At 37.9% G+C, this 72089-nt stretch overlaps 1 protein-coding gene and 1 pseudogene across 5 annotated transcripts; both read right to left on the reverse strand.

Moving 5' to 3' along the window:
* Positions 1–565: 565 nt before the first annotated feature.
* LOC122011111 lies at positions 566–1485 on the reverse strand (annotated as a pseudogene).
* Positions 1486–20700: 19215 nt separating this feature from the next.
* Positions 20701–28358, reverse strand: LOC122009922 (mitochondrial carrier protein CoAc1-like). Of its 5 annotated transcripts, none has more exons than XR_006119707.1 (8): positions 27716–28355; positions 26897–26982; positions 26605–26812; positions 26055–26184; positions 21810–21994; positions 21552–21680; positions 20930–21088; positions 20701–20779 (listed from the first exon to the last, which is right to left on the reverse strand). XR_006119707.1 is itself a non-coding variant. In XM_042566237.1 (8 exons), the coding sequence occupies exons 4-8, from the start codon at positions 26758–26760 to the stop codon at positions 20981–20983; spliced, it is 708 nt and encodes a 235-aa protein (XP_042422171.1). In that variant the 5' UTR covers positions 26761–26812; positions 26897–26982; positions 27398–27447; positions 27716–27845; the 3' UTR covers positions 20750–20980. The 5 variants fall into 5 exon arrangements, 4 of the variants coding, with proteins under 4 accessions (XP_042422167.1, XP_042422171.1, XP_042422170.1 ...); XM_042566237.1 differs by adding an exon at positions 27398–27447 and having other exon boundaries at positions 20750–21088; positions 27716–27845; XM_042566236.1 differs by having other exon boundaries at positions 20750–21088; positions 21785–21994; positions 27716–28356.
* Between the last annotated feature and the right edge of the window lie 43731 nt (positions 28359–72089).

Raw genomic sequence — 72089 nt, forward strand, 5'->3', positions numbered from 1 at the left:
ATCTTTTTGAAGAAGAAGTTGAGATTAAAAAAAAAAAAAGCGAAGTGATCATAGAACCGAAGAACTACAGTCTAATTTGTTAGTGTAAACAAAGATGCAGCACCTTTCAGATCATGCTCTTGATTCACTTCCTCCTTTAGCTCCAAACTTGAGCCATGACATGAGATAAATAATTTTAGTTAGTATTAATTAATGATCACAAATTGCCATTCGATGATCTAAACCAAGAATAAATATTCTTATTTTATTTTTAAGAAGTTATTAATTAATAGAGTTTTAAGGATAAGATAAACAATTTCTTTGTGGGAGAAAAGGAAAAAATATTCTTTTTATTAAAGAGTATAAAATAAAAGGCTATCCGGTGCACGAAGTTTCCGCGTCTCATACAGATTTCCGAAAAAGATCGTACTATATTGAGTCTTATCCTGCATTGTAAAAGATGATTTTTGCAACTAACCCAGGACCTCGAATCACACGCATTAATTTTACTGTTGTGTGATGGATCTACAATAATTTAATTAGTAGTGAATCAAAATTAAATGTAATGTAATGTAGATGATATGTATTACCTGCGTCCGTGGAGATGGTAAGATCCGTTAAGATGACAGGGGGAAGCAACAGTAGTGTTCCTGAATGAATCTCCGTCGTCATCAGCAGCGGCAATCAATGTTCTAACCTCAAACATGTCGACCAAGGGCTTTATCTCTTCTTCGTCCCCCATCACCATGCATGACTGTTGTTGCTGTTGTCGAAGAGTATTCAACATATTATCACAAACGTCGACATTAGTGTGGTCGTCGACGCAATTAGCGCCGTTGATGTTCAGATTATCGTGATCGTCGCCGTTGACGTCGTTGTCAAAGCAGAAGTAGTTATTGTTGTAAAATTGTTGCTGTTGTTGGCTCAGGTGGTTGATGGGGGCGGAATAGAGATTGGGGTCGTAGATGTTGACGGCGTCGGGGTCGACGACGCAGACGTCCTGGGCGGCGCCGGGAGGGAATGGGCCTGGGCCGACGACGTCGAGGTCGGCGGCTTGGGCGGCTGCGGCGGTCTGAGCGCGGCAGATGGAGAGCTGGCGGTGGACGAGATGGAGCTCGGCGAGGCAGTGCCTGATCTGGCGCTCGAGGTCGTCGACGATGTGGTAGCAGCCGCCGACGGGGTCCTGGGCGCGCATGTCGGATTGGAAGATGATGGTGCGCATGGCGTCGTTGCGCTGGACGGGGTCGAGGTTGGCGATGATCTTGATGATGTTGCTGACGCCGAAGAGGCGGTGGGCGTTGAGGAACTTGTGCTGGTCGTTGGCGGGGAAGTAGGGGCGAGGGTGCAGTCGGGCTTGCAGCGGCGGCGCTGGTGGCGGCAGGCGGCGCAGGCGGAGTTGGCTGTACCGCTTTGGCCGGAGGAGGAGGAGGCGGTGGTGGAGGAGGACTTGGTGGTGGTGGAGGTGGTGGTGGTGGTGGTGTTGGAGGTGGAAATGGAAGGGCTCATAATGGTCGTATAAGAAGGTTAGTTGTTAAGGGTGGGGCGTTGAAGGAGGAGGCGGCGGGGCCGGGGAGATCGACCGGAGGCGGAGGAGGAGGAGTTGCCAGTCGTAATTGGTGTTATTCTCGGCATGCAGCCGATCGGGCCGGGCGGCGAGGGCGTAGGCTAAGAAGGTGGAAGGAAGCCCTAATTAATTATTCGGGTGGGTGGGCTACGTGGCCGCGCAGGGGAGGTCGACGACCGATTCTTCCGGATCCATGCTTACGTGGATGGAGCACAAAATTAACTAACTCGCTCCTGTTTTATTCCCCTGCGCCGTTTTAATAAAGGAAATTCAAATTCCTTAAATTCCTAAATACTGCACTGCATTATTAATTTCAATTTTTCCAATTAATTAATTAATTAATGCTCTTAATTTCGAAAATATACTTCCCGATTCTTTTCGTCTTTCACAAATATTCTTCCTAAAAGTGCAAAGACTAGATCACCTTTTTGATTTTTTTCCTAAAAAATTTTAATACGTCGATGATCATCCAAGGATTAATTGGTATAAAAAAAATTTAAAAATTATTATTATTATTTAAACAAATTGAACTGAATAAAATCAAATTAAAAAAAATAAAAACTTAATTACTTCATTAAGAAATTTAATACACTAATTTACGTCAATATTAGCTTGGTCGATGCCGATTGACAACGCGCTTAGGCAACTCTCATTTTACTATACAACGGACCTGTACTTATAGACTTCATCCATGGCTATCCAGTTTTTTTTTTTTTTTACTTACAGATATGTCATTTAGAATTTTACTTTTAAAATTCAAGAGTTGGATTTAGTATTAAACTTAAAAAAAAAAATGATCACAAGATATGCACGGTAAAATCTTAAAGGTATCATTTCTCTCTAAATATTATTTTATATCTTTTTTAAAATTATACGAAAAATGATAAAAATTAAATAATTAAAAACTAAAAAAAATAGTTTGGTGTTGTTTTGATTAAAGCATCACTACCTTGATACGATACTGCTCTGATCAAAGATCATTGATTTAGTGAAAATATCACCAACTTGATATTAATTTCATTAAAACATTACTATTTTGCTTTAAAGCATCACCAACTTAGTGCTGATTTCGTCAAAGTATTACCACCTATATGACTGTGTTAAATTTTTAAAAACATATTATGCATAGTTAGAAAAATCTTGAATCTGAGACTTTAGGACATGATAAGACTGAGGAGCACCGCATAACCTACAAGACTTAAATTGGGTCTCAATTAGAGGTATTTAAGACTATCAATGAGTTTTGACCAAAATTCATTGATAGACCTAAAAGATTTAAAATTATGAAACCTGGACATAGAGTGAAAGAGGAGAGTTTAGAAAAGATAAATTTGGTATGCAACCCTAGTTTTGTTCCTCCTTATATATATATGAAGTTATGGGTTTGTGTCAATTGCCACGCCTTCTAAATTTTTAAAAATAGATTGTGCATAAGTAGGAAAGCCTTGAATTTGAGACTTAGGGCACATTGAAATTGAGCATGATAGAAACCTACAAGATTTGGATTGAGTCCCATCAAGGAAAGCTAAAATCATCAATGGATTTTGGTTGAAACTCATTGATGGACTTAAAAATTTTGAAAATTTACAATCGGGAGATGGAGTGAAAGAGGAGAGTGTAGAAAAGGTAAATATGATATGCAACCTAGTTCTAAGCCTCTTACATGAAGTTATGGGTTCATGTCAATTGACATGCCGATTAAATTTTTGAAAATAGACTGACTATACACAACTACGAAGGTCTTGAATTTGAGATTTTAGGCAATGGTGAGATTGAGGAGCACTACAAAAACTATAGGATTTGGATTGGGTCCCATCAGAGCTGGCTATGACCATCAATGGGTTTTGGCCGAACTAATTGAAGAACCTAAAGTATTTGGAATTCTAAACCCTTTACATGGAGTGGATGAGAGGAGTGTCGAGAAGGTACAGATTGTGTGCAACCCTAATTTTGAGTCTTCTACACGAAGTTATGGATGTTGGTTTTGAAGGATCGGGACCATGTGGTATTGTTTTATAAAAATTAGCATCACTTTATTAGAGAAATTACAACACAGTGGTGTTGGTTTCGAATGATCAAACCCTTGTGGTGCTATTTTATAATGATCAACTCTACAGTGTTGGAGAAATCACAACACAATAGTGTTAGTTTCGAAGGATGAAAACTATTGTGATGCTATTTTATAAATATTAGCACCACTGTGTTAGAGAAATCACAACACAATGGTATTGGTTTCGTAAGATCAAGACCATTATAGTGTTGTTTTATAAATATTAGCGCCATTATGTTAGAGAAATCATAACCTAGTGTTTCTAGTTTCGAAAGATCAGGACTATTATGATGCTGATTTTCAAAAATCAAATTCAATGTGTTAGAGAAATCACAAGATATTTGTTTTCACCAACAATAGTCATGATCCTTCCAAACTAACACCTCTATGTTGTGATTTCTCCAACACATTGATTTTGATCTTTGAACAAGAACACCACAACAATTTCGATCCTTCAAAAACATCACCCTAAACTTCATGTAGGAGGCTCAGCGGGGTTACACACCATCTATACCTTCTCTATATTTCCCTCTTTCCCTCCATGTTTAAATTCTCTAAGTTCATCAATGAGTGATGGGCTTAGCCAACTCTAATAGGACTCGATCCATCCTATAGAGTTCTATAGTGCTCCTTAGTCTCACCATGTCCTAAAGTGTCAAATTCCTAGTCATGCACATTCTGTTTTAAAAAATTCAGTCGATGTGTCAATTAACATGGACCCATAACTTTATGTAGGAGGTTCAAAATCAAGGTTTGCACATTATACCTACCTTCTCTAACTCCCCCCTTCCACTCCATGTCTAGGTTTTAGAAATCGAAATCCTCTAGGTTCATCAGTGAATTTCAATCAAAATACATTGATGATCTTAGCCAGCTCTGATGGGACTCAATCTAATTCGTATAGACTTTTGTAGTGCTCCTCATTCTTTCCGTGTCCTAAAGTTTCAAATTCAAGGCCTTCCTAGTCATGCATGGTCTGTTTTCAAAAATTCAATCGACGTGCCAATTGACATAGACTCATAACTTTAAGTAGGATTCTCAGAACTAAGGATGCACACTATATTTAACTTCACTATACTCTCCTCTTCTATTTCATTCTAGGTTTCAAAATTTTAAATCCTCTAAACCCATCAATAAGTTTCAGGAAAAACTCTTTAGACAACTGCAGTGCTTCTCAATTTTACCATGTCATAAAGTCTCATATTCAAAGCCTTCCTAGCGTGTAGTCGTGCATAGTCAATTTTCAAAAATTAAGCATGGTTCTATAGGTGATGATGCTTTGACAAAATTAATACCAATGTGGTGATGTTTTGAAGAAATAAACACCAAAGTGGTGTTGCTTTTAAGAATTCAATACTAAGGTGGTGATGTTTTGACAAAATCAAGATGATACTTTGACCAAATCAATATCGATGTGGTGATGCTTTGACCAAATCAACACCAAAATGGTAATGTTATGACCAAAACATCATCAAAGCAATCTTTTATTTCTAGTTATTTAATTTTTTTTCATTTTTCTCTTGTAATTAGCTATTAAAAAATGAAATAATTTAAAAAATCCTTTTTATTTATAAACGTTTTTTTAATTTTAGAAATTTTTTATTAAACTGTATTTTTAAAATTTTTCAATTTTTTATTAAAATTCTAAAATAAAAAATGGATAAATTTAGAAGAAATCATCCTGAAATAGGTAATTTTTTTAAAGAGTTTTTTTAGGTCATTAATAACCTTTGCACCAAACGATTCCATGAAATAATTAAGTTTTTATTTATACTCGATTTCGTTCGATTTGATCCGCTTAGTTTGGTATAAAGAAATTCAATTTTTATAAAGCTGAAAGATATTTTTGGAATTAATTGGGTCTTATGGAAAAATTAAAATTATGCTTCGGTAAAACGCTGTTCCCCTTCTATATATTCTGAATTATCACGACGGTTAATTATTAATTAATATGATTACTAGTCTTTACGAAAATAGTAATAAATAATTATAGATTCATTCTCCATGTTTTGCAAATTCTTAAAAATTTCTTTCTAAAAATAGGAGGGAGGAGATAAGGGCATCTCTAATGGAAATATATTAAAAATGAGATTTTTTATGTTTTTTTATATGTCACATTATTGAGACATCAAAATAAAAATTCTCACTTTCTCCCCTCTATTAAAACAACCTTTCCGTAATTTTTTTTATTACCTCATACTTAATAATTCAACTATCTTTAAAAAAAATATCAATTATTTATTAACTGGAGAAGCCGATAAATTTTGAGAATTCTGAAAATTTAGAAAAAATTTGAAATGTATGAAATATTTGAAAAATTTTAGAGAGTGCATGGATGTGAAAAATTGAATATATTGAACATCAAGATAATTACCTGAACTTTGTAAAATTGTATTTTAGAATTGGATTTTTTTTGAAAGATCCACTATAATTTGGATCTATTTTGAAAGAATAAAGGATAAAATAGATTAGAAAAAACAAGATAATAACAAGAATGGAATGATTGGTTGGATGTAAGAATGAATGAAAAAAACCTAAAAGAAATGATAGATATATATAATCCAAAACTAGTTGCAAACAGTAAGAAAAAAGGGTAGGAAAAAAAGACATGGAAAAAATGACTAAATCAAATATTTTTTTTTAACAATGGTCCACCATCTGTCAAAAACTTAGGTTCGATATTTCATACCCCGAATGTTTCAAAAACAAAAAAAAAAAACCTAGCCACAATGGTAGATAGGTTTTTGACATGAATTTTAAAAAGAAAAAAGTTGGGAAAAAACCTCCATTGTAGATGCCCTAAGAAGTTGTAAACGGTAACGGATGACTAAACACCAACTAGTAGTGAATTAGAGATGGCAATTTCCGAATTTGATATAAGATTCAATATCCGACCGACTTGAATGGAGGTTGGTGTGAAGAAATTTTTTAGACCCAATGAAATAATCAAGTAGGAGGATTTTTTTTTGGGTTCAGGTATAGAGACGCGTCTGATAGAATCCTACTCATATTCTACCCAAATACCCAATATATATGCAAGAAAAAAAAACAATTGTAGGTAATAATTGGATATTTGGTAGGATGTAGATATCTAATAGTATAACAAGTATGATCGTCTAACAAGTACGAGGATGGGGATGAAAGTTGAATACCCGATGGAGATAGAGACAAAGGATATAAAATCTTATTAAAATCCGACCCGTTATCATCTCTAGAGTGAACAATGATTAATAATTGAACCAATCAAATTAATTAAATCAAAATCGAATAAATCAATTTTTTTTGAACTAAGAGAACCAGCTGAACTTTCTATAGAAATCGAATAAATCAAATTGATAAAAGATTAACTAATTTAATCAAAATAATCAAAATTTCCATTATTAGTCAACTTGTGATGGTTAATTGAGTTCATTAGATGGAGAGATTGTCATAGCTCAAAGTCATTAGTCGATTGATAAAATATAATAATCGACCGATGACCTCCGATTTAGTTTAATTGATTAAATCAATATCTTAAATCTAAAATTCAAAATCAAACTGAACTAATCAAATTAACTACTATTTAAAAAAACTAAAATTTTGAATTAGGGTTCAGGTCAAGGTATAGCAAAAAAAAAAATGCCATATCAATTTTATTTTCAAAATGAAACTCATTTAAGGGGAAACCATGGTTTAAAATTTTCATATTCTTTTGTTTGTTACTCAAATGACACAGATACATTAATCAATTTATGAAAAAAATCATAATTGACAGACGTTTGTGTAAGGAACTAGGACGCTAAATATGCGAAAGCGCAACAGAAAACATCTAGTTCCTATCCAGAAGATCCATGCGAAAGGAAATCACATACTAAGTTTCTATATGAAAAACGAGTTATACCTTTGTTGTGTGCCCTTCTCAATTCTGACAGCAACGTTTTTTTGATTGTAGATCTTAGAGCGATCAAGTGGTCGCATCTCTATGGTATCCACACGAACAAGGCTCGTTTGTCTCACAAACTCACAAAGTGGAGAATGAAACAATCAAAGGTTGTGCTAGAAACCCTTCTTGGAAGTTTCGGCCAAGTGAAAAGAGGAGGAAGAAGAACAAGAACACCAAAAACTCATCATGAAAATGAATCCAAAAACCTTCTTTTATAGATTCATGAAATTGTCTTATGCCTTATATCAATTGCCTTAATTGACATTAATATTTGTTTTCATCCAATGATTCCAATGCATGAGCAATTCAAATTGTTCACTCTTCATCCAATGCACCCAATACATGAGTAATTTAAGTTGTACACTCCTCTTTCTTCATGAATTCAAATTCATGAAATAACTTAATGAGTCCAACTCATTAATCATCAATCCAATTGACTCATTGAGTCTAATTCAAATTGGACTCAATCCAATAGTTGGATCCAATTGAGTCTAACTTAATGAGTCTAATTTGAATTAGATTTAATTCAAGGATATATCATATGAATCTATCTCCATTGATTTGTTCTTTATATGTGACCCAATAGGTTCTCGTAACGTTGGAAATGTATCCAAATCAACATTTAGATACATAAGCAATGAGTGACATCTAGCAAGACACCATTGCTACCCAAGTAACGAGAATGTCGAGATCCGACTTAACCTTTCTATGGCTATTATCTTGTATAACTCAATCCTTTTATCCCTGATATCTAGATTGATCAATGAGGCATAGATCGTGTCATCCTTTTATCAATCTTTTGTGTTTCTTGATTCTAAGTAGACACACTCAATCAAATAAGCTCAATATCTCATATTGACTCATTTAAGCATAATCATACATTCTTGTGATTACTAATCAAGGGGATCACAGATATACTTCCGTTATATGGAAGGGATATCTCATCTAGATTACTCACATCCCTTCTCATAACTTATTATATACCCAGTGATCGATTTTATGGTTCACCTTGTTACGGGTGGCGTTTATCAATACCAAAGTATACAACTCCTTATGTAGGGAACCGTAGTGATTTCAGGTCTAAGAACTATTCATACTAATAGTCATATGAGAATGTTTATGACACTCATATAACGATCCATGAAATATTCTCATGGTGGGTCATTCAGTATATATTCTCTAATATATACTCATGTGTCAACTTGATATATCATATCTATGACTTGTGAGATTAAGTCATCTATTGACCTACATGCTAGTCTCAACGCATTAATATTATCTTTGTATATTAATATTTGACTAGGAATAGTTAACAGTAGTCTTCTATGTATATCTACAATATCTCACTATCAATTCAACCAATTGATATGTTGTAGATTAGAACCTCCTACTTTAGGATATTATTATACTTATTTATTCGGTACTGAATTGAAATAAGTATAATAACCAACTTCACCTTTATTAGTAATAAAATATGATACAAAAGGAGTCCTTTACAATCATCTCATAATTTGTATTAGGGCTAATACTAACTATTTGTGACCCGGAGCAAAATAATAGAATAAAAAGCAAAGAAATCGGTCCACCTCGTTCCCCTCTTCTTTTCTCTCCGTTGAGCACTTTGCTTGACGGATCCTATTGGTAGCGATCGGGTATGAACTTAGTTCACCGTGACTACCAGTGTTTGGTGATATTCATTGTGTGTCGTTGTATCCTAGAAACAAACAACTCATAACAACCTCAAACTACAACCGAAGGTGAAAGAAATCTATTTTAAGAAAATTATGTCAAACACAGACCTCAATATCTTCCTTTCGAACTCGACAAGAGTACTCGGCTTTGTTGACTTGAGAGTACTCAGACTCAATAGGAGTACTCAACTCGGCTAACTCAGAAGTACTCAGACTTGACAAGAGCATTCGACAACTTGGCCCTCGCCAACTCAGCTAAGTGCTTCATCAACTTAGCCTCAAGCATTTTAACTCAGTCTTAGGCAGTTCAACTCGACCTCGGGCATCTCTGCTTGTAACGCCCCGCCTCCTACTGATTAGGCTGTGAGGCTGAGCGTCACATTATGCTGTGCTAACTGTGCGGAAAACTGATCTAATTTAAATTTTAGTTGCTAACTGATAACTATTCTTGGTTCTACATGTGCTGAAGGGTATAATCTAAAGGATACAAGGTGTATCCTACATTCCCTATAGACTAGAAGCTGATCTGCTAAGTTTCTTGGTCGAAACTGAACTTCCCAATCGATCCAGACTGAACTGGGTCGATTGCTCTCTGTTGGATCGATCCATGGATCGATCCAGACTGCTACTGTGCTCGAGTGATAATCTGGACCGATCGGCTGATCGATCCAGGCTCACCGATCGATCCAGTGATCGATCCAGCGTGCTTTTGTGCACGGGACTATATTTGGATCGATCGGCTGATCAATCCCACATAAGTCAATCGATCCAATGATCGATCAAAAACTTTCTGTTCGCGAGGAATAGCTTGGATCGATCGACCGATCGATCCAGAGGCCTTCTGTTCGCGACCGAATGTGTCTGGATCAATCGGCTGATCGATCCAGAAGCCTTCTGTTCGCGGAATCAGCCCCCAATCGATCCATGGATCGATCGAGGACCCCCGATCGATCCATGGATCGATCGGAGTTTCTAATTTCGCACTGAAACTCTGATTTCAGCACTAGTTCGTGCCAAAATCTCACACAACAATTATACTATGCATGGAAAACATTCTAATATCTACTAACTAGCATTCTAACATGCCATAGTGCAAGGTTCATTAATTCATAGCATTTAAACCACTAGAAATGCATAAAAGTGTCTTAAGAAAAAGGAACTAAGTTCTTAATTGCTAAACTCCCTAAGGATCTTCATTCCAGGTCCCTGCCACACACACCATCTCTGCATTGACCCCCATCTTCCTCTAGTCCATCTTCCCTTTACCTTTATCTGCAGTATAAGGAAAAGAAAGAATCTATAAGCTTTCGCTTAGTAAGAAACCATCTACCTCACAAAACAGTGCATATGATGCATTTATGCTTTTAAAACATGCCCTTTGAAATATGTACTGATTAAACTAAAACATGGCATGCTCTCAAACAGTACATGGAAATCAAGAGCTAAACATGGCATACTATCATCTTTAGCATATGTAACCAAAAGCTGAGCATAGTGTTATTATACATAATCATAAAAGAATTAAGCTGAACTGAAGCATAAACTGAGCTAATTCTAGCAAATGCTTAAGCTATACTGATCTCACCTAACTGTTTTGTGAGAGTTTAAAACTACATACATAATAGATGAAAATACATATACATGCTGCTGTTTGGGTCCGGCAACTGTACGTGCTATGCGCGCGTCCCTAACTAGACCCGGGTTTGCAAGTCCCGAATTTAGTAGGGTTTACTAGGTTATCTAAACCTAGGGACCGACTATGGGAGCCCAGCCCAATGGATATCTAATCCTGTACAGAGCCACTGAAAAGTAAAATACTGAATATAACTAATTATTGCTTGCCTTGCTCTTTCTAGGTTATCTGAACCTAGAGCTAGGTTATCTGAACCTAGAGCTAGGTTATCTGAACCTAGAGGCGACTATGGGAGCCCACCCATTGGACATCTAGTCCTGTAAAAGCTGAAGCAAAGCTAAATAATCTGTAAAAATGCTTCTATTGCATTTATCTAAGCTACTAAAATGCCTAAGTTGCATTTTACTGCGATAAATAATTTAATCGAACACTTAGTGTGCGCTAATTCACATCCCTTGTGTCGAAAGTCTATGTACTGCTAAACTAAAACATAAAATCCACACGGAAGCTACTTATACTGCAGGTGAGGGGTTTCTTACCTCGTACGCTAGTTTCCTTACGGTTCTAGTCGCTAGGTTTCCGGAGAAGACGATCCTTTCGATAGTCTTCTTGCGCCAACACGTTCCTCTCACGGAGGGGAGCGTCCTTGTGTTGGAGCCGCTGCCGGAAGATGTCCCTGGGGCCCTAGGCTTGGTGCGCCGAGAGAGAAAGAGGAGGGAGAAGGGGCGTCGGCGGTGAGGGTTGGAGAGGAGGTGAAGTTGCCGAACCAAACAAAATAAACCAAACCCCACTTAACTTTTCTATTTATATTAAGTGGAACTTTCGACCCAACTCTAACTTAAATAAAATTGTCTCCCTTTCCTTCAGCACGGCCCTGCTGGGTTCAACTGGTTACTAGAATTATCCGTAAACCATAGGTCTCGGGTTCAATTCCCCCTTAGGCCGTTTTCGTTTTCTATTTGTTTTTGCTACTTCCGCTACTCTAAAAATTCCATAAAAATATTCTAAAATTCCAGAAAAATCATAAAATATTTCTAAAAATGGTTTTGAGAATTTTCGGGCGTTACAATTCCCCATACCTTATAAAAAGTTCGTCCTCGAACTTAGAATAATTCTGGGTACTTCTGTCTCATGCTGGCTTCTGTCTCCCAAGTTGTCTCTTCTGCTGTGTGACTGTGCCAAATAACCTTGACTAATGGTACTTCCTTGTTCCGCAATTTCTTAACTGCTCGGTCTATTATCTGAATAGGCCGACTGTCATAGCTGAGGTCTTCGCGGATCTGTACCGACTGGGGCTCAATCACCTGGGTGACATCTGGGATATGCTTCTTCAGCATAGAGACATGAAATACATTATGGACAGCTGACATTTCCTGGGGCAGCTCTAGCTCATATGCTACCTTGCCCACTCTTCTGCTGATAAGGTATGGTCCCACATATCTGGGACTTAGCTTGCCCTTCTTCCCAAAACGCATTACTCCCTTCATGGGAGCTACTCTGAGGAACACTGAATCCCCAACTGAAAACTCTAAAGGTCTGCGCCGTGTATCAGCATAGCTTTTCTGGCGGCTCTGAGCTGTCTCTATCCTCTGGCAGATCTGCTGTATAGCTGCTGTGGTATCTGCCACTAGATCTGTCTGAAGTTCTAGTTCTTTCTGTTCACCACTCTCATACCAGCAGATTGGAGATCTACACCTCCGCCCATAGAGAGCCTCATAAGGTGTCATACCGATGGTGGCCTGATAGCTGTTGTTGTATGCAAATTTTGCTAGACTCAGATATTTGCACCAACTTCCTTTGAAATCTAGGGCACATGCTCGGAGAATATCTTCGAGTACCTGATTTACTTGCACTGTCTGTCCATCTGTCTGAGGGTGGAAAGCTGTGCTGAACTTTAACTTCGTACCCAAAGCTGACTGTACACACTCCCAGAAGTGTGATGTGAATCTACTGTCTCTGTCTGAGATGATGGTTCGTGGGACTCCATGTAATCTAACGATCTCCTTGATATACAATTGAGCTAACTGTTCCATGGAGTAGGATATCCTGATAGCTAAGAAGTGGGCTGATTTAGTCAATCTGTCGACTATTACCCAGATGGTATCAAAACCATTCGTGGTTCTGGGTAATCCCACGATGAAATCCATAGAAATGTCTTCCAACTTCCATTCTGGTATCTGTATGGGCTGCAAAACTCTCCCTAGTCTCTGATGTTCTGCCTTAACCCTCTGACAGGTTAGACAGGTGCTGACATATCGAGCGATGTCTCTCTTCATCCCAGACCACCAAAAACGTTTCTTCAAGTCCTGATACATTTTGGTGGAGCCAGGATGCATCGCATAAGGAGTCTTGTGAGCCTCGTCTAGGATTTTCCTCTGTAGTTCCTCCTGATCTGGAACGCATAATCTGTCACCAAAATATAATACCCCGCTATCTGATATTCTGAACTCTCCACCTTCTTATTCTGCTAAACCTTGCTTGATTCTCTGAATTTCAGGATCCTGCTCCTGAGCTGTCTGATGTCACCGAGCAAGGTAGACTCTAATGTCATAGTAGAGAGCTGCCCGACTATGAGCTCGAGACCGAAATCTGAGATCTCCTTCTGTAGGGGCGGTGACATGGCTGCTAAAGATAATAGGGCAGCAATGGACTTTCTGCTAAGTGCATCTGCTACCCTATTTGCCTTTCCTGGGTGGTAGAGGATGTCTATATCGTAGTCCTTGACCAGCTCTAGTCATCTGCGCTGTCGCATATTCAGATCCTTCTGAGTGAAGAAGTATTTCAGACTCTGATGATCTGTATACACTCTGCACTGAGCTCCATACAAGTAATGTCTCCAAATCTTGAGAGCGAACGCCACTGACGCAAGCTCAAGGTCATGAGTGGGGTAATTCCTCTCATAATCCTTGAGTTGTCTGGAGGCGTAGGCGATTACCTTGCCATCTTGCATCAGCACTGCTCCTAGTCCCAACTTCGAGGCATCATTATATATATCGAAGCTATCTGCGTTTTCTGGTAGAGTCAGTATAGGTGCACTGGTCAATCTTCTTTTCAGCTCGCTGAAACTGTTCTCACAGTCCTCTGTTCTGGTAAGAGCTGTCGGTGGGGAGGCTATCCTGGAGAAATCCTCTACAAACTTTCTGTAATAACCTGCTAATCCCAGAAAGCTTCTGATCTCACTAGCGTTCTTGGGTCTTTTCCAGTTGCTCACAGCTTCTATCTTACTGGGGTCTACCATGATACCATCCTTTGAGATGATGTGACCCAGGAAGGACACCTGATCTAACCAAAATTCACATTTCGTGAACTTGGCATACAGCTGGTTCTGCTGAAGGGTCTGCAATACTGTTTTCAGGTGCTCTGCGTGTTCTTCCTGAGTTCCTGAATAGATAAGAATGTCATCGATGAATACGATAACAAATTTATCTAAGTATTCTCTGAATACCCTGTTCATGAGGTCCATGAAAGTAGCTGGAGCATTTGTCACGCCAAAGGGCATGACTACGAACTCGTAATGTCCGTATCTAGTCCTAAATGCTGTCATGGGTATATCCCCTTCCTTGACTTTCACTTGATGATAACCTGATCTGAGGTCTATCTTAGAGAACACTGCTGCTCCCTTTAGCTGGTCGAACAGGTCATCAATTCTGGGAAGAGGATACCTGTTCTTGATTGTGACTTGGTTCAGTGCCCAGTAATCTATACACAAGCGCATGCTCCCGTCCTTCTTCTTTACGAACAATACAGGTGCTCCCCATGATGAGTGACTAGGGCGTATGAAGCCTTTGTCAAGCAGCTCCTGTAGTTGCTCATGAAGTTCTTTTAGTTCTGCTGGAGTCATGCGGTAAGGTGCTTTGGAGATAGGATTTGTACCGGGGATGAGCTCTATCTCAAATTCGATCTCCCTGTCTGGTGCTAGGCCTGGTAACTCTTCAGGGAAGACTGCTGGGTAGTCACATACGACTCGGACCTCTGCTAGCTGTTGGTCCTTGTCCTGACTGGTACTGACTACGTGTGCTAAGAACCCCGTACATCCTGAATCCATCAACCTCTGTGCCTTCATAGCTGAGAGAAACTTCTTGGCCTTTCTCCTGGGTTCTCCGACGAATTCGAACTGTGCTTCCGCTTCAGGTTGGAATATGACTTTCTGTTTACGGCACTCGATGGAGGCACCGTATTTGACCAAGAAGTCCATCCTGAAGATAACGTCGTAGTCGGTCATATTAATCACTATCAGATCGCAAAAGAGCTCTCTGTCTGCTATAGTGACCGGCACTGCTCTGAGCCAATGCGTAGACGCCATGATTTCTCCTGAGGGTAACGTCGTAAGGAACTGGATACTGAGTACTTCTGGAGGTACTGCTAACTTCTCAGCAAATGCCCTGGATATATATGAATGGGTTGCCCAGTATCGAATAAGACAGTTGTACTTTGCTGTAAAATACTAATCTGACCTGTAACAACTGTCGAGGCATTCGCTGCGTCCTCTCTGGTGAGTGAGTAGATCCTCGCATTGGTCGTAGCTGGAGGGGCTTCTAATCTGCCCTGGCTGATATGTGGACCATCTAAAGCGGCATGCATCTGATGTAACTGAGCTGACTGGCTTCCATACTGAATCGGCTGTGGCTGAAGAAGACTGATCTTGTTTGGACACTGCTTGGTCATATGCCCTTCCTGTCCGCATTCAAAGCATCCTCGTGTGCCCTTACGACAAACTCCAGGGTGGAATTTCCCACAAGTGGGCTGCTTGCTGGTTGGCCCTCCTTTTGGGTAACTCCCTGGTTTGCGCTTGTTGCTGGAGTTCCCTTTCCAGTTAGAGTCATGGGAGCTGTGGCCCTGCTGTTTCTGAGTGTCTGAGCCTCCTTGGCCCTTAGCTTCTGAGAGGACTTGCTTCTGCTGCTTGATGTTATTCTGGTAATGCTCAGTGATTAGAGCACTGCTCACTAGCTCTTCGGTGGTTTGTGGCCTATGAACGCCACCAGCCATGTTCACTGCTATTTCCGGCCTCAGCATCTTGAGCATCAACCGGACTCGTTCTTTCTCTGTGCTGACTAATTCAGGGCATAGACGAGCCAATCTATTGAATTTCTTCACGGCTTCCTCCACTGAAAGGTTGCCCTGACGAAACTCAGTGAACTCGTCGTAGTGGCGGTTGGTGACCCGTATGTGAAAGAACTCCTCAAAGAATTCCTTCTCGAAGTCAGCCCATGTCATCTGGTTTACTGGGCGCTTCGCTCTAATTCTCTCCCACCACATGCGTGCATCTCCTGTCAAGCACTTCACCTTTTCATACTCTGGCCAGTCCAGAAGCTCCATCGTACTTTCCAGGGTTTTGAACCAGGCTTGAGCATCCCATGGTTCGCTGGTGCCTGAGAAATTCTCTGGCTTGACTCTCTGCCACTGGATCAGATAGGCTTCCCTCTGTGTTCCTGCTGCTGGAGCCACTGGTGCTGTAGGCTGGACTGGAGGAACCTCTAAGACTACTGGCGTTGCTAAGTTTGGTTCCGGGGTGACAGTGGGAGTGTTCTGCTGACTAGCCTTTAAGGTGGCTATTTCCTGTTGCTGTTCTGCTAGCTGCTGCTGTAACTGAGCCACTAGTGCTGTAAGGTCTGGGAGAGACACTGAACTGCCTGCCTCATGCTGGGGCTCAGTGGCTGGTGCCCTTCTAGCTGGGCGTCCTCGTGCCATTTCTAAAGACATAGAGGACATACATAACTAATACAATCATGTTTATGTAACTACAATCACTAACATGTTAAGTACTATCATCAATCAATATGCTACAGTATCTATAAACATGAAAGAAAGGACACAATAAAGTGAGAGACGTTTCTTACTTGGAAGCTGCAGGTTCAATGCTGATGTGTGTGTAGGAAGTATGGAAGTTGTTCTGATACCACTCTGTAACGCCCCGCCTCCTACTAACTAGGCTGTGAGGCTGAGCATCACATTATGCTGAGCTAACTGTGCGGAAAACTGATCTAATTTAAATTTTAGTTGCTAACTGATAACTATTCTTGGTTCTACATGTGCTGAAGGGTATAATCTAAAGGATACAAGGTGTATCCTACATTCCCTATGGACTAGAAGTTGATCTGCTAAGTTTCTTGGTCGAAACTGAACTTCCCAATCGATCCAGACTGAACTGGGTCGATTGCTCTCTGTTGGATCGATCCATGGATCGATCCAGACTGCTACTGTGCTCGGGTGATAATCTGGACCGATCGGCTGATCGATCCAGGCTCACCGATCGATCCAGTGATCGATCCAGCGTGCTTTTGTGCACGGGACTATATTTGGATCGATCGGCTGATCAATCCCACATAAGTCAATCGATCCAATGATCGATCAAAAACTTTCTGTTCGCGAGGAATAGCTTGGATCGATCGACCGATCGATCCAGAGGCCTTCTGTTCGCGACCGAATGTGTCTGGATCAATCGGCTGATCGATCCAGAAGCCTTCTGTTCGCGGAATCAGCCCCCAATCGATCCATGGATCGATCGAGGACCCCCGATCGATCCATGGATCGATCGGAGTTTCTGATTTTGCACTGAAACTCTGATTTCAGCACTAGTTCGTGCCAAAATCTCACACAACAATTATTCTATGCATGGAAAACATTCTAATATCTACTAACTAGCATTCTAACATGCCATAGTGCAAGGTTCATTAATTCATAGCATTTATACTACTAGAAATGCATAAAAGTGTCTTAAGAAAAAGGAACTAAGTTCTTAATTTGCTAAACTCCCTAAGGATCTTCATTCCAGGTCCCTGCCACACACACCATCTCTGCATTGACCCCTAGTTTCCTCTAGTCCATCTTCCCTTTACCTTTATCTGCAGTATAAGGAAAAGAAAGTATCTATAAGCTTTCGCTTAGTAAGAAACCATCTACCTCACAAAACAGTGCATACGATGCATTTATGCTTTTAAAACATGCCCTTTGAAATATGTACTGATTAAACTAAAACATGGCATGCTATCAAACAGTACATGGAAATCAAGAGCTAAACATGGCATACTATCATCTATAGCATATGTAACCAAAAGCTGAGCATAGTGTTATCATACATAATCATAAAAGAATTAAGCTGAACTGAAGCATAAACTGAGCTAATTCTAGCAAATGTTTAAGCTATACTGATCTCACCTAACTGTTTTGTGAGAGTTTAAAACTACATACATAATAGATGAAAATACATATACATGCTGCTGTTTGGGCCCGGTAACTGTACGTGCTATGCGCGCGTCCCTAACTAGACCCGGGTTTACAAGTCCCGAATTTAGTAGGGTTTACTAGGTTATCTAAACCTAGGAACCGACTATGGGAGCCCAACCCAATGGATATCTAATCCTGTACAGAGCCACTGAAAAGTAAAATACTGAATATAACTAATTATTGTTTGCCTTGCTCTTTCTAGGTTATCTGAACCTAGAGATAGGTTATCTGAACCTAGAGGCGACTATGGGAGCCCACCCATTGGACATCTAGTCCTGTAAAAGCTGAAGCAAAGCTAAATAATCTGTAAAAATGCTTCTATTGCATTTATCTAAGCTACTAAAATGCCTAAGTTGCATTTTACTGCGATAAACAATTTAATCGAACACTTGGTGTGTGCTAATTCACATCCCTTGTGTCGAAAGTCTATGTACTGCTAAACTAAAACATAAAATCCACACCGAAGCTACTTATACTGTAGGTGAGGGGTTTCTTACCTCGTACGCTAGTTTCCTTACGGTTCTAGTCGCTAGGTTTCCGGAGAAGACGATCCTTTCGATAGTCTTCTTGCGCCAACACGTTCCTCTCGCGGAGGGGAGCGTCCTTGTGTCGGAGCCGCTGCCGGAAGATGTCCCTGGGGCCCTAGGCTTGGTGCGCCGAGAGAGAAAGAGGAGGGAGAAGGGGCGTCGACGGTGAGGGTTGGAGAGGAGGAGAAGTTGCCGAACCAAACAAAATAAATCAAACCCCACTTAACTTTTCTATTTATATTAAGTGGAACTTTCGGCCCAACTCTAACTTAAATAAAATTGTCTCCCTTTCCTTCAACACGGCCCTGCTGGGTTCAACTGGTTACTAGAATTATCCGTAAACCATAGGTCTCGGGTTCAATTCCCGCTTAGGCCGTTTTCGTTTTCTATTTGTTTTTGCTACTTCCGCTACTCTAAATATTCCATAAAAATATTCTAAAATTTCAGAAAAATCATAGAATATTTCTAAAAATAGTTTTGAGAATTTTCGAGCGTTACACTGCTCGACCTCAGCTCAGACTCAGACAACCCAGCTTAGCCTTAACTAGCTTAACTTAGCCTCGGACAGTTCTGCTCAACCTCAGCTCAACTCGAACTAGGATAGCTCGGCCTAGCCTTGGACTAGCTCAGCTCGATCAAGTCTTCCAAGCAACCCATCTTTCCAAGCAATTCTTTTTTCCTGTTTAGCAGTATGAGAATATCATCTTAGATAGTATATTTCAATACAACTACTCTCACTGTAATCTCCGTAAACAATCTTCGTTGTGGAAGAGTTCAATTTTGTCATCCTACCAACACTTCATGCCATTGACTATACCTTGTCCCAAGAAGTCGAGCCGTCAAATGCACCAAGCTCCTTGAGCTTGCTTTATACTCACAATCCTCCAAGCACCTATAAGCTCTACTTCATCTAGGCTATCAATCCTTTAGGCGCATGATCTCCACAATCAAACCAACAACCACTCAATTATCCATGCCCTAGAGTTCCTCTCTAAAGCTCCAACACTCATTCCAGGACTCGAATCCATTACATCAAATCAACAAGATCCACAAGCTACATATGTAGTATTTCATGTCCGTACACAATCATATTATCAATATACTAAAAAATATATAGTCAAACTTCACACAAAAGTATTGTTTCCCAATAAGGCAAGCAGACGCTCTCCTGTAATAAGGCAACTTGAGGGTATATCGTTGAATGAAATACCATCTGATATGGTACTGAAGATGAAGAACAAGACTTGCCTTTGTCCGATACGCACCCAAAATGATATGTATTTCCACAGGAAGGGCATTCCATAATACTCCGCCAAATCCAATATGATATGTATTTCCACAGGAAGGGCATTCCCAAATACTCTGCCACGATTTGTTGCGTCCGGAGCTTCAACATGAAGTTTTTGACACCAAAGATAAAGGTGGAGAGTTATGGATGGTATCTTCTGAGAATTGGAAAAGTAGGAAGACCAAGCTCATGATTGAAGCCCTTAATGGTACTCATAAATGAGACCACCTACTAATTAGTATAGTACATCGTGCACCTAAAATCTCTTTATGTGATAATCACTATTCCAAAAATTAATAACAGTCCGTGATTTACCTTCTTCATGTTGATCCTAAGACGGATTAACAGAGACGATGGGATGAACGTATTCACACTTTTACCACCATGGTGCACCTAAAATCTACCTCCCTCTCTCTATTCAAATAATATTCTCCAACAAAATCATCTACGTGCCCCTAAAAAGTGCTTGTCACCTGAAAATGATCATGAATCCCTTGGAATTGTTTATGGAGGTGACAATGATCATGAATCCCTTGGAATTGTTTATGGTCAAATTCCCAGAATGGAGGGATAACTAGAAGAGTTTACAACACATTATCATTCACTTCGCCAAAATAGCAGAGCTTGATTGCCTACTCACCAGCGATCTTCTTCCTTGTCAAATATTTCCAAGCCCACAGGAGTTCCTAATCATTGAAGAAAAGAAGAGGAAGAGAGTTTAGCTAGGAGTGTATTAAAGAAAACATTTCCACTTTATCAATCATACCATATGGTCATGCGGATATTTCCATCGACGGAAGAAGAAAGCAGTTATACCAATGCTAATTCAATAATCACAATTTCTGTTATCTAGATCTCTTGCTGAATGTCATATCGGTGAACTCGTACTGTTGAACTGATACTGAAAGATAGAAATATCATACAATATAATCATTCAGCTGTGACTCCAACTCAATGAATGAATGGTAGTTTGTGCTGGATAGTCAAATATTCCATTAATGAGATGCTAATAACACTTTACAAATCATTAATTTTTTTCAAAACATTCTACCCTTTGATGCTCGAGTAGCATTACACTCAGGATCCCTGCTGTAGAAATCCTTCAGGTAGAAGCAGCAGATGCTGAAGATGGTTTTTCCCGAGGGGGTACTCTTAGCAAAGTCTTCATCGAGTCATATGCAGTGAAACCTATTGCCACAGAAGGAACGACCTGCAAGTACCAAAATTGTTTCCACTCAGAAACATCTCCATATGATGTGACGCGCAAGCTAACAATTGGATTGCTATTTACCCTATGTTCCTCTAGAAAGGAATTTGTTCTTACTACATGGATTGGCAGTCTTAAATGGTACTAAGTGGCTTTGAAAATCATAATGCAACATGAAAGTGGTTGTCCCTCCATCTTCCAGATATATGTATTACATATCATCCTTTGATAAGGTCCATTGCAAACAAACTGAAAATGAAAGGGTGAATGGGATCTCTCCAGCAACACTCCCTAAGTTTTCTGGTTGCTTTTATGTCACTGCTTGATAGTAACTGATTAATGTACAACAAATTGAAAACGAAAGATTTAAATGGGGATCTCTTCAGCAGCACTCCCTTAAGTTTTCTAGTTGCTTTTAACAGATGCTGTTTGGTTGTAACTGATAAATATACGTGTGTTTCATTACCTTGATGTAGTTAAGGCTTAGTCCAGCAAAAAGTTGTCTCCATCCTTGAGTCTGGAGAATGTAAGAAAACCCTTGCAATGTGCCATTGATGCATGGACCACCTAAATGATTTAGTTGTTGAGTTTGGACCTTGAAACATAAAAAATACTGATCAGAGACCCCAACCTTCATATTATTATAATAACAATAAGCATATGATACCAAGAAACAGCAAATCGAGCAAAAGAATATACAAGGCAAACAGGTGAGATATAATGCCTGCATTTGTCTCCTAATGACATCAAGCGGATAGGTGAGAGTCTGTCCAAATAAACCAGCTAAAGCCCCGCATGACAGGCGTAGAACCACAGACTTCTCATACTGTTCAGGAACACGACTCTTTAGATCTTCATAAATGTAAAACTTCAGACCAGCATAAGGAATGATACCAACAAGAGTAGGACCTGCAACATCAACAATAGAACATGAAAAATTAATACCCAATTTCACCTGAATTACTTCATTACCTTTAACAACAAGAACTGCTACAAAGTTTTGGTGCACCAATTTTAGAGATATTGACATTAAAAATAACAGTGGGTGTTTTGTTCAACTATGCAGTTATAGAATATGAAAGCATAATTTAGAGATCACTACATCAAAACAAACACTAGATGACATTTATCTACCAGATCTTTGTAAAATGTTGGTAAATTAGAGGCCGTGTCAAAAATCTTTCCATGCAACCTCCATGCATCCCAATTCACTGCCAAATCATCCATTGTCGCCGAATCAGTCCCACGCAACATCTCTCCACTCCAGAGATTGTGGTTTGCCATCTTTTGTCATTGTGTTCTCCATAACACTAGCTCCACAAATCAGTGCATTCATCATCTCCTCCCTATTTGCCCAAGAATTCATTATCTTTTTCTTCATACTCAGGCTGCTGGACAACAAAAGCCAAATTTCTGAATAGTCATGAGCAGCAGCACGATGGTTAGGTGCTACATGTTCAAGTCCTTCAAAGGCAAGCTTCATGCATGCCAGGACCAGGATTAATAATGTGGATCTTGTTGCTTGCCAACACTGAGCATTGATGTCTCATTGTCGAAGTACCCACTATTAACATGGTGGATGCGACAAGCGCACAGACTCATTGTGCTCATTGCCATGAGTCAAAAACATTGCAGGATTTGATTCCTCCATGAAATAGAGTTAGGAGCTAAAGCTCCCTCTGATAGTCTCGTTTGAAATTTTTAGCTTCCACTGGGCTCTCTTATGATTAACAACAAATAAAGGACTACTATTTTTAACAAGAAGGCATTCTATTTTTTCTCCTCTTTGAGTCCTTTCTTTTCTGTATATCCCCTCACTCGAGGCATATTAATTTAAATTTCCCTTTACCTAAAATCCCATTATTAGCTCACTATTTATCAAACCATATAGTTGGGTTTGTTTTGATATTTTTATAACCTTTCTTATTGCTTGACTTGAAGATTTACATGGTTTGCTAGAGCATCTGGTGAGGATAGATCTTTCTCCAGCAATGTTAAGACACTCCATCCTCCCTATGCATCTGCTAAGATAGTTTATATTTCAAGTCTCAACTAATAAAGGTAATGCAAACTGGGTAAGAAAGGTTAAACAAGTTTATGAGAAATAAGGCGACTGAGAGTCAATATTGACTCTGTTTGACCATAATAACATCCATTTTCAGTTATGCTAAGAGTGAATTTAATACCTAGAAGGAAAATCTAGATCTTGTTGGTCAGCTTTGTGAGAAAGGTTAAACAAGTTTATGGAAAAAAAGGTAAGACTGAGAGTCAAATATTGACTCTGCAAGACTAAGAGTGAAATTAACACCTAGAAAATCTAAATCTTGTTTGGTCATCTAAATCTTGTTTTGAAGGGGAGCCTTGGCGCAACGGTAAAGTTGTTGTCATGTGACCAAAAGGTCACAGGTTTGAATCCTGGAAACAGCCTCTTGCAAAAAGCAGGGTAAGGCCGCGTACGATCCTTCCCCGGACACCGCATGGCGTGAGCTTCGTGCACTGGGCTGGCTGCCCTTTATTTTATTTTATTTTTTTTACAGTTAACAACACCAGCAATTTTAGATGTTCCATAACAATGATTAGGGCAATTTTTACTTGCCTATTTGGTCTTTAAATAGTTAGCATAGTTGGCTATCTAAGAGAATTTTTCAGATCATCTTTACTCTACCAATTTCTATCTCACTAACGCCAAAATAGAAACTATGTACAAAGACTTTTTAAGCCTCTGGGATTTTTACTAGGTTTTCTGCTAAATCCATTGGAATTTAAAAATTACGGTAACTTTGAATTCTACAAAATGCATGCACTCATCTGATGTGTTACCTCTCTGCATCAAGTTGTATGTACCTTTTGTGTGTTGCTCTTACACTGAAGTTGAAGTTAAGAGCAGTTACAACTATAGTAGATCAACAGATTGGTGATATTTAGGGGTGGGGAAAAACCTGATACAGCAGATATTTCATGTGAACTGATCTGACCCGACCAAAAATACAGATTATTATGTTTTCATTTTGGATGATGGGTACAAATAAAAAATTTACTACATTTGGATCTTGGATCCGATATGAATATCTAATTCAACATACCAATTAACACTATAGAACTTATAATTTACTCAAAATATAATCACACATATAGTAAATCATCCAATGAAGGGGAGTCTTGGCATAACGGTAAAGTTGTTGCTATGTTCGAGTCGCAAAAACAGCTTCTTGCAATGAACGATAAGGCTACATATAATAGACCGAATGTGGTCCGACCCTAGCCGAGACCCCGCATTGGTAGGAGTTTCGTTCACCAGATTGCTCTTTTTATAGTAAATCATCCAATGACCATTCTTACCACTAGTTAATAGGAATAATTTATTCCATCAATTTGTATATATCATTAAACTGTAGTAACATTAATAGTGATAAAAGAGTAGTGCCATTACAAAATTTAAAATCTTATGGATCTAGTGATGAGATAATTATTTATATTTAACCTGAAAATTGGAATTTATTTTTTTGTTGCATTAAGCAGATTTTTTGTATTGATATTAGTAAATGCTTTGATGATGGTTTAAAAGCTAATAACCAACCCAATCCGATCAAATCTCCCACTCTGGTTTCAGATATGATTTCAGATCAATCTTTTATCCCAAACACAGGCAGGTTCAAATTTTGGTCAAGGACCAAACCCAACCCACGTTTACCCCTAATCCAATTACAACAACTTACCATGACATTCACCCCTAATCTTATTAGAACAATTTATCAGAAACCATACAGATCTAGCAAAATTGCCATCCCTCAAATTCCATAAACATCTTATTCTTCTTTTCTTTCTGAATAAGTTGCAGAAGCTTAAAGCTCAACTCCTCAATACTTCTTGCAAATATTTGCTAAAACCAACTCAACTGACAATTTCTTTTGTATTAGAAAATTGGAAAAAAAAAAAAACCATCTCAAACACTATTTTTTAGATGCAATTATCTTCAATGAGCCACTGCCTAATTTGTGTTTCTCACAATCACAATTCTGTGGTAATTTATATAACTGAGAAACATCTTGTTTGGTTTTAGTTATGGCATATGCTTTCTCCGTTTGAATTATTGCAATAAAACTGAGTTCTTAAAAGTACTAGTCAATCTATTGTTTCTCCTCTTTTAGAATTGTATTTGAATAAGACTAAGATTATTTACCAGGAAGGCATATTCCATCAAATTACCTTTATGATGGTTCAGATGCTCAAGAAGATTTCATTGAGTTGAATTCTTACTTTTTTTACACAATTACGTGCCACTTTTTTTTCTTGTAAGTTCAAATACTGCAACATGTTCTATGAATAAACACTGGGAATTCATTTTGACGCATTTTCTGATTCCTCAAGATTAATTATATTACATATATTTTGTAGAATAAACACTTTTCCATGAATCACCATAAGCCAATTATAAATCCCAGGGTCTTAAAATGGAACAATGTTTAAGTGTCAAAACATGTGCTGGCTTTGTTTGTATAAAGACCATGCCACTCTTTCTAACATTAGTAAAATTTGTTGAGCTCAATATGTTGCCATAAGCATCTGTATGCCAGAACCATCACTGTTTTGTCATTAAAAAACAATGCATATGTGGCAGAATCTGAGTTGGTAGAATGTGTAGATACTATTTTTAGCATTAGGAAAAATTCTTTGGTGCTTCTTTTAACAAGGCTCATCCAACGGTTTATTAGTGTTGGCAATTGTGTTAACCAACACATAAAGCATTGTCAATGAGGGAAAATGTATCGGCAATTGAACTTTTTGTTGTAGAAGTAGGATAGGTGTCTTAGACAGTCTCAACTTCTTCAAAGGATGGCTGAATATTCAGAGTAAAGGACCAATCTAGTCAATTAGAAAACCATAGAATAGCAAAAGGTATATAACTAATAAAATTATTTAAACTAAAGCAGGCTGACAACTTAAAGGATTATACAAGGCCCGAACATACCTACTCCTCGAAATAGAGAACGCATCCCACCTTCCATGTAGACCTTCTTAAACACATCCACAATACCAGTATAAGAAGTCTTTGGATTAAACATTCTTGCTTCGTTTCCAAGTTTCCCTGGGTTGTTTACCTGGAAGAATAATTAAAATGAAAACATTTGTCCTTACAAAGCATAGAGTTTATAAACAAAACCATCCATGTAAAAGGTAACCACCAAGCAATCCTAAAAATTAACAACAAAGTAGAAAAGTTGGCATTGCTTCTTGGAGATTAGCATGAACAACCAAATGCACTAAGAAAATAATGATAACATAAAAAATGCAGGTTTTGACATGAAGAAAGGCAATGCACCCATACAATATTCTGAGTGACCTTATTTATACAACCAAACTGGAGATGAGCCAAGAATTTGGTTGCCTCAGTGAAATACTCTGGAACAAAAACCTTAGTGGTTGTGAAGAAAAGCAAAATCAGGGGTCATAAAATAAGATGAAGAGAGTGAAAGGTCAGTATCCTGAAAGAAAAAGCTTTACTTAAACATTGTACATACCTGATAAGCAAGCTTTGTACGAGCTAAATCTAAAGGGTAGGTACATAAAACAGCAGTACCACCAGAAGCAGAACCAGCCAAAAGATCCACAAATGGTCCTGAAACCAATGAAGAGTAGTTGTTCAATATCCAGCAGCGATACTGCTCGTATGTCATGTAGTGCAGTGCTGCATAAGGAATGATCCGGAGAACACTAGCACCATTGCCCCTACAAGACAATAAGTACAACTGTCAAGCAGAATGTTCATGTGAAGTTTGCTCGAATGTAGTTTGCTAGTTCAGATGTTTATACTTGTAAAATCCCAGAAAACCCTCATGTTGTTTCAACTGCCTCAAAGATTCTAGAATCCCCAGAGATTTAAACCCTTCAGTTCTGGTCTGTGAAAGCAGTACAGCAAAATGGCTTGAGATAGATTTGGTTGTAATCAGCTAATGCAGGTTTACAAGAATTACAATTTATTAAATTTCAACCTTACATGATGGAAGGATTAGAAAACAGAGAAATAGCAAAGAAAGTAAGCTTTAAATGATTAAACTGAAAATAAAACCCATTGAATATTAATTAACATACATCAGATCGTTATCTGATTTTTATGATAACAAATAATCAAAAAGAAACCTCAACGCTGACATTTCAAAATTACACGTCACCTTGCAGAATTTTTCAACTAATAGTATCACATACATATTTTTTACTCCTGAACTAAAATTTTCAATCTTTTTACGTTGCCATAACTAGCTACTGCAAAGTCTTAAGATAAAGTGGAATGACAACTAGATATGAGAAACCCACCGGATCTTTACTCTTGGACTCGAATCCTTGATGACTTTTTATTTGGTTTTCTGAATGTTGGAAGAATACGGATATTAACTTACACATGAAAGAATTGTATTAAAAAGGAGCATGTGAAATAGCATCAAAAGTACAATAGAAGAAACTACACCGACATACTCTCCGATTCAATCAAATACGTATGAAAATAAAGGGAGAAAGTTCACTGATTTTTTTTTTTTTTTTTGGAATAGTATGAATCAAGAGAAAACCTGGAATGTAATTATGAACTAGAAAACCCACATTAACCATGCAAACAAAGGGACTAACGGACCTAACCTGCATCAGTATTTTGAGCCGTTCAAGCGGTGCCACCGCTGTCTTGGCGAAAGCCCCAGCAGCCCCTCCGGCGATTAACTCCTTAACATATACCGGCAACTCGTCCACCACAGAGAACTCAACTTCCGCCGCCGCTGTGGCGGAGCTGATCGTCGACTCTTGGGATGTATCCATCTCTCCGATCCAAACCAATCAAAAAAATATCTAGTAGTAATATCCAAAATAGGTCGAATATCTAGTTACCCCGCCTGCAATTTCGCGAACTCCTTATCCCATCGATCTCTGGGGAGGCAGAAGAAGAAATCTTTCCGATGGAAAGGGAGGCAGAATAAAGCGCGAACGATGAGAAACTGATAAGGTTCCTTCGCATCCGAATCGATCAAGGCGAGGAGAAGATTCATAAACACAGAAGGAGATTTGGGAATCGAAACGCAAAAGTACTTTGGGCAATCCAGCAATCGATCAACCCATGGATCATGCTCAATCTCTCCGATTCACATCGAACAACAGGAAGAAGGGATCGGAAGCGAAGTGAAGGACACGGAATTGGGAGCGGCTTCTCCTTCCCTTCGCTTTGAATCGCGTCTGGCACCTTCTTACCGAATCAAGTCACGGGACGCGAATCAGTAAGGAGTAGGGACTAGGGATGAGCCAGGTGGCTTGGTGGCGGCAGATTTGATGTCACCCGCGATCACATATATGCCGTCCATTACGATCCTGACGGTGGAATTACGAGTCTTACACGGCATCGCCTTCGCCCGCTGGCCGATTTGCTTTGTTTAGGGTTTTTAGATTATTTATCGGCAACATTCAAAAACACCCCAAGAGTTTCTTGTTTTCTTTAAATGGCAATTGATTTGAGTTTGGCTATCCGGAACTATGCGTTTCCATCATATTGCTTTATTCTCCACTTGTATGTAAAAATTGGCCGGCGAATAATTCTTAGACTAGATTGTGGTAAACGCAAGCCACGTTATTCATGCTTGGATTTCTTTAAAAAAAATCAGATAAAGAAATTATTATATAATGTATAAAATTTTGGAAATAGATAAATAATTTCTAAAATATTTCTTGTTTCTTTAAATTTTGAAAATAAAATTTAATCTTTAAATGATCTCAATGAAGTCGAAAGGTAATTTCTCAAAAAAAAAAACACAAAAAGGAGCTTCATAAGAACCCATCAAGTTAATTTAAAATTTCTAAATAGTTTTGCAAAATTATCCTTGGAATTTATAGGTTGATCCTGTCCAAGTGTTGAGTCGATGAACGCTGGAATGTGGCGCTCCTGGTGATGACGTATAGACTTTCGACTGCTGGGAACCTCCGGCGAGAACCTACAAACACAAAATCGAGTCGGGAAGGGGTTCCTGGCGACGACCCTCCGACGCTCAAGTCAACTCCGGCGGGAAGAGATTAAGGCAGAATGACGAGAATGAAGACTGTAGCTACAGTGATCTAGAATGCATACCTTCGTCGAAGCCTGGGGGTCCTTATATAGGACTCCCGGGAGGATGCGTGCACGCGTCCCAAAGCGTGCACACTCCTCAAAGCATACCTGAAATGGCCGTGTAGAAAAGCATGCCTGGTACCATGCCGCAATCGTCTGGTCAAATCTCTGACGTGACAGTGGAAACTTCCACCGTACGATTCTCTGTCCGGTCCAGCCAGCAATCATGCTGTCTGTCGGTGACACACATCTCGAGAAGGGTATCCTCAGCTGCTCCCTTTGTCTCCCTCTGTGCCTTGTCCATTTTGGGCCGAGCAGGGGAGCCGCTCGGCACCATAGGGCTCGGGCCTGAAGGCATGCCAGACCGAGCGAAAATGCTTTCTTGGTTGAGTTGCAGTTCAGCCGAGCGGACAGGCCGCTCGGCTCGGTAATTTCTCTGTACTTGGCAACTTATGAGCGTCGGAAGCCCAACCCATGGTTGAGCTGTCTTCGCACCAATCCTGCGTGCAATTCTAGCCGAGTGGCCATGTGACTTCTCTTGGTGGGGCGGTCATGAGACCTCTCCTATCGGCCAAACCCGTATGTTGACCCCTCTGACCTTTACCTCCACGTATCGTTGACCCTTGTCCATGCGGGTCCTCCTATGCTTACCGCCAGATCACGTGTCTCCCCCTCAAGTCTAGTCGAAGGAGGCCTCAAGTCCGACTGACTGGACTATTAGCCTGGTGATCTGACAGCCGCTCTGCTGAAAATGCTTAACTGTTCGGGAACCCTGGAGGCGAACCTTGCCGCTCGATAGCACATTCCCTGGAACTTGAGAGTTTTGGGATCCAACGGCGGTCAATGCTAGCATCTTTAGGATTTCCCCGAGATTCGCGTAAATCCTCACCATTAAGGGCGAGCATGCGACCATGCATTAGTAATGGAGCCTATTAAATGTGCCCCTATGAGCGAGTGACGCGTGGCGCTGCTGCCAACACCACGTGATCAGGCTGTCAGGGTTGATGCGACCCCTGGCCTTTTGAATTCCACGGCAGGATCCGGTCTTCGGGCCCTGTGACCTGAATCCAACGGCTCGGAGTAATCGAGCCCAACCTTTATAATGCTCTAATAGCCTTCCTTCGCCGCTGCTTGCGTTTGTGTTTTCGGGCTCCTGCTCACGTTTGGTGCTCCGACGGCTTCGTTCTTCAGCATTCCGGCGACCCCTCGTCTCCTTCTTCGATCACCTTCTTCTCTGTAAGGCTTCTTTGCCCTTCGCCTTTCCGTTCTTTTGCGTTTTTCTTTGCACTCTCGCAGTGTTTGCCCCTTTTGGCACTGTTCCAGTCATCTTTCCTGTCGACCCTACTGTCTCTCCTTTGCTTCGCCCCTTGTCTCGGTAATGGCCAATTCCTCTCGCCAGTTCGACCCCACCCCGGCCTCTGGTATGCTACCATGGAGAGCTGGTTTGATGAAGGGGACGTGCTGAGCCTTGTCCGAATCTCCGAACTTCCTTCTGACCACGAACTAATATTAGCTACCCCATCCGATCGGCCACATGACCCGCCGATCGACACCATTTGTTTTTTCCGGGACCAGTTTGTAGCCGGTCTACGCTTTCCCCTACATCCATTCGTCCGTGAAGTGTGCAATTACTTCCGCCTCCCGCTCGGCCAGCTCGTCCCAAACTCCTTCAGGTTGTTGTGCGGAGTGGTTGTCCTATTTAGGCTACACGGCATCCCCTTAGTCCCCAAGATCTTCCATTATTTCTACTACCCCAAACAGTCTGAGTGGGGCACCTTCCTCTTCCAGTCGCGGATCGACCTTGTTTTCTTCAACAAAATGTCGACCTCGAACAAACACTGGAAAGAGTACTTCTTTTACTTGCGTCTTCCCGAGCTGCCATCTTTCCGAACTAAGTGGCAGACTGCCGTATCGCTTCCACCAGATCTCAGAAAATATAGGAGCCAGCCGGACTACCATCACGCAGCCAACATGTTGGTCGACCAAAAGTTCAACATCCACAAGCTGCTTTGTGAAGGCGTGTTGTACATGTTCGGGCTGAGTCCGATCCGCTCAAAGCTTCCGAGCAGCATGGGTAAGAGCATTCTTGATCCTTCTTTCCTTTTAATTTAACTAATTTGTTTTCATTTTCTGTAGCTGACATCATGATGCGCGCTCGCGCTACCGAGCGGATGAGGTTGAGGGCGGCCGAGATCGAAGCAGCGGCTGCTAAGGAGATGGCCGACCTTGGCATTGCGCCGGTCGGCTCCCACGAAGGTGAGAGCGGCGAAGCACCTTCTGCTGCTGGCGGATCGGCCGCTCGGATCTCTACAACCGAAGCTGTGGGCGATGCTACTTCGTCCGCTGGACTTCCTTCTGTTCAAGTCGAGGATGCAGAGTGCTCAGCCGAGGATGCTCCTTTGATAATCCGTAAACGGCGCCAGACGGAGATCCCGCTCGGTCGGCCACACCCGCGGAACAGGTGTCTGATCGAGCCGGCGTTCCTTCCGCAGGGGTTGACATGGCTCCGGCCTTGGTTGAAGCAATTTCCTCGGATCGGACTCCTTCACAGCTCGATCTACCGGCATATCCGATTGACGCGCAACTGGTCAGCTCTCTGCCCCCGGCCCGTCGACGTATTCATCGCTCTGATATTACCTCTGCTCCGCTCAGCCAGTCCTCCGGTCCTTCGGGTTCAGCTCAGTCTGCTCCGAGCTGGGAACCGCGACGGCTCAGCTTGAAGCCATGGTCAAGACACATGACCAGGAGATCAGCCTGGCGACTTTGAGGAAGGACAAGGTCATTGCTGATCTAGACACAAAAAAATATTGAGGCTCGGGCGCTGGAACAACGTGTTCAGGAATTAGCTGACATGCTGTCAGCTGAACGGAAAGGTCGATCGGTGGAGAAGACTGAACTCCAAGGAGAACTAAAGAATCTCCTAGACACCCTTGAAGCTTCTCGAGCTGCCCTCAAGGAGTACCAAGACGGCGAATCGGGCTGCTTTGCTGTGATGAGGCAGGCTTATATCCGCTCGGATGACTTTGCCCAGAAGGTGTGTAACCAGCTCGTTATCGCCTTCGAGGAAGTCATTAATTTGACAACTGCTTATCTAAAAGACAAGGGTCAACTTCCTGAAGCGACGTCTATCCCTCCCAAGGACCTAGCCGGGCTACTCGATGTCATCCCTGAGCTTATTTTTTATTACTTGGAGTGAGGAGTGCTTCTAAATTTTTGAAGTTTTATCTATACACTCGTCGATTGGCGAGTTAGTGTTACCCAGCTTTTGTCTGTGTACCCGCCATTTAGCGAATTAATATAACCTCTCAATTTTGTTATTTACTTTTTAAAACGCATTCTTCTCGAGCAGCACTTCATGGTTTTTTAGGCGGGATATTTATAGTTGTCGCGCCGACTTTAGAGTTTAATGTCGTCGCTCGACGATCTTCGGGCCGGGGGGTTTATAGTCGCCGGTCCGACTCTGGGATTTAACATCGCCGCTCGACGGTCTTCGAGCCGGGGGGTTTATAGTCGCTGGTCCGACTCTGGAATTTAACGTCGTCGCTCGACGGTCTTCGGATCAGGGGGTTTATAGTCGCCGATCCGACTCTGGGATTTAACGTCGCCGCTCGACGATTTGGGAAGACTAGCTGCTCAGCCGTGATTTTGCAAAAACCCTTCTGTTTTTACTTCCTGCGGTTGAAGGAGACAAAGGGTGATAAATATATGTCGTGTATTACATTGGCGTACCTTTTATCCAGCTCGGTACGGTTGGAGGTGGCTTGCACTCCAGGGTCGCTCTAGCTTCCATTCGTCTTCATCCTCTAGGTAATAGGCGCCTGAACGGAGCTTTTCTACAATATTGAACGGTCCAGCCCAAGGAGCTCCCAGCTTGGTCACATCGCCGACCGGCTTGACTTTCTTCCAAACGAGGTCGTCGACCAGAAAAGATCTGGGAATTACCCGTCTGTTGTAGTTTTGCTTCATCCTCTGCCAGTATGCCATCGACCCGACGACGGCCTTGGCTCGCGTCTCGTCCACTAGGTCCAGCTCCAAATACCTCCGCTCAGCATTGTTCTCGTCGTAGACTCTGATCCGATAGAATTCTACTTGACTTCTACTGGGACGATGACCTCTCCCCCATACACCAGGTGGAAGGGGGTCGCTCTTGTTCCTTCCTTGGGCATTGTTTGGAGTGCCCATAATACCCCGGGCAGCTCGTCTACCCAACTCCCACCTTCATGGTCGAGCCGAACCCGAAGAATTCGTAGGATCTCCTGATTGGTGACTTCAGCTTGCCCGTTACTCTGGGGATACTCTACGAAGGTGAAGGCTTGCTGGATGTCATACCCCTAGCACCATTCCCTGAGTTGCTGACCCGAGAACTGCCTCCCATTATCGGAGATGAGCCACCACGGAATGCCGAACCGATAGATGATATGCTGCCACATAAATTTTTTGACCATCTCTTCAGTTATTTTAGCTAGCGGCTCGGCTTCAATCCACTTAGAAAAATAGTCCACTGCTACTAGCAAGAACTTTCGTTGTCTGGTCGCCATTGAAAATGGTCCCGCAATGTCCAGGCCCCATTGATCGAACGGGCAAGATACTGTGGACGTCTTTAGCTCCTCCGCAGGGCGATGTGAGAAGTTATGCTATTTCTGGCAAGATAGGCACGTGGCGACAATCCGAGCGGCGTCTTCCTATAGAGTTGGCCAAAAATAACCGGCCAAAAGAATCTTCCTTGCTAACGAGCGGCCACCCAAATGCCCACCACACGAGCCTTGCTGCACTTCTTGTAGGATATAGTCCACGTCATCCGGACCGACGCACTTGAGCAGGGGCCTGGAAAATACTTTTTTGTAGAGTTGGTCGCCAATGAGGACGAACCGACCAGCTCTCCTCCTGAGCAGATGCGCTTCCTCCCGATCGGACGGTGTTGCTCCCGACTTTAGGAACTCCGCTATGACTATCCGCCAATCGTTTGGGAATGTGAGCCTCTCCATCCGGTCGATGTGGGCGACCAGAGACACCTGCTCGACTGGCTACTCGATGACGATCGGTGATATCGAGCTGGCTAGCTTAGCCAGCTCATCTGCAGCCTGATTCTCCACTCGAGGGATCTTCTGTATCAACACCTCTCGGAAACCGGCTTTCAGTTTTGCGAAGGCTTCCGCATAAAGCTTGAGCTTGACGTTGCTTATCTTAAATGCTCCCGAAAGTTGCTGAGCAGCCAACTGTGAATTTGAATGAATCAAAACATTGCTAGCTCCCACATGCCGAGCGGCCTGCAACCCTACTATTATCGCCTCATACTCTGCTTCATTGTTGGTTGCTCGATAATCCAGCCGTACAGACAGGTGCATCAATTCTCCGTGGGGGAAACCAGCAGCATGTCAACCCCACTTCCCTGCCGCGTGGGCGATCCATCTACGTACACCTTCCAGGTGGTTTCGGGCTCGGGATTTTGTACCTCCGTGACGAAGTCTACCAACGACTGCGCCTTGATAGCCGTCCGGGGCTGATACTATATGTCAAACTCACTGAGCTCCGTGGTCCATTTGATCAATCACCCGGACGCCTCGGGGTTCAGGAGAACTCGGCCTAAGGGACTATTTGTCATGACAATGATCGTATGCCCTAGGAAATAGGGTCGGAGCCTCCAAGCGGCGAGAACAAGTGTGAAGGCAAGTTCCTCAAGACCGGTGTAGCGAGACTCAACATCCTTTAGAATGTGGCTAAGGAAATACACTGGTTGTTCTTTGTCGTTCTGTCGGACTAGCGTCAAACCAACCGCGTGCTTGGTTGAAGACAAATAAATGCAGAGAGGCTCGCCGATAGATGGCTTAGCTAATATAGGTAATGAGTTTAGGTAGACCTTCAATTCTTCGAATGCTCGGTCACATTCCTCATCCCATTGGAATTTGGTTGCTCGGCGCAGGATCCTGAAGAAGGGCATGCTCTGATCGACTGTCCTGGAGATGAACCGGGATAGTGCTGTTATGCGACCCGTAAGGCGTTGGACTTCCTTCAAGTTTCTGGGCGGCGACATATCCTATAGCGCTTTGACCTTGCTAGGGTTGGCTTTAATGCCTCGCTCGGTGACTATGTAGCCTAGGAAACGACCACTTTTTGCTCCGAATAGACACTTTTGCGGGTTCAACTTGACCCCGTACGCCCGCAGTGTCCGAAAGGTTTCTTCTATATCTGCACAAAGGTCAGCCGCTCGGAGTGATTTAATGAGTATATCATCAACATATACCTCTAGGTTTCGCCCGATCTGCTTTCGGAACACCTTGTTCATGAGTCACTGGTACGTAACCCTTGCGTTTTTCAGTCCGAACGGCATTACGTTGTAGCAATAGGTGTCGTCCGCCGTAATGAAGCTCACTTTCTCTTGGTCTTCCCGGGCGAGCGGCACTTGGTGGTACCCCTGATAAGCATCCAGCATGCATATCAGCTCTCATCCAGCGGTCGAATCCACCATCTGGTCAATTCGGGGCAGAGGGTAGAAGTCCTTTGGGCATGCCTTGTTTAGATCATGGAAATCGATGCAAACCCGCCATTTGTTGTCAGGCTTGGAGACCAGTACCACATTCGCTCACCAACTCGGAAACTGTACCTCACGTATGTGGCCAGCCTCCAGGAGCTTCTCGACTTCTGCCCGTATGATGACGTTCTGCTCGGTACTATAGTCCCGCTTCCTCTGCTTGACAGAACGAGCATCCGGCCGGACGTGGAGCTCGTGCTGTGTGACGTTTGGCGAGATCCCTGGCAGCTTGTGCGTTGACCACGCGAAGACGTCGTGATTCTGCTAGAGACATCTGACCAACTCTTCCTTCCGTTCTTCTTCCAGATCGGACGCAATGAATGTGGTGGCCTCCGGTCGGCCTTCCCGAATCTGTACTTCCTCTTTTTCTCCATAAATCAAAGTAGGGGGCTTTTCAATTATACCGTTTACCTCAAGGCGCGGTGCATTCCGAGTGGACTTTGCTTCAGCTCGGACCATCTCCACATAGCATCGCCGGGCCGCCAGCTGATCTCCCCGGACTTCTCCCACTCGATCTTCCATGAGGAATTTGATTTTTTGGCAAAAGGTTGAGACGACCGTCCGGAACTCATTGAGGGTTGGTCGTCCCAATATCACATTGTAGGCGGAGGGGGCATCAACCACGATGAAGTTAGTGGTCCGCGTCCTCCGAAGTGACTCTTCTCCTAGCGAGATACCCAACCTGGTATGCCCAATCGGAAGAACTTCATTGCCAGTGAACCCATATAACGGGGTTGTCATGGCAATAGCTCGGCTCGGTCAATTTAAAGCTGCTCAAACGCCTTCTTGAAAATAATGTTGACCGAGCTGCCTGTATCAATAAATATGCGGTGAATAATGTAGTTAGCTATTACCGCTCGGATGATGAGGGCGTCATCGTGGGGGTACTTCAACTTCCTCAAGGTCCCTAGGACCAAAGCTGATCTCGGGTCCGGATGCACGTTCTTGACTGCAGTCAACCGCGTGGATCCTGAGTTGCCGGGCGTGTGACTTTCTGGCCCGATTCGAGTCACCGCCCGTCGGTCCACCGGCGATGATGTTGATTTCGCCCCGTGCTACGTTGCTTCTATTTTCCTCCTCCCGAGCGGATGGTCTCGCTCACTCCTGTGAGGCTCGAGGGTTAGCCCTTGGCTGGTGATGATGTTGTTGATGGTGATGCAGCTCGGGTGAACGCTTGACCATTTGTCGTTCAGTATTTTGATGATGAGGCCACCGGTCCAGTGAAGGTGATCGACGACGATAATTCCTTGGCTCAGGTTGGCTGACCGGGGGGAGACTCCGGTAGTCTCGAGTGTTGTGTGTGGCTGATTGATGGATTCTGCAAAACATGAGTGTCCATACCTTGCCTTTTTGCCTAGGTCGTTCGGTCGTAATGTGCTGAACAACGGGCGACCTAGAGTCTTGATGTGGCATTATCCCCTCGGCACGTGGTCCTCTTGGCAGTTGCTGGCTGGTGTGTGGTCTCCGCTCGGTTAGGACCAAAGGCTTGACTTGTGCTTCCTTCTTTCGGGCCGTCTGCGCTTCCTCCACGTTAATATACTCATTTGCCTTTTTCAGCATGTGGTCGTAGTCGCGGGGCGGCTTCCTGATGAGCGAGTGAAAGAAGTCCCCGTCAACTAAGCCTTGCGTGAAAGCATGCATCATTATCTCGGACGAGACCGCGGGGATGCCCATAGCTGTTTGGTTGAAGCGTTGGATGTAGGTTCGGAGAGTTTCTCTTGGCCCTTGCTTCATGGAGAAGAGGCTGACGCTGGTCTTCTGGTAATGTTGGCTGCTAGCAAAGTGATGAAGGAATGCCGCTCGGAAGTCTCTAAAGCTCTGAATGGATCCGTCCGGCAACCTCCGGAACCAGCGTTGTGCCGAACCGGACAGTGTAGTGAGGAAGACTCTACATTTGACTCCGTCGGTGTATTGATGGAAAGTAGCGGCATTATCGAACTTATCGAGGTGGTCATCCGGGTTGGTTGTACCGTTATACTCTCCGATCGATATGGGAGCATAATGATTTGGGAGAGGGTCTTGTAAGATCGCCCCGGAGAATTGGCGATTGACTCGCTCGGGGGATGACTCAGCCCGCGACGCCTTCTCCTTCCTAGCGTCCCGCACGGGCGCTTCATCGGATGATCCCTGGTTGGCTAGGGCCAGCTCCGACGGAGTCTGGAACAGTGCCCGATGAAATGAAATAGGGGTGGGCGGCGCATCTCTTGGTGTGCCGGTCTGCCCCTTGTTCTGTGCCCAAGTAGAGTACTGCTCCGGTCGGTCCTCCATCGCCGCTCGGCCACCTGAAACCGAGATGGCCTGCTGCGCTATCCGCTCGGCTTGGGTCTTCTGTTATTTGTCGACCATCTTCGTACCTCGCGCTTGGATGAGTGCGTCGAGTTCCTCGGGAGAGAGCGTCACCATGAGTTGGCGTCCAGCTTCTTCCATCTTCTCGGATCAGATTCCGGTGCGTTCCCACATACGACGCCAATTTGATCCTGTCCGAGTGCTGAGTCGATAAACGCTGGGGACGTGGCGCTCCCGGTGATGACGTATAGAACTTCGACTGCTGGGAACCTCCGGCGAGAACCTACAAGCACAAAACCGAGTAGGAAAGGGGTTCCCGGCGACGACCCTCCGACGCTCAAGTCAACTCCGGCGGGAAGAGATTGAGGTAGAATGATGAGAATGAAGACTGTAGCTACAGTGATCTAGAATGCATACCTCCGTCAAAGCTTGGAGGTCCTTATATAAGACTCCCGGGAGAATGCGTGCACGCGTCCCAAAGCATGCACGCTCTTCAAAGGATGACCGTTACTTAACTACTAACTCTACTTAACCGGTATGATTAAAAATCACATGGAAACCCTATCGAAAAATTTTGACAGAATCTCCCTTGTACCGGTGACCATATTCAACAATACATGCAATATATACTCAGCCACAAGCGGCTTGAACACATATCAATCAACCACGCAGTATAATAAATCCAAAATAAAGAAAATAATACCACAACTCATCACACCATATCACAATTCATCTACTATGTCCTAATCACATCAAAATATCATGTACTATCTCAAATACTTCTAACATAGCAAAAGACAATAGAAACTAAAAGAAAACTTCTTTCTTAGTCCCAAGGCTTTCATAGTCCTGGCATCACACATCCTTCGACCACCTCCTTGTCACCTTCGTTTCTATATCTTTTCCTTTCCTGTATCTGCAGTAAGAGGAAGTGCAATTTATAAGCAAAATTTGCTTAGTAAGCGCTATCTAACTCACAAAAACACGAATATGCATGTATACAGAAAAAAACTAGAAACTATATGCTCTAAAAGAAAATAAAGCATAAACATAACTACTCATGTCAAACTAATAGCAAAGAAAAGCTAAGGAAACTACTCATGTAATTCCAATAACTAATCATGCTATACAAGGATAAAACTGCATGCTAGTAGATAAAGCTAATCATGCTAAATATCAAATCAGGAAACAAACAAAACTACTACTGCATGCTAGAATTCAAAAGAACTAAACTTACTGATTCTAAGCATAAATGAAGCTTGTTTCATTTGTTTCAAAACTTATACTTTATTACTTTAAAATAATAATCAACTTCTCTTGGGCCCGACATTGTACCAATTTGCGCGCATCCTTAATATGAGTCGAGGTAGCTAATCCCGAAACTACTAAGGTACTTCTAGGCGATCTTGTGCCTAGGGGCGATCTAGGAACCCACCCAATGGACCTTGTGTCCGGTACATGCCATTAAAAAGTAAAATATTTATTTTCTTTTTAACTATAACTTCCTTATACTTGTTATTCTTTAATACTTCTAATATATAATGCCTTGACATTTTAATAAGCACCTTGTGTGCCAAAATCCCTAAAGTCTTGACTTTGGGATCTACTTAAGCCTTGGTCTTTTACTTTCTTTTCTTTATCTTTCTTATACTTTTCTTAAACTCAAAATACTGTTAGGGTATTTTTTAAATATGCATCTATAAGTGAAATCAACTAGGTAACACACAATCATGCATATTTAAAAGAAATCTAAAGCCTTGTTCTACAATGCTTTCTATAAACTATCTGTATTTTTAAAATTAAAGACTACAGCTTTAGTTGTTCCATAATTCCAAACCTCCTAAGCAGTTAGGTGAAGCAACTACATTAAACCTCAATAGTGCAGTAACATTCAAATATCATAAAATCGATGGATCACAACTACACAAATTTAACTAACATGAGGTAAACTTCAACTCTACTCATTCTACAATCTTGCTCCTTTAGTCAATAAAGAGTTATCTGAACTAACCATTACCCTATCTAGAAGAAAGGTTTGTCATTAAACAAATATTGTACCAACATTTAGGGTCATCTAGAAAGAGTAGAAATCATGCTCAGAATTGATCTAACATTTAACTCTCTTTTCTCATCTTCTAAACTAAACTTCTACTCTGAAGTTACTACTTGCATATCTAAAACACTCACATACTTCTCACCTGTTAAATTCATTACATCACTTCAAATCATCTTTTAGTCTTAATACATGATACTCACCAAAACAACATATTACATATGCTCATCTTCACTCTTCATCCACACTTCTGCACTAAAGAGATTACACTATCTTCTTCATCATAAAATAAACTAAAATCACTGCCGGATCAACCTCCAATTAGCCTAATAAACCAATACTTAATCCAAGTCATTCTATGTTCATTGCCTAATAGCAGAACAAAGGGAAACTAAAAACTTAAAGATAAATCTAACTTTATATATACTTGAAATAAAAGGTAGTTCGTTGTATAGATATATATATAAACTAAAACTGAAAATCTACAACTGAAATGTTTTCATGAAATTTGAAACTAACATGCTCCAAATTAATCTAACTCGTTCTAAACTGCAAGACTTCCTCAATTCTGCACAAACACAATCAAAAAGCGTGCCTAAAGACTTCCTCAATTCTTATCATATCATGTAAAGAACATCTTTAACCCAATAGAACCTCACAAATCTACAAAGGAATATACTTGAAACCTCTTAATCTACACCGGAAATTTCCACAAGCAAGGAAAGAACTAAAATGTTTCTTATCTTCTAATTCTTTTATTATAGAATGCCTCGGCATTTCTTCGAGCACTTGGCGTGCTGCTGATCCCAAATTCTAAAATTTAGAGATCCTATCAAGACCTTGGTCCTTTCTTTACTTATAACTACTTATAATCTTCTAAAAAGATTTAATGAAACACATGCTTTAAATTAAAGAGCTATTCTTGCTCGTTAAGGAAGTAGTAAACTTCAAATCTGCACTCAAAAGAAACTAAACCATATACTCGTGCATATCTAATAGCAAAGAAAACTGGTCATGCTCAACTCATAGCAAACATAACTAGAAAATATACTCTTATTGAAAATCTGCATATTAACTTAACAAAATTCTGCATACTATCAAAATATAACTAATCAAACCCTTTCTTTCTTTTCAATCTCAGAGACCACCAACAGGCTCGAAGTATTCTTCTCCTGTTAAAAATGTCATACCAAAAGGACCACCAGTTATTCAGTTGTCTGCATTATCATTAGAGGAACTGAAACAGAAGTCTGGTAATTTTGATTCATAATGTCTGGTAGGGGAAGGTCATATGGAAGGGTGTACTTTGCAATTCTAGATAATGGGAAGCATATTGCTGTGAAGAAGCTTGATGCTTCTAAAGATGACTCAAATGAATTTTTGTCTTAGGTTGCTTCTGTATCCAGATTGAAGCATGAAAATTTGGTTGAGATTCTGGTTAGAAAATTTCTAAATGGATTGGCACTCAACGACTCCAAGTTGATACTTGATCAGGAATGGGGCTACAGATTATAATAGCTAACAATAAGCTTCGAAGACTAATCATCTACGTTTCATAACACAAAACCAACCAAACTTAAGCTTGCTGAAATTTAAAACAACCACTCAAAGCATCAATCATAATTTGCATTACTCTATAGGTTGTGAACTAAACAATTCAATTCCATCACAGTAATTAGTTCTGTTCTGTAACAGTCCCATTGAGGTCAGTTCTATTCAATAACAGTTCCATGGCTTAACTCAAGAGTATAAACATATAAGAGCCTAAAATCTTAACAACAGCACAGTAGTGAATCAATACTTAAAGAGACCAACCAAAAATATCATTAATCTATAAACATTTAATCTAACCTTTCTATTCAATCTTCGTTTCTCATTTCTGCCAGATCATTCAAACCACTCAGGAAAAACAAACTAGAAATCTATATCAAGACCATGCATGTCGGAAAAAACCAAATTCTAGACAGTTCATAAACTTGTTGAAATCAGGTATCTATAATTCCAACAACCAATCACAGCCGAATCCACCAACCTCCTGTTCAGTGCTACGGTAGGGAAAACAAAGAAACCAAATTTGCTACTTATAGCCATTCCAACCTAAAACCTACTGAAGCTTAAAAATTATGTGAGACTTATGCAAAACTTGTACTTTCATTGAGTAATATAGAGATCTTCAAGCTTACTACAGCAGGGATGCAAGGGAAAAAGAAAAAAAACCGAAGCTACACTTCCTTCAGCAACCCTATTCTGCATAGCATAATCCGAATCCCAAAAGAACCTCAAATTGAACCTATACAAACTCTCTTCCTTTCCTTAGGGTTCATGGCAGCAAGCATCAAAAACAAAACCCCTTAAAACATGCTTCGAAATCCAAAAGGAAACAAGAATCCAAAACCTCAACATATGGCAGAAAACTAAAAGAAATCCCGAAACTACTCTTACCGCAGGTGAGTAAGCAACTTACCTATCCTTGGACTCAAAACCGAGAAGAGGAGCTGCTAGGGTTCGGAGAAAACTCAAGTTTTCGGCTTCTTCTTGCGCCCACAGATCCTCCTCGACGATGGTGGTCGCACACAGTTGAGGACCCGCCGGAAAAAGGCCTAGCTCCGTCACCTTCTCCGCCCGAACAGTGAAGTCGCTGTCGCCGTCGCCGTTCGCGAGAGAGGAGGAGAGGGGTTCGGGAGTTTTAGGTCACGGGAGAAACTTAAGTCCTCTCATAACTTAGGTATTTTATTATATAACTACTGCTTAAGTATTATTCATCCCTTCCGTAATTAGCACCGGCCGCTAGCACAGCTGGTCAAGCGGGTTTTGCTCGGGTCAAAGGTCTCGGCTTCGATCCCTCAGCCACGCACTTTTATACCAATTTATTTTAAACGTTCCAACTATAGCTTAAATATATATCGCTCCATTTATGATTAACAAAACATCCGTAGACCAGATGGTTGGGCTGAGTTCGTTATGACTCGGGTTCGGGTCCGTGATCTTGGGTTCAAAACCCGGCTTCGACATATATTATTATTATTATTTTTTACTTCTTCCTCTTGGTAAAAATACCAAACGAATTCCAAAAATTACGTAAAAATACTCTAAAAATTCATAAAAATCTCTAGAATTTTTCTATAGTATTTCTAAATATTTTTGGATTATTTTTGGAGCTCAAAATGAGGAAATTTGGGTCGTTACACTCCCTTTGCGCCTTGTCCGTTTTGGGCCGAGCGGGGGAGCCGCTCGGTACCATAGGGCTCGGGCCTGAAGGCATGTCAGACCGAGCGAGAACGCTTTCTTGGTTGAGCTGCAGTTCAGCCGAGCGGACAGGCCGCTCGGCTCGGCAATTTCTCTATACTTGGCAACTTATGAGCGTCGGAAGCCCGACCCGTGGTCGAGCTTTCTTCGCACCAGTCCTGCGCGCGATCCTGGCCGAGCAGCCATGAGACTTCTCTTGGCTGGGCGGTCATGAAACCTCTCCGATCGGCTAAACCCGTAGGTTGACCCCTCTGACCTTGATCTCCACGTGTCGTTGACCCTTGTCCTTGCGGGTCCTTCTATGCTTACCGCCAGATCATAAGTAATTAAAAATATTTTGAGAAATAATTTTAACTTTTTGAAATTAGTTTTGAGAATTTTGAAGATTAGTTTTTTTATCATACAGAAAGAAAAAAAACAGAAAGAATTATAATTTAGTAAAAACATCATCACCATTGCATCAGCCAATAGATTATTTTATAACCAATGAGGATAAGAATTCCAAATCATGCAATCAGTCTCCATATGTGTTATGAACTCCTTGCTCAAGTAAAGATCATGTTATTGGTATAGGGAATATCAAATAATTAAATTTAATTTTAATGATGATAAATATTTAAAGTTAAGTTGTGTTATAATCTAATAAGGTTGATCAACTTTGCAGGCAGCTCAATCAAGAAAGTCCTAGTAGGTCAGTTGGATTGGATACTAGACAAATGGAAGCCCTAGTAGATTAGTTGGACTGGATACTAGGCAAAGTGGAAGACTTAACAAATCAAGGACACCAGAGAAAAAAGTCAAGATGGGTAAGTGAATCGGACATCTAGCAAATCGATGGGTCAATGATGAGTGTATTTCATATAGGATTTTTATCATAATTTGACGTACATCTTATCCCATTTTATATACATATATTTTATATGCATATATTTCATGTTTTCATCTCTGTCTACTTCATTTTATTACTTTTAGTTCAGAGAACTATTCTTTACTTATTTTCATTAATAGAATGTATTTTTTTGAACAAAAATAGAGTATAAACCCCTTGGAACATGAAGTTGGAGCAAGGAGCACATTCTGACCGTATCCCATTACGTGGGTATACTTCTACGGCTAAGAAAGAGGAAGAATAGAGAGAAAAAAGGCTTAATACGGGCTAGTTATGCCTCATCATCGAGTCTCATCATCAAGCCAACATACGAAGCATTTGGGAAGATAAAAGGATTCAAAAGACCATCAAAATAAAACTTTAATCAAGGAACATGCTTTATCCTTCGTATGGAAGAAATCATACACAAAACAACACTAAAAAGCCTTCCCATAGATCCCACCACGAGGGGTCATGCTGGTGGGCACGACCTATGTCAAAAATGGTGATTTTCTAGAGCTGAACACCAATGCCCGTGTTGGTGAACATGGGTCATGTTAACCTTCGACCTAAACTGCAAACCAAACTTTGAACGACCATAATTTTCGAATCAGTTTGAGCCATGAGTCGTACCATCTATGAAAATATAGATAATTTCAAGATATACAACTTTGATTCAGTGTACAACCCAAGAAAACCTAGTTTAAGGATCAAAACACCCATTTTGGTGGAGCTATATAAACCTGTAGATTTGGATAATTTGGGGGAACTGTAAAAGGATCAAACAAACTCTTGCTTGGATGATTTTAAAAAAGGGGATTTCATTCCCCTCCTTAGAAGAGGATTTTTCCCTCTTGGGGAAATCCTAGAGCAATCATCTTCATCCACTTTCCGTCCACCTTTGGAGCAAGCAAACATTCCAAAGATATCGAGAATCTTCTCCCTAAGCATGTCTTTATCTCCATTCTCTAATTTGGAGTGTATGAATTATTTTCTTAGTATCTTTGGTTTATAGTTCCCTTGCAATTGAGTAGTTCTCTTAATTGATCTAGGAGTAGGTATTATCCCGTTTGATGGGCAAACACTATTCTGTCTAATCCATTAAGTTAGCATATTTTTTTCGATAAAATGTGTGTTTATGGTTTGGATTTAATATGTAAACATGATCTTGATGTCGAGAGGTACGAGATACGTATCCCACGGGGATTCGATGATGGATTAAAAGGAGAATTCAATCCTTTAAACCGTAGACAATCGAGACATGGAGAGCCGGCTATGAGAATAGATCGGTATGCCACGAGGAATCCTAGGCTAACATAGAGCTTAATGGATCAATTCTAATTCATCATCACATAGTAGTAGAGTAGTCATTTAGGGGTTATGGGATCTTATAATAGGGTCCCCATAGAAAGCTATCTCTAATTTCAACCGTTCTGAAAGTAGGCGATAATTAGAATTGATACGTCGATGTAGTTCCAAATGTTCACATCGGATACTATAAATTAGTCTACCTACATAAATACCCATTAAGGATAAAAAATCAAACATAGATTAGGTATTTACAATCATTTCGATGAAACTGATTCCTAGAATCACTTTCTCCTTCATTTACTTTTCTAACTCAGCTCTCTTCTCTACCTCTCCCTCAATTCTCTCGTTCTCAGCTCACTCTCGTTCTCTTTTTTCTCTTGTTCTTGTCGCCACACTCAATTATGACCGTATAGATAACTTACTTTGTGAACTCAGTTAGTATTTAATCAACAGTCCCTGTGAGTTGATATTTTATTACTTGACAATAGAATCGTGCACTTATGATTTCTCACATTAGGTTTTTGGTACCGTTGTCGGGAACTATTTTAATTAACATTAGTTGACTCAAATTTTAGTTACTCTAGACTTATTTCTTTTTCAATTTTTGCATTTATTTTCTTTTTATAGCACTCCTTTCTTTTTCAAAAAAAAAAAATTCAATTCAAAATTTATTGGGTGTCGTGATTGTTTTATATCTTCTATATCCATGTGTTATGCCATAATTTCTCCCTATGTCTTGTGATTTCGTTGCTATTGTTTCAAGTGAGACTAAGAAATTTATTTCTTTTCAAACATGGATCCATATTTTTAATAATTTGGAGGCTTCAATAAAACTTATAATTCTGAACTGATCAAGTGGAGTGCATTTGTAGAGTTTGTGACAACTCATCTCATTTGACTTGTTTACACCATATCTTTTAATAAGTTAATATTGTCCCTACGGAACCCCAATATTCTCTACCTCCACAACAACCACAAAAATCTATGTTAGTGCAGGGAGTACCATAATTAAACCTATATTTTGATGTTGTCAAATGTTCAAAGTTAAGTCTTGTTGTTATCTGATGAATTGATCAAGTGTGCAAAATACTCACCTTAAAAAGTCCTAGTAGATCAAGTGGGCCCGATACTAGGCAAGAGAAGTTTCAGCAGATCATGCAACCAAGTAGAAAGTCTAGATGGGTTAAGTGGACCTAACATCTGACAAGTGGACTCGATAGGTCTAGAGTACCCGATATCGAGTCAAGTGGAAGGCCTAGCAGTCGATATGATGTTGAGTGATTAAGTCCAAGAAGGTTTGGAGGACTCAATATTTGGTAAGTAAGTTGAGGTAAGCTACTGGAGGTAATGCGGTGAGGTAATGTCCCAGTAGGAACAAACCTTAGACATTGATCCAATTGAAGAAACCAACGGAGGTTTCTAACTTGAGATCAAGATAGTCCTTACTATCTTAATCATGCATTATCTTATCTTGCAGGATTATAGAGTTGAGAAACCAACTCTATTTTACAGGGTAAAAACTATTTTATACTAATATTATTTTACAGGAAGTGAACTTAAGTGGTTCCATCGACAAAACAAGTTGTTCAGTAGACGGAACCATGGAAAATCAGAGCAGTGATATTCGATCCAGAAGCATAGATGGAATTACATTTCCATCGACTGATCAAGTTGATCAATCAATGGATTAGTGAATTTTCAAAATTAATTCAAGATTTAAATCATAGCACAAAAGGTAAAAAGAGGTTCAGTCGATGGATCAAGTTGATCAATCGACGGATCCGTAGATTTCTAAAATTAATTCAAGATTCAAATTAGAGCGCAAAAGGTAAAAAGAGGTTCAGTCGATGAATGAAGGTGATCAGTCAACCACTATAAGAATTCTGACTTTTAGTGACACATAGCACGGTCAATGTTGCAAAATGTGACCTTTTGGCTACGCTTGGAGTGTTTCACATCACTAAAAGATAAAACATTAGGAGGGAATTTTTCCACATTTATTTTGTATCATTTAACATTGCGTTAAACAATACGTGTCATCAAATGAAGGCCTTTGGCAACATGCACATCACTCCACGTCACTAAAAGATAGCACAAATTTTCCCTGGATCATTTGGTGACACAACATAGAAAACACGTCACCAAATGTGACACTTTGGTGATGCATTTTGCACTCAACGTCACTAATAGTAGTGGAAATTTTTCCCACCTCAAATTATGGGAATTTTAATTTATTTTAATAAACTAACCATTCGTATTCCCTTTTAACAAAATTATAAATCAAAATAAATATCATTTAAAAATAAATCAAAAAAATTTTATTAAATAATTCTGACTTTATTTTATTTTAATACCTTAAAACCCTATTCTCTTGTTCGTTTGTGCATAGGGGGTGTAAATGAACCAAGCTGCTTGTGAGTTATTTGAAGTTCGATTCGATAAAAGCTCGTTTAATAAGGCTCATTAAGATAAACAAACCAAGCTCAAGCTTCACAATATTCGACTCGTTAGCTCGTGAACATGTTTGTTAAGCTCGTGAATCACTTTTAAATAAAAAAAATAATAGTTTTAATATTGAATTTATAGATTTTACACTCTACTTATGAAATATATAGATAAATATATTAAATTTATATATTAGAATAAAATTATAAATTTTAATAAGAATATTATAATTTTCTCTAAATATATAATTTAGTTTTTAATGAATATTTATATTTATAATTTATATTTATTAAGTTCGTTTAAGCTCGATGAAAGTTCGAATAAGCTCATGAGCCATGAATATATTCATTAAATAAAGCTTAAGCTCGACTCGATTATAAACGAGTCAAACTTAAACATTCAAGAGTTCGGCTAGGCTCGGCTCGATTACATCCCTATTTGTGCATTTCTTCGTTCGTGCATTTTCGTCGTTGCCGATTTCTTCTTTCGTGCATTCTCGCCCTTGCTGATTTCTTCTCTCCTATGCATCTTGCTCGCCAAGGATATCCTGTTCTCTCTCAATAGGTAATCTTTGGTTTATCCTTATACTGTATTGTTGCACGCCCTTATTATCGGCCACAGATGCTCGCGACTAGTGACCTTTTTGGCGGCACATGACCAAATCATAATGACCTGCTACCACCTCCTTGGCCGTAGATGCGCGTGACCATTGGGCTCTTTAGCGACAAGCGACTTCTGGCCTCTTTGGCGGCGTGCGACCAAATTACAGTGACTTACTGCCACCTCCTTGGCCATAGCCGCTACCACCATTAGTTTTCCAACCTCGCTAATATATATGGCGGTTTCTACAATTACCAGCCTTGCTTAATTTTGCATATTGGGTTTTCTACTAAATTAATTTATAAAAATAGAAATATGAATGCATTTTGTGCAGTGTGATTGTTCGTGTAACAAAAGTCATACTTTATCATTTGATCCATGTTTGACAAATTAGTGATATACTTAAGTAGGCATTTATGAAACAACTAAGAAAGTAGTTTAAAATTAGTTAACTAAATCTATTCCATGCCATCATACTGAAATTGTGTCACTCTCTCTTTTCTCTTGGCAATTTGTTTTTTAAGTTGGATGATATTTATGATGTTCTCTACAATTACCTGACTTGCTTAGTCTCACATATTGATTTTTCTACTAAAATTTCTCTTGAATGCTCTTCTGCTTGTGTACAGATTAGATGTTACCTGCATCTTAACATTTTTTAATTGTTCTATATATTTTGAATTAGCTCCAGTTTCACAAAATGATGATTGACAAAAGTTGGATGAGTTTGACGAATCGAATCTCTCGTGAATATAAAAATGGTGTTCGGATATTTGTAGAACGTGCTGTTAAGTACACCAATGATGAGGGGAAAATAAGATGTCCATGTAATAGTTGTTTGAATCATCGGCTACATCCACCGGGCTTAGTAGAGATACACCTAGTATGATATGGAATACAACAGTCATACAAAGTGTGGGATTACCATGGTGAGCAATATGAACATCCACCAATAGAGCATGAAGTTTTATCTGATATTGATGCCATGGATGAAATGACTGATTTGACGGGACTAGTAGAGATTGGAGAATCTAGTGAGCCTATTCAACAAGAAGGTGTCTAAACTGAGAATTTCGATGATATGTTGGAGGAAATTGAGAAAGAACTATATTCAGGATGTGTAAATTTCTCGGCATTTAATTTCTTAATAAAATTAATGCATGTGAAAGTACTCAACAAGTGGAGTAATAAGTCTTTTGATATGTTACTTAAGTTAATGAAGCAAGCATTTCCTCAAACTATATTACCCGACTCACACTATGAGGCAAAGAGAAAGCTCCGTGAATTGGGACTAGGGTATGAGTCATTCTATGTTTGTGAACATGATTGTGCTCTTTTTTGGAAAGAAAATGTTGGGTTTGAGAATTGTCCTATATGTGGCTCGAGTAAATGGGTTGACAAAAATACAAAAGGGGAAAAGGTACCAAAAAAGGTGATGCGATACTTTCCCCTAACTCCTAGATTAAAACGTTTGTATAGTTCTAAGCATACCGCAAAAGATATGAGATGGCATAATGTTGAGCGACCAAAAGAGAATGGTGTTTTAAGACACCCAGCAGATGGTTTTGCTTGGAAGATGTTTGATGATAAATTTCTAGTATTTGGCATGGATCCTAGAAATGTGCGTCTTGATTTGGCAACAAATTGTTTTAATCCATTTGGAAGCATAAACACTGCTTACAGTATGTGGCCTGTTATAGTAGTTCCATATAACATGCCACCTTGGAAGTGTATGAAGTCTGAAAACATGATGTTGTCTTTATTAATACCTGGACCGACATCTCCAGGAAAAGACATGGATGTATTCCTTGAGCCACTTATAGAGGAGTTAACAAAATTGTGGGAAGGTGTGAATACTCGAGATGTAGTGACTAGTAATACTTTTCTTAATGCATGCAATAGTTTTGTGGATCATCAATGATTTCCCTACATATGCTTTAATGCTTGGATGGAGTACGAAAGGGTATAAAGCATGTCCAACTTATAATGAAGAAACTCCTTCAAAAGGCGTAAGGAGTAAGATAGCTTATATTGGACAAGGATGTTTTCTTCCTCTAAATGATCCAATGAGGCGAAACAAACAATTTGATGGTCAAACGGAAAGGAGATCTCCTCCTAGTGAAATAACTGCTGAAGAAATATTAGCTCAGTTAGAACATGTGCATGTTGGTATTCTAGGAAAATATAAGCAATATGGAGGTATAAAGTGCAAGTGTTCTCCCATCAAGCTTAATTGGATGAAAAAGAGCATAGTTTTTTAGTTTGCATATTGGCAACACTTACCACTTTGGCATAACTTAGATGTACTGCACATTGAGAAGAATGTAAGTGATAATGTTCTCAGTACGCTGTTGAATATAGAAGAAAAATTAAAAAAAACACAAAAAAGGTTGGACTAGATCTTCAAGACATAGGGATCAGCAAAGAGTTGCATTTCTACAAAGATGGAAATAAATGGAAGAAGCCACCAGCAACATATACATTAATTTCTCAAGAGAGAATATTATTTTGTCAATTTATCAAATCAGTGAAGTTTTCGAATGGTTTTGCCGCCAACTCAGCAAAAATGTCAATGAGGCCACTGGTAAAATTTTGGGACTTAAGTCTCATGACTGTCATGTTTTGCTCTAATATTTATTACCGGTAGGAATCAGGTCATTCTTGAACAAAGAAGTTCATGAAACTATTATTGAGTTGTGTAGTTTATTTGAACAAATATGTGCCAAGACATTGAACATGAGTGATCTTAAATTGTTGGAGGCAAATGTTATTCTTATTTTATGCAAGTTGGAAAGAATATTCCCTCCAACATTTTTTGATATTATGGTGTTGGTGTAGGAAGTACTAGACGATCGAACTTGAGTTTTGATTATGTCAAAGGGTCCAAAGTTAAGTTGTCTTGTGTTCTAGCAAGGTTGATTGAGCTTAAAGGAAAGTCCTAAGTTGTCTTAGACAAAAGTCCTAGTTGATTCTAGGCAGGTGGAAAACCCTAGGGGGTGGTAACCCTATACGGAAAGTCTTGACGGGTTGTGCGCTTTGGGCAAAATCCTAGAGTCAGGGACTCTAGGTGAAAATCCTAGTGGTCGTAAATCAGGTGGAAGTCTGGACGGGTCGTGGAGCGGACATCCAGCATGAAGACCTTGTTGGATCGTGAAAGTCGATAGAGGGGGGGGGTGAATATCGATTTTAAATTTATCGAGAGATTACGCAGCGAAAAATGTATAAGCGAAAAGTAAAGAGCAATGCTAACACAGTTCGATTTACTTGGTTCAGAGCTTGTGTCAACTCCTACTCCAAGGCCCGCACACAAAGGTGCTTTCGATGATCAATTCACTAGCAATTCAAAACTTATTACAAATCTAAGTATAGGAAATGCTAAAATAAAATATGACAATAATAATAAAGAAAAGAAGAAAACGGAAAGGCACTTTATCGGAGTAGCGTCGCAATGTCGCAGGAGTGCAAGAATGCAGATTGTGAGTTGATTCCTCTGACTCCAGCCTTGACCCTCCTTATATAGGGGGTTCGGGGCGCCCTGAAGTGACGTAGCCGAGCCAACCAGCGAACTCCACTTGCCTCCGGGCGCTCGGACCTCCGGGCGCCCGGGTACCTCCCGGGTGCCCAGACCTCCGGACGCCCGGGTACCTTCCGGGCGTCCGGACCTTGATTTCCAGCAGCTTCCTTCCTGCAAGAAAATGTTAGTCCGAGGCACTTATATCTCCTGCAAAACAGATTATTAGCACAGTTCATAGTTTAACAGAAAGAGTATTAATTAGATTCCGTCTCTCCGAGACCGGAATCTAGTCAAGGTCTCGACTTAGAGTTTTGAAATGGTTCTAAGTTGGATCGGCGCCTAAGTTTCCTTCCCAGGAACGTGTCCTCACAGTCACTCCCATCTAGTGACTTACCTTTACTTATCTGCCAGACGTCAAGTCAGCCCTTCGACCCGTCTGGACTTCGTGCCAGCTATCCGGTCAGCCCATCGACCTAGCTAGACTTCGTGCCAAACGTCCGATCAGCCTGTCGACCCGTTTGGATTTCGTGCCAACTATCTGGTCGACCCGTCGACCTAGCTGGGCTTCGTGCCAGACATCAGGTCAGCCCGTCGACCTGTCTGGACTTCTCCTGCACACTCGGTCAGAGTGTTAGATAACAACGAAACTAACTTAACCTATTTTGTCATTCATTAAAACCTGGGTTAGACCGTTAGTGCTTACTGCACCAACAATCTCTCCCTTTTTGATGGAATGACAACTTGGTTAAGTTAGTGTAAAATGCAAGTAAAATAAGCATTAACAGGTTTTTAAGTTAGTTTTTATTTTCAATTTGTTTTAGCTAACTTAACTACCTAACCCTCCCCCTTTGACATTCATCAAACATAAACATGGATCAACTAATCACAAATACAAAAACATTGCAAAAAGAATGCAAACACAAATCAGATCGACTTGGGGGAGTTAAATAATTAGAAGTTTTTCTCTAAAAAGTATCTCTTATCGTTTTCAAAATTGCTAAGAAAGATAACTTAGAAAGAATAACTTTTTCAAAATAGCTAAGTTTTGAAAAATGACTAAGTTACAAAGATAACTAATCCAGTAACATATCTCAGTAGTAAGTTTGCAGATTAATTTTCAAAAGATAATTATTGCAATAATAAATTTATAAAAGCTAATTTTTCAAGTATAAGTTAAAAAAAATCCAAAATTCCAAACATAAGTTTATATGTTCCAAAATTTTTCAAAACAAACTTGAACTTGAAACATTTTTCAAACATAAATTCTATAAAGAAAATTTTACAAAAGTAAAATTTTCAAAAACCACGTAAAATTCAATGTTCAAAATCTAATTTTTCAAAGTTAAGTTTGTGAAATCTAATTTGCAAAACTAAGTTTCTATTTTCTTAAATTAATTTTTAACATTAAGTTTGAAAAATCATAATTTCAAAACTAAGTTTGTAACATTCGATTTTCAAAGCCAGTTTTCAAGCCAAGTTTATAAAATACAATTTTCAAAACCAAGTTTTTTAAAAAATTTAACATAAAACTTAGTTTTACAAAGGTTAGGTTTCATAAACACATTTCTAAAACATTTTTAGAAGAATATTTTCCAAAACCTAATTTCAAAAATATTTTTAATAAAAAATGTGAAAATAATTATTGCTCCCCCTGAACCTGACATTATTAAAATAAAGCTTTTGAAAATATTTGCTAAGAATATTTAATATAAGGTTTTCAAAGTATTTTTTTTAAAATCAATTGAGTAGAATTTTCTAAAGAGATTTTAAAGAGAAAATTAAAAAAATAACACTTAAGGAGATAATTAAAAAAAAATAAACCTCCCCTTGAATTTGATACTCCTTTAATTTATTACTCTCTCTTATATTATTATCTCTATATCGTTGATATCCTTGTTTAATTTAAATAATTAATTATTCCAAAAACAATTAATTTTAGATTCAGGTGTAATAAGTTAAATTTTTAGTTTTAAGGTAAAATAAGATAAGTTATTTTTAATTCAATAACAGTCAATCATTATCGATAATTGGTTAACTTTTAATTGATTTAATAAAATAATTTAAATTTTGTATAAATTGATTAATGAAAGTGTTCGTTATAATTTTTCATTTATTTCTTTTAAGTAGCATTAATTTAGTTTAAAGTTAGTTGTACTTTGAAGTTGAATTTATTAAAGTTATTAAAATAAGTTAAGTAAGATTCAATTTAAGTCAATCTTTAATATGTTAAATTACATTGAAATATAAGTAACATAGATTTAGAATTTCTTTTAATTTTACTCTAACTTTAAGTTTAGTATAGGTTTAACTTAATTTAAAATAAACTTTTAAATTTAAGTTTGAATTTAATTTTACTTGATTTTTAATTTAAGTTTTAGTTTAACATAATTTTTAGGATAGTTTTTTTTATTTAAACTAAAAATATTTGTAAGTTAATGTTAATAATTTGTTTTTTATAAATAATAATATTTTTTTAAAAGAAGATTAAAATGTTTTAAAATAATTTTTAAAATGATTTTTAAATAATTTTTCAAATAATTTTTTTAAACGGTTTTTAAAATGATTTTTTAAATAATTTTTAAAAGAATTTTTAAAAGGTTTTTAAAATGATTTTTTAACGAATAAATTTTTACAAGATTTTTAAAATGAATTTTTTTACGAATTTTAAAATAAATTTTTAAAGAATTTTTTAAAGATTTTTAAAATGAAAATTTAAAAAAAAATTAGCAGGATTAATTTAGTTTAAAGTTAGTTGTACTTTGAACTTGAGTTTATTAAAGTTATTAAAATAAGTTAAGTAGGGCTAAATTTAAGTGAATATGTGATTATGTTAAATTACATTGAAATTTAAGTAACATAGATTTAGAATTACTTTTAATTTTACTTTAACTTTAAGTTTAGTATAGGTTTAACTTAATTTAAAATTAACTTTTAAATTTAAGTTGAATTTAATTTTATTTGATTTTTAATTTTAGTTTTAGTTTAACATAATTTTTAGGATAGTTTTTTTTATTTAAACTAAAAATATTTGTAAGTTAATGTTAATAATTTGCTTTTTATAAATAATAATATTTTTTTAAAAGAAGATTAAAAGGTTTTTAAATAATTTTTAAAATGAATTTTTAAAAGATTTTTAAAATGATTTATAAATACTTTTTCCAAGAATTTTTTTAAAAGGTCTTTAAAATTATTTTTTAAATAATTTTTAAAAGAATTTTTAAAAGGTTTTTAAAATGATTTTTTAACGAATAAATTTTTAAAGAATTTTTAAAATAAATTTTTAAAGAATTTTTTAAAATAAGTTTTTTCAACTGAATGTTTAATGAATTTTTTAAAAAAAATTTAAAGAATTTTTAAAACAAAATTTTAAAGAATTTTTAAAATGAATTTTAAAAGAATTTTTAAAAAAAATTTTAAAAGAATTTTTAAAAGAATTTTAAAAGAATTTTTAAAATAATTTTTTTAAGAAATTTTAAAATCAATTTTTAAAAGATTTTAAAGATAAATTTTTATCGATTTTTTAAAATAAATTTCTAAAGAATTTTTAAAATAAATTTTTATAGAATTTTTAAAATGAATTTTTTAAAGAATTTTTAAATTAATTTTTAAAAGATTTTTAAAAATATTTTTAAAATGAATTTTCAAAGAATAAATTATAAAGAATTTTTAAAATAAATTTTTAAAATGAATATTTGACGAATTTTTAAAATAAAATTTTAAAGAATTTTTAAAATTAATTTTTAAAGAATTTTTTAAAAAAACTTAAAATGAATTTTTTAAACAATTTTTAAAATGAATTTTTAACGATTTTTTAAAATAAATTTTTAAACAATTTTTAAAATAAATTTTTAAGAGATTTTTAAAATCAATTTTCTAAAGAATAAATTTTTAAAGAATTTATTAAATAAATTTTTACAAGCTTTTTTAAATGAATTTTTAACGAATTTTTAAAATAAATTTTTACAGAATTTTAAAAATAAAATTTTAATGAATTTTTAAAATGAAATTTTTAAAGAATTTTTAATAAATTTTTTAAAATAATTTTTTAAAGAATTTATCAAATAAATTATTTAAAAGATTTTTAAAATTTTTAAAATGAATTTTTTAAAGAATTTTTGAAATGAATTTTAAAAGATTTTTAAAATGAATTTATAAAAATAAATTTTTGAAGAATTATTAAAACAAATATTTAAAAAAAAATAAAAATAAATTTAAAAAGATTTGTAAAATGAATTTCTATAGAATAAATTTAAAAAAAAAATTTCATAAGATTTTTTTTAAAAAAATTTTAAAGAATTTTTAAAATAAATTTTCAAAGAATTTTTTAAAATAAATTTTTAAAGAATTTTTAAATTAATTTTTAAAGAATTTTAAAATAATTTTTTTAAAAATATTAAAAATAAATTTCTAAAATAATTTTTTACAATTTTAAAATAAATTTTTAAAATGAATTTTTTAATGAATTTCTAAAATAATTTTTTAAATAATTTTTAAGATAAAATTTGATAAGAATTTTAAAAATAAATTTTATATAATTTTTAAAATAAATTTTTGAAGTATTTTTAAAATAAATTTTAAAAATTTTAAAATAAATTCTTAGATAATTTTTAAAATGAATTTTTTAAAGAATTTCTAGAATAAATATGTAAATAATTTTTAAAATAAATTTTTAAAGAATTTATAAAATGAATTTTTAACTGAATTTTTAAAATAAATTTTTAAAGAATTTTTAAAATATAATTTTAATGAATTTTTAAAATGATTTTTTAAAACAAATTTTTAATAGATTTTTGAAATGAATTTTTTAAAAAAATTTAAATGAATTTTTAAAATAAAATTTTAAAAGATTTTTTAAATAAATTTTTAAAGAATTTTTAAAATGAAATTTTTAAAGAATTTTTAAAATGAATTATTTAAAGGTTTTTAAAATGAATTTTTAAAGAATAAATTTTTAAACTGAATTTTTAAAATAATTTTTTAACGAATTTTTAAAATAATTTTTTAAAGAATTTTTGAAATAAATTTTTAAAGAATTTTTAGAAGAAATTTTAAAAGAATTTTTAAAATAATTTTTTTTATAGAATTTCTAATGTAACAACCACCCTTTTATCTATACTACTACTCTTTAAGGACGATCGTTACTTATCTATTACTCTACTTACTAGTGTTACTTATGTTATTATTAGCAACACTTAAATTTATCACGACCCCAGAGATGTTCCTACCGAAAAATTTCGGCAGAGTCTCCCCTGTACCGGTGACAATAATCATCAATACATGCAAACTAAACCATCATCCACATGCGGCTGATATATATATTTCATAAGCACGCAGTAATAAGACACAACAATTTAAAAAAAAACTATTCTAGCAATAGCAAATGAATAAAGCTCCAACAGTGGGAAACAACCAAACTAACAATGCGGAATAGACTCAATTAGCAACATAAGAAAAGGAAACAACTCTTTAACAATCTCAACTTCTCTAATAACATTAAAGAAGGACTCTAAACAACTTCTTAGCCAAGTCCTGAGGCTTCCATAGTTCAACATCACACACATCTATCACGCATCCTCCTTGTCGCCTTCCTCTTTATACTTTAGCTTTTCCTTTATCTGCAGTAGGAGGAAAATAAATCTATAAGCGAAATGCTTAGTAAGTACTAAACTATCTCACAAAAACTCGAAAGTGCATAAGATACAAAGGATGCTAAAACTGAAATGCTAAAAAGAAAAGCTACACATGCTCATCTAATAGCAAAGCGCTAAAATAATCTGCATTCTCATGATATACAAGAATAAATCTGCATGCTGGAAATAAAGCTAATCATGCTCAATAAACTCATAAGGAAGCAAATGGAAATCAATACTGTATGCTTAGAATTATAAGAGCTAAACTTTGCGAGTTCTAAACATAGGTGATACTTGTTTCATTTACTTATAGCCTTATACTTGAAATTAATATTTAACTTTCTTCTTCTCTTTCTTGGGCCCAGGCTTAGTACCAAATGCACGCTCTCTAATAGAGACTGAGGTAGCGAGCCTCCAGTCCTATGAGGGTAAAGACCTTGGTCTTACCAGGGCCAAGACCTTGGAATTGGTCACCTGGATTTGTTTAACAACAACCTTGGAAGTCGGGTACTAGACTCTTGCTTTAAATTACTTGTTATGTTTTCTAACTAGACATTGGTCTTTTCTCTACTCATAACTTCTCATAATCTCCTAATAGAGCTTACTAGAACACTGTAAGTATATCTAACAAATAGAGAATTGCAACTAACTGAGCATGCTATAAAAATAAAGCAAAGTCAATCAAACTACAAGATAAGCTTAATAGCTATTCATGTTCAAGAAAACCAAGAAACTAACACTACATACTTTAAATAAAGGCTGTTCTTGTCCTTTTGAGTAGCAAGGAAAATGCTAAACCCATTTTAACTAAATAACGGGCTGTTCTTGCCCTTTGAGTAGCAAGGAAAATGCTATTCATGCTTACGGTAGTGCAGGAAGATTACAAAACTGCAAGGAACTAAATACTGGGATGCTAGATAAGGTAGCAAAACAAACAAATCCCAAATCCTTATAATATGGCTGTTCATGCTAACCAAAATAAGTAAAGAATTCAGAATTGTAATGCTGGAAAAATAGGACTGTTCATACTTGTTAAAATAGCAAGTAAAGGTCTAAAATCTGAGATGCTAAAAGGAAAACGTTTTTATGTTTAGTGGGGAACACTACATGCTACGGTTTAACTAAACTTACATACAATTGAAACATGTTTTAAGCAATAGCAGACTATGGATTCATATGATCAGAAATGAATTCTGCTATAAAGGAAACTAACCCCAAATTGAAACTACAGTTTCATCATGGAACTTTCCAGCATTAAGAATCTAACATCACTAACAGGCAATTCATACAAATGGAATGGAAAGAAAAACCCTAGCACAGCAATTCGGCATAGCAAACCTAACCTTAGAAATTCGGCTAGATAAACAGAGCATGGAGAGAAAAGCTCTAACATATAATTCTACTCGGCACAGCAAAATTCGAAAGCAAGGAAAGAAAACCCTAAGTTCGGAGCAACTCCTACCACAGGTGAGTAGTACTTACCTTTGCTTTTGGGACTTACAACCGGAAGAGGAAGGTTCTAGGGTTCGGAGAAGCTTCAAATCTCGGCGGCTTCTTTGTGTTTCTGAGCTCCCCTCGTCGAGGTGGTCACGCACGGGTGAAGACCGACCGGAAAAAAGCCTTTCGCCGGCGCCGGAGACCAAGCCCTAACGCGGTTTCGTCTTCACCCGAGAGAGGAGAAATTGCCGCGCGTGAGGAGGAAAGGAGAAACGGAATTAGGGTTCGCGTCGGGCGCAGGAAAAGGATTAAATCCTTATACTTAGGGTTATTTTCGGTTCCAACTATAGCTTATATATATTTTGTTCTCTATTTAATTAACAAAACTCCCGTGGAACACTTGGTTAGCTGCATTTTTGCCGAAACCCCTGGTCGCGGGTTCGAATCCTCAACCGAGCCTTTTTATTCCAATTTAATTTCGATTCCCTTACTGCTTAAATCTATTTCGTTCCGTATTCTTTCACAAAACATTTGCGGAATAGTTGGCTAGTTGGATTTGGTTAAAGTTGGGTTCGGCCGGAGGTTCGGGTTCGAATCTCGGCTTTGATATTTTTTGTCAAAACTTCTTTAAAATGAATTTTTAAAAAATTCTTTAACAATTTATTTTTAAACAACTTTTAAAATAATTTTTAAAATTTTTTAAATTAAATTTTTAAAAGATTTTTAAAATGAATTTTTAAAATAAATTTTGTAAAAAAATTTTAAAAGATTTTTAAAATATATTTTTAAAGAATTTTTAAAATTATTTTTTTAAAGAATTTTTAAAATGAATTTTTTGAAGATTTTTAAAATGAATTTTTATAGAATAAATTTTAAAAATAAATTTTTAAAATGATTTTTTAACGAATTTTTAAAGAATTTTTAGAAGAAATTTTTAAAATGAATTTTTAAAAGATTGTTAAAATGAAGTTTAAACGAATTTTTAAAATAAATTTTTAAGAGATTTTTAAAATCAATTATTTAAAGAATAAATTTTTTAAGAATTTTTAAAATAAATTTTTAAAAGTTTTTTAAAATGAATTTTTAACGAATTTTTGAAATAAATTTGTAAATAATATTAAAGTGAATTTTTGAAAGAATTTTTAATATGAATTTTTTAAAAAAATTTAAAATGAATTTTTATAGAATTAATTTTTAAAATAATTTTTTAAAAGATTTTAAAAATGTCATTTTAAAATAAATTTTTTAAAGATTTTTAAAATTTTTAACGAAATTTAAAATGATTTTTAAATTGAATTTTTAAAAGATTTTTAAAATGAAAATTTAAAGAATAAATTTTTAAAGAATTTTTAAAATATATTTTTCACCAATTTTTAAAATAAAATTTTTAGAGATTTTTAAAATGAATTTTTAAAATAAATTTTTAAAGAATAAATTTTAAAATAAATTTTATAAGATTTTGAAAATAAATTTTTAAAGAATTTTTCAAATAATTTATTAAAGAATTTTTAAAATAATTTTTTAAAGAATTTTTTAAAATTAATTTTTAAAATAAATTTTTAAAGAATTTTTTAAATAAAATTTTAAATACTTTTTAAAATAAATTTTTAAAGAATTTTTAAAAATTAATTTATAAAGAATTTTTAAAATGAATTTTTTAAATAATTTTTGGGATGAATTTTTTGAAGATTTTTAAAATAATTTTCTAAAGAATTTTAAAATAAATTTTCATGTTAAACGGATTCTAAAATTTTAAGGTAATTTTTTTTTAAAAAAACTTAATTTAAAAAAGATTTTTAGTTTTTAATTTTAAAGTAATTTAAAGTTAAAATACTATTAATTTAATTTAATTTAATTTGAATTTAAATTTAATTTGAATTTAATTTAATTTAATTTAATTTAATTTAATTTAAATATGAATTTAATTTAATTTAATTTGTATTTAATTTAATTTAATTTGAATTTAATTTAATTTAAATATAATTTAATTTAATTTAATTTAATTTAATTTGAATTTGAATTTAATTTAATTTAATTTTAATTTAAATTTAAATTTAATTTAATATGAATTTTAATTTTAATTTAATTTAATTGAATTTGAATTTGAATTTAATTGAATTTGAATTTGAATTTAATTTAATTTAATTTAATTAAAATTTAATTTTCTTAGTCATCTTACCTGATGAAAATTTTCAAACAGGGAGACCTATAGTTTTGTGAGATGAATTAGAGTCAATTTTTGGGATTTGATTTAACTTTGTGTTAGATTTAGGTTTAGCTTTGAGCTCAACAAACAGACATTCTTTGGATAAACTTCTGGACTATGGTGAGTCACATGGACATCATTAGAGTAACCATGCCTTCGAGGTTTTCCAAATAGTTCTATCCACTGAACTTAATACAAAACCTTGGTCTAACTTGTTAGGATCTATAAAGGGTAGCTTTGGTTAGTTCCACTTAGCCAAATGCACCAGGTTGAAGCCATATCTTCCTAGACATGCATAGACTAAGCTTCTCTAACGTACTATCATCCAAAACTTCATCGGTACCGTTGGTCAAGTTAAACCCTATCATTTATTCTAGTCCTAATTGCACTGCCGGGTAGGTTAGTTTCAGTTATCCTTGTCGGGTAGATTATTTTTGGAGGTGTCAGTAATTCTGGAGTCTCCCCTGAATTATTGCCCTTTATTTTTTATTTTCATTTCTTGGTTTGTGTCTATTTCTTTTATAGTTATATTTAACTTCATGATATTCTAAGTTTTGGTGGGTTTTAAAATATTTAGTTTTTGAATTAGTTGATTTAGTTTGGTTTTTTATTTGATTTATTTGATTTTATATAGTATATATTTTTTTAAGATTTTTGTATAATTGAAGTTAGTTTCAGTTAAGATTTAATTTTAAATTTAAGTTTTTAATTTTGAATTAATTAAATTGGTCAAATTATCTTTCTTTAAAATAGTGTATTTAATATTTGAATTTTCTTTTAATTTTAATTTTATTAAGTTAATTGAATTTCCATTATTTAATAGATGATCGTTAATGATTGAATTTTTATTAATTTTTAAATTTGAATTAATTAAATTGTTTAAATTATATTTCTTTAAAAGTTTATCTTTTAACCTTTTATTAGCTGTTAATTTTGAATTTTCTAGATTATATTTGTTTAATATGTTATTTTTAATATTTAATTTTAAGTTTGTTAAATTTATTTTTGATTTTATCAGAGTGTTTAATTTTATCCTTATATTTTCTTTACCTTTTAAGTTGATATAATTAGTGAAATTTATTAGATAAGTCTTATCTTTAAAACTTAATTTTTTGTTAATTAAATTATCTTGGGTTTGGATAGAATTTTCCAGATTGATATTGTCTAGGTTACTAAACAATTTATTAATTTTATCTAGATCAATATTGACCTCATCATTATTATTTGAATTTTCAGATTTGTTTAGGTTTACATTTAAATTTTTAGGGTTATTAATTATTTTTAGATTTTCTGAATTTTCTAAATTAATTAGATTTGTTTTATCAGAAAATATCCTAGGGGTATATTTACAAGTATTGTCAGCTACACTGTTTTCATAGATATTTTCAGAAATATCCAAATTAACATGTATATTCTTTAAACTACTATTAGTAGGTGTATTTTGGTAAATATTACTAACCTTGAGCGCAACCCCTAATTCAGTAGGCTTTTCTGTTGGATCTGACTCAAGTTTGGATTCGATTTCGACTTGATCGTCCAACTCCAACGACTCCTCGTGAAATTTGATCAATTGTGTCCAAAGCTCATATGCATTCTTGTACTTTTCTAGTTTGCATAAAACATTATTAGGTAAAATATTACAAATAATTTTACTTACATTTTTGTTCAGTTCCAAGTCCTGAGAAGGTTTTCTCAATATTAGCACATAATCGAAATCTAAGCTTCCTAAGAAGCATTCCATTAATCGCTTCCAGTAGTTGAAATTTTCTTGATCGTATGGTGGTGGTTCTTGGGGGTTCCGTCCTTCCTGAAGAATCATTGAATGCTAAAGATGGAAAACTTAAAAGTGGTGCCAAAACTTGGTCTTGGATTAGCAGTGCTGGAAAAAAAATATAGTATTGCACTAATTTAGAGAAAAATAATAAAATATTAATAAAAATATTAATAAAAAATATTATTTCAAAATTTTGAAAATGTAATATTTTGTCAATAATAAGTAATGGTGAAAAGATGGCGATGTATTTTTTTCAAAAATAGTTTTGGAGGGAAAAAAATGAAAGGCGTAAGGTTTTATTTTAAAGATTAACGATATCTAATTTTTCTTTAAAAAGACACCCCCTTTGCTTGATTGGTGGTTGCACCAAATCAGAGCGGTACCTGCTCTGATACCAGTTGTTGGATTGTGAAAGTCTATAGAGGGGGGGGGGGTGAATATCGATTTTAAACTTTATCGAGAGATTACGCAGCGGAAAATGTATAAGCGAAAAGTAAAGAGCAATGCTAACATAGTTCGATTTACTTGGGTCGGAGCCTGTGTCGACTCCTACTCCAAGACCCGCACATAAGGGTGCTTTCGATGGGAAATTCACTAGCAATTAAAAACTTATTACAAATCTAAGTACAGGAAATGCTAAAATAAACTCCGACAATAATAATAAAGAAAATAAGATAACGGAAAGGCACTTTGTCGGAGTAGCGTCGCAATGTCGCAGGAGTGCAAGAATGCATATTGTGAGTTGATTCCTCTAACTACAGCCTTGACCCTCCTTATATAAGAGGTTCGGGGCGCCCGTAGCCCTTCGGGGTGTGCTGAAGTGACGTAGCCGAGCCAACCAGCGAACTCCACTTGGCACATCGACGTTGGGGATAAAACTTTGCCTCAGGGCGCCCGGGTACCTTCCGGGCGCCTGGACATTGATTTCCAGTAGCTTCCTTCTTACAAGAAAACGTTAGTCCGAGGTACTTATATCTCCTGCAAAACAGATTATTAGCACAGTTCATAGTTTAACAGAAAGAGTATTAATTAGATTCCGTCTCTCCGAGACCGGAATCTAGTCAAGTTCTCAACTTAGAGTTTCGAAATGGTTCTAGGTCAGATCGGCGCCTAAGTTCCCTTCCCGGGAACACATCCTCACAGTCACTCCCCTCCAGTGACTTACCTTTACTTACCTGCCGGACGTCAGCTCAGCCCTTCGACCCGTCTGGACTTCGTGCCAGTTATCCGGTCAGCCCCTCGACCTAGCTGGGCGTCGTGCCAAACGTCCGATCAGCTTGTTGACCCATTTGGACTTCGTGCCAGCTATCCGGTCGGCCCATCGACCTAGCTGGACTTCGTGCCAGACATCAGGTCAGCCCGTCGACCTGTCTGGACTTCTTCTGCACACTCGATCAAAGTGTTAGATAACAACGAAACTAACTTAACCTATTTTGTCATTCATCAAAACCTGGGTTAGACCGTTAGTGCTAACCGCACCAACAGACCTGAAGTCTCGGGCGTTGAGCAAAAGTCCAGTCGGTCTGGAGGACCGGTTTGACAACAGGTAACTTCTCTTAAGAGGAGTAGGTGAGGGTGTGTTCCCCGGTGAGGGAATAGTAGACGTCGGTTCGACCTAGGGTTTCTAGAGAAAATCCGAAGTCAGAACCAGATAGTCTGAAGGCTATCAAGTTATTAATTTAGATATTATTTGCTATTTTATCTAACTCTATTTTACAGAAAACTACAGTTTTACATGGTTGGACTTAGCCTTGATCGGTCGACCGATCCAGGTCGAGTTAAAAGTTGATCCTGAGATCAGAGGATTTGGATAAGGTTTGAAGAGGCTATAAAAAGGGGTATCGACCAGCACTTTAGGAACACTGAAAATCAAACAAGAAGAGTCGATGCCCCCAAATCGATAGGTTGAATAGTTGATGCCCCCAAATCGATAGCTTCCTACAATGGTTAGCTTGAGCAGTGGAAATATAATACTAAATATAAATACGAAAACTAAACTAAAGACAAGAAGAGAAATGTAAATCGCTAACATGTTTGTTTACGTGGTTCGGAGATAACTTGCTCTTACTCCATGACTATCTGTAAGGTGGGCAATCCCTCAATCCGTCAGTGGATTAATCCCCAAAAACTCTAGCTAGCACAATCCTCCTTGTCAGTGGAGAAACCTTGCCACAACTCGACCAAGAGCACTTGGATTGCTAGGGCACTAGTTAACTACTAATTAGGGTTAACCACCACTAATTTCTTTAATCTTAACCAAACTTCCAAGCCTTGGTTATATAGGCTATGGGTTGGAAAACCCTGCCTACCAGTTGACTGGTGAAAGTGCTAGTCGACTGCCCTCTATGGAGATTCGATCGTTACAACCCAACGACTCGATACCAATTGATTGGTGAAAGTACTAGTCGACTGCTCCACACTGGCTAAGGGAATAGAAGCATTTTGTTCACTCCCAATCGACTGCCTAGTCGACTGTACTAGTCGATTGCCCAGTCGACTATACCAGTCGACTGCCCAGTCGACTATACCAGTCGACTGTTCAGTAGACTATACCAGTCGACTGCCTAGTCGACTATACCAGTCGACTGTACCAGTCGACTGTCATTTCTATCAATCGAATTGTACCCCGAGTATAGTCTCTCAGCACTCAGAGCCTCACCCTTACGACTCACTTGACTCTTCTTTGTTGCATCCTTGACCTCTTGTCTTCAAGCTTATTTCCTTTGGCTCTCGTCCCTCAGACTCATTCAAGCCTGCGACTCGTCCCCAATGCCATCCTTTGAGTATGCCTCGAAGTTGCTTCCCTCGGCCCTTATCCTTGCTGCCTTATCTACGGTCCCTCGGATGCTCCATTCTTCACTGGACTTGAAGCCATCAAGTTGAGTCATATGTGTATCCTGTAAACCTGAGCACTCACATACACATATCAAATACAAGGATGAACCTAACTTAGACCCTTTGCTCAGACACCTAAACACATGGTCACACAGACAATTGGGATTGCTCCAACAATCTCTGATTTTTTGATGTTTGGCAATACGTTTAAGTTAGGGAAAACATAATAACAAATAAACATGCTAAACACAATGGACTTACATTGCCAAGGCTACACACTTGGACTTACATCACCGAATGGACTTATGTTTCCAAGGCTACACACTTGAACTTATATCGCTGAATGGACTTATGTTGTCAGACCTACACACTTGGACTTACACCGCCGAATGGACTTACAGTGCCAAGGCTACACACTTGGACTTACACCGCTGAATGGACTTACATTGCCAAGGCTACATACTTGGACTTGTTGGTGCAATCAACTTAAGTTTGATCGATAGGATTATGGTTTTGATGTGTGTGGTAAAGAGTTTAAGTTAGACTTTCATATTGGTTTGATATGTGTATTTGAGTCATGCAGGACTTGGTGAAACACACATGGGGAGCTTGGTGCCGTCAAGTTTGGGAAGCTCACCCAAAGGCTCGGATCCTTGAGTCAGTGAAGGATGGTATGGAAGACATCCGAGGGACCGCCAGACGAGGAGCAATGGAGTGGAGCCGAAAGAAGCGGACTTGAAGACAATGTCAAGGATAGCACAGAGAGGAGTCGCAGGCTTGGGTGCATATGAGGGACGAAGGATGAGGAAGAGGACTTCAAAGGGCGACTCTAGAAAGGATGAGTGTGAGTGTGTAATCAGGACTAGTTGACTGATGAAAATTACAGTTGACTGGGAGCGAATAGAAGAATTCTGTTCACTCAGCTAATAGTGACCAGTCAACTGGTAAGTGGTCATTTGTGACCGTTGGCATTTTGCGATGTAGTCGTTGACCACATCCAACGGTAGCACCAGTCGATTGATGGAAATGCCAGTCGACTGATGCCGAGATGAGTTAATACTATGAGCAACTCTCTCCTCTTATTTAAGAGGAGCTTTGGAACATGAAGGAGGCTACTCATACTTATTAAATAACCCCTAAGTCTTTGCCCAAAGCTTCCAAGTCTTTCTCTTCCTCTCCTCAACCTAAACTTCATCTTGTAAAGAGAAAGAGACCATTGTGAGAGATTTACTCAACCGAGAAGGAGAAAGTGTTGGAACCCCAAGGTTGTTTTGATGTGATCAACAAGTTAAGTTAAGTCCTGTGTGTTTTTAACCTTGTGTCTAAGTATGCAGGAGCTTAGGAGCACAGGTACTCGAGCGGAAGACGCAGCTAGTGAGAAGGATGACACGCAGTGCGTCCGAGGGATGAGCTGCTACGGAAGAGTACACCGGTAGACGAGAAGGAAGCATGCGGTGGTTCCGAGGGACGAGAAGCCAGAGCGGAAGACTGCTCGAGGAGCAAGAGATATAGCTAGCGGGAAGGTCGGCACGGGGTGTGACTGAGGGACGAAGACTACGGATGAGTACGCTGGCGGACGAGAAGGAAGCACGCGGCGATTCCGAGGGACGAGAAGCCGGAGCGGAAGCCCGCTCGAGAAGGTCGGAAGTTGGGTTCGGGTGAGCCCTTTTCCGGATGGTCGAGATCACCCAAGCTAGGGGAGCCGGAGCGAAAGACCCAGACCGAGACGAGCTAAATCGGAGCAGAGGTCCCGGATCGAGAAAAGTCAACTCTGTTGACTTTCCTGGTCCGGGCGCCCGGAACCATTCCGGGCGCCCGGACTCGACTTTTTGATCGGATCAAGTTTTGACTCGATCTCAATGTTAGGGGATAAAGTTTATCCCCCCCAGGGCACCCAGAACCCTTCGGGGCGCCCCGACCAAGGCTATAAATAATGCCTTGGTCCAGAAGCTTTTCATCGATCACGAGCAATTCATTTCCAACACTTGTAGGCTTTGATTTAGAGTTGAGCTTCTATTTTCTGTGCTTCATCATTGTACGAGGCTTCTCCACCTGAAGGAGTTTTTAGTGTGATCATTTTCCTTGGATTAACAACCTCCTCGGTTGTAACTAAGTAAATCTCGGCGTGCCTCGTCCTTTCTATTTTTATGTTTAAGTTATAATTTATGCAAGTGTACTGCTGAAAGATCAAGAAGGGTTGCATTTATTTTTTGGCAGGCTATTCAACCCCCCTTCTAGCCAACCCAGCGACCCAACAAGTGGTATTAGAGTCGAGGCGCTTCAGGAGGACTAACCGTTGAATGAAGCAACGAGATGGCCGGAGCTAACATCTACCCACCAACTTTCGAGAGGGAGTTCGCTTTTTGGAAGCGACAAATGCAGGTTTATTTTAAAACTGATTTTAGTATTTTATTAATTATGAAATATGGTTATGAAGCACCGAAGAACACGAACGGAGAAGAAATCGAAAAACGCCTATGGACTGACAAGCAGCGCGACGAATTCATGGCAAATGGTAAGGCTGAGTCCAGTCTTTTGAGTGTGTTACCTGCCAAGGATCTCGACAGAGTCAGAACGTACAAAAGCGCAAAAGAACTTTGGGAAAAGTTCTTAAGGCTCTACGAAGAACCACTTGAAGTCGAATCCAACTCCTCGATGGAAGGCTTTGTCTAAGGAAGTAGTTGTTGCTCCAATAACCAAGAAGGCCTAGTGCCTCGCCACTACCTGGAAGCCAAAGTATTGAAATAAAAATGTTTAATTAACTTTCTGATAAAAAGCATTAAGGTTGAAATTTATAATGCTTTAAAAAAAAGTTTTTTAAACATGTTTTGGAAATTTTTCAAAAAAATTCTCTTTCGTCAATTATTTTTTTTAGAAAAATTCTCAGAAGATATTTTTGCCTAAGTTAAATTTATTTTTCTGTTGCAAAATATCTTACGTAGAATTTTGTTTAACTTAGAAATTTCTCTTTTACTTAGAAATGTTTTCTAAAAGTTCATTGAAAATTTTTTCAAAAGTTTCTAAGTTATAACCCTTAGATTTTTTCTTGGAATCCTATTTTTTGTGTGATCAAAGGGGGAGAAGGAAAAGTATAAGTCTAGGGGGATGTAGACCAAAATTAAATAATTCTATCTATTTGCACTTAATTACAAAATTAGTTAGTTTAATTTTTATGTCTATTTTTACCCTAGCTTAACTTGGGTTGCTCACATCAAAAAGGGGGAGATTGTTAGAACCCCAAGATTGTTTTGGTGTGATCAACAAGTTAAGTTAGGTCCTGTGTATTTTTAACCTTGTGTCTAAGTGTGCAGGAGCTTAGGAGCACAGGTACTCGAGCGGAAGACACAGCTAGCGAGAAGTGTTAGAGTGTATACTAAAAGCCTAGCTTTTGGTATAAACATTTATCTAGAAATAAGAATCACATTGGTCAAATGTCTACATTTATGATAGATGTAGTTGCTCAATTAATTTATATTGTAGATAACATGGTGTGTGGTGTCACACATAGAAGATCATGTTATCGGTTCCTTATAAATTATAAACAGTAGCTCACGACCAAGATGGAAAGGAACAAACCATTGGAAGGTCGTAGTGTAATTAGGTATTAGTTTATCTTAACTATATAATTACACTAGTACACTTAGAGTGTATTGAGTAGGACCATTTGAGGTCGTTCCTTTTATACTGACTTTATGAAGGAACAAAGACCTCAGTTATTATGGAAGTGTGTGCTCTTAATCCTAATATAATAACAAGCACATATATTTGATATTTATTTCTTTAATTTATCAATGGGTGAGATTTAGTTCGATAAATCAATAAGCCCGATAAGTTGGGAAATGATATCACTTATAGTGTGTGTTGTTGATTATAGAAGGAAACTGTGTCCTAGTGATTTAGGTTGAGAATGTCCCCAAGAGGAGCTCATAAGGATTGTCATGTTAAACCCTGCAGGTGGACTTAGTCCAACATGACGATGAAGTTGAGTGGTACTACTCTTGAAGCTAGATATTAATTAAGCGAGTTGTCAGTAACTTACTTAATTAGTGGATATTTGTTATCTTAAACACATGGAGACTAACACACTCATAATAAGAAGGAGCCCAAAATGTAATTTGGGATTGGTACGGTAGTTCAATAATAGTTCTTTAGTGGAATGAATTATTATTGATGAAATTAAGTTGTGTGTTCGGGGCGAACACAGGATGCTTAATTTCATCGGGAGACCAAAACCAATTCCTCCTCTCGGTCCCTATCGTAGCCTCTAGTATATAGAGATTTATACCCACCTTCTTACCCATCCAATGGGGCCGGCCAAGCTAGCTTGGAACCCAAGCTAGGGCCGGCCAAGACCAAGTGGATGAGCCATGTAGGTGGCCGACCACTAGAATATTAAAAAGGATTTTTATTAAAATTATTTCTTATGTGGATATCATGATTTTAAAAGAGAGTTTAAAAATTAAAAATTTTCTTTTATAGTTTTCTACAAAAGATTAAGAGAAGAGATTAATCTCTTTCCTTATTTATAGTTTAAAAGGATGATTTTAATTTTTGGTAAAAACTTTCCTTATTTGTAAATCATCTACATGTTTAAAAGAGAGTTTAAAATTTGAAATCTTTCCTTATTTGTTGATTAAAGGAGGATTTTAAATTTTAAAAAAACTTTCCTTTTTAACCATGTTCATGATTTAAAAGAAAAGTTTAAAAATTAATAATTCTCTTTTATTAGTTTCTACAAAAGATTGAGAAAAGATTTGATATCTTTCCTTATTTGTAGATTAAAAGAGATTTTAATTTTTAGAGATAACTTTCTTTTTATCCACATGTTTAAAAGAAAGATTTTAATTTATTAAATTTCCTTTTTATAAACCAATCATGAAGGGATTAAATTATTGGAGAAATTTTATAAATTTCTGGAGACAAATTAGGAAGTTTTAATTAATTAAAACTCTCCTTGTTTGTAGCTTTTATGTGGTCGGCCAAATAAAATTGAGAAAAAAAATTATTTTAATTAAATAATTTTTCCTTTTCAATGGAAAAAGAATTAAAGAAATTTTTATTAAATTTTCCTTATTTGCCAGGATCAAGGATTATAAAAGAGGGGGTAGAGGAGGCTTCAAGGCTAACGACTCTATTCTATTTTTCTCCCTCTTTTCCTTGGTGGTGTGGTCGGCCCTATTTCTCTCCTCTCCTCTTGTTGGCCGAAACTTATCTCTTGGTGGAGCTTTTGTTAGTGGCCGGATCAAGGAAGGAGAAGAAGGAGAGAAAGCAAGCCTCGTTTCTAGCATCCCTTGGAGCATGGTGGTGGTGGCCGAACCTCTTCATCCTAGAAGATGTTTTGATGGCCGAAACTTGCAAGGAAAAAGAAGGTGATTGGTGGTTTCTCATCTCGGAAGAACGTTGCCCACACAACGTCCGAGGTTAGAAGAGGAATACGGTAGAAGATCAAGAGGTCTTTCTAGAAGGTATAACTAGTAATTTTTCCTTTCCGCATCATGCTAGTTATTTATGGAAATAATACCAAATACAAGAGGCTTACGATTCTAGTATTTCGAATATGTTTTTCGATGATGTGTTCTTTTGTTTTATTTTTCCTTGTGATTTGATTGTTCTTTTCGGTTAAGCTAAAGTTATTTTAGGAAATTAAATATTAGCTTTCCATAAAAGGTTTTGTCTAGTCGGTGGTGGTTGCTCCCATATCCAAGAAGGCCATGTGCCTCGCCACGTCAGTACTGGGAACCAATTATGAAAATTAATATTTAATGGAATTAATAACTTAAGGTGATTTGGGTCGAACGTGTTAAGTTCCGCAGGAGATCCAAGTCAAAACCTAAAAGAACAAATAGATTAAGTTTTGGATCAAACGTGTTAAGTTCCGCAGGCGATCCAAAATTTAATTTAAAAGAACACATGGTAGCTGGGAAAAGGTTCAGACCTTTGTACAAAATTTTTGTACAGTGGAACCTCTAGGTTTTCCGAGTAGCAACCAACAAGAAGGATGACACGCGGTGCGTCCGAGGGACGAGAAGCCGGAGCGGAAGACTGCTCGAGGAGTAAGACACATAGCTAGCAAGAAGGTCGGCACGGGGTATGACTAAGGGACTAAGACTGCGGATGAATACGCTGGTGGACAAGAAGGAAGCACACGGCGATTCCGAGGGACGAGAAGCCAGAACGGAAGCCCGCTCGAGAA

The sequence above is a fragment of the Zingiber officinale genome, chromosome 8A, assembly GCF_018446385.1.
Source record: "Zingiber officinale cultivar Zhangliang chromosome 8A, Zo_v1.1, whole genome shotgun sequence".
In the NCBI taxonomy this organism is placed as follows: domain Eukaryota; kingdom Viridiplantae; phylum Streptophyta; class Magnoliopsida; order Zingiberales; family Zingiberaceae; genus Zingiber; species Zingiber officinale.

Bases quoted from the DNA above. Each gene is read 5' to 3' on its own strand.
- LOC122009922 (XM_042566233.1), bottom strand. From the start codon at position 27,889: ATGGATACATCCCAAGAGTCGACGATCAGCTCCGCCACAGCGGCGGCG. The intron at 26,983-27,715 runs GTTAGGTCCGTT...CTGCTTTCACAG, and splicing joins GGCTCAAAATACTGATGCAG to ACCAGAACTGAAGGGTTTAA. The intron at 26,813-26,896 runs GTATAAACATCT...ATTGTCTTGTAG, and splicing joins GGTTTTCTGGGATTTTACAA to GGGCAATGGTGCTAGTGTTC.